General features: G+C 45.4%; 2 protein-coding genes across 4 annotated transcripts; one reads left to right on the top strand and one right to left on the bottom strand.

The window, feature by feature from the left end:
* The first annotated feature begins 2,753 nt into the window (after positions 1-2,753).
* On the top strand, positions 2,754-32,319 carry LOC141917868 (mothers against decapentaplegic homolog 4). 3 transcript variants are annotated; one of them, XR_012621486.1, is made up of 13 exons: positions 2,754-3,136; positions 12,615-12,980; positions 13,888-14,062; positions 14,486-14,515; positions 16,110-16,325; positions 18,119-18,238; positions 18,371-18,481; positions 20,298-20,348; positions 22,397-22,580; positions 23,562-23,730; positions 24,976-25,114; positions 27,210-29,136; positions 29,363-32,319. XR_012621486.1 is itself a non-coding variant. In XM_074811496.1 (12 exons), exons 2-12 carry the CDS (start codon positions 12,732-12,734, stop codon positions 27,419-27,421), a joined length of 1,656 nt encoding a protein of 551 aa, XP_074667597.1. In that variant the 5' UTR covers positions 2,754-3,136; positions 12,615-12,731; the 3' UTR covers positions 27,422-32,319. The 3 variants fall into 3 exon arrangements, 2 of the variants coding, with proteins under 2 accessions (XP_074667597.1, XP_074667598.1); XM_074811496.1 differs by having other exon boundaries at positions 27,210-32,319; XM_074811497.1 differs by lacking the exon at positions 18,119-18,238 and having other exon boundaries at positions 2,755-3,136; positions 27,210-32,319.
* Positions 32,320-40,405: 8,086 nt separating this feature from the next.
* On the bottom strand, positions 40,406-58,123 carry LOC141917560 (RNA-binding E3 ubiquitin-protein ligase MEX3C-like). Its single transcript, XM_074810835.1, has 2 exons — positions 57,254-58,123; positions 40,406-43,597 (listed from the first exon to the last, which is right to left on the bottom strand). Exons 1-2 carry the CDS (start codon positions 57,957-57,959, stop codon positions 42,372-42,374), a joined length of 1,932 nt encoding a protein of 643 aa, XP_074666936.1. The 5' UTR covers positions 57,960-58,123; the 3' UTR covers positions 40,406-42,371.
* Between the last annotated feature and the right edge of the window lie 2,825 nt (positions 58,124-60,948).

The raw sequence follows: 60,948 nt of genomic DNA, 5'->3' as shown, positions 1-60,948 counted from the left end.
AATTTGATCAAAGTAACGTTTCGGGGATGGGGGCGGGGACAGATGCTAAACCACAACATGTTAAATTGATCCTGCTAGTACCAGCATTTGATAGTTGAAGAAATGTTTGAGTTCAAAGGCGTTTAGGTGGTTGGAAAAAGTACCATTTTATTGGACAGGCTATCTCTGCAGCCTTTCAAAATCACCTTAATGACCTACAAAGGTCCTTCCCAGGACTAATTGTTGCTGGAGCTGTTTGGCTTTGGATAAATATGAGGCAGCAGCTCAGCATTTTCCCTGGTGAAGCACCTACCTGTGGCCCCCCCCAGTCCCTTTGCAGCTCCAGGTCAGCCCTTTCCTCAAGAGTCTCTCGGTGATTTCCTTGTTGAATTTGCAGCTTGTTCACACTTGCTTGTGAAATAAGGTGAAGGATTGCATCGAATTTCCCAACACCCTTTCATCTCGCCTCTTAAACCCGAAATTTTTGCTTATAAAAATAAAAAGATGGCAGTAATGGCAGTTTGCTGCATCCCAAGGGTCTAAGTGGAGCTCTGGTTCGTGGTATGCCTTGAAAAAAAAAAAACCTAGGGCTATTGCCAATGGAAGGAAATGTAATATATTATATTTAGACTTATTATTTGCCATTATACAACCAATGGGAAATCTGAAAAATCATACTGCTTGGTGTTCAGCATTAACATTTTGCATCTTTCCTCCCCGTATTTGAGCAAATCCTTTCCCTGGATGAGGGGCTGCAGCTGGTTCTGCAAGCACAAGGCGGTAGAGACCGTGCTTAGAAACTGCAAATTATTGAATGATTTTTTTTTTTTTTTTTTTTAATTATATACCTCGGAGAGGGAGGGGAAGCTGTGGTGCGTGACTTGCCAGCCCGGAGGCTGGTGTAGGCAGCCTGTGAGCACGTGGATTTGCTGCACCCATGGTCCAGGAGTCCTGCATGGGACATGCTCCCTGTTGAACTGGAGCTCTCATCTCCCAGCCGTAACGCATCAAAAACTCTAAAAGTAGATAATTTGCAACCTACTCAGCAAATCCTGGTGCAGAGAGGCTTCGATTACATCTACCCAGGAAAAGATGACAAATATAGCAGCATTTTACATTGCTTTTCATCACTAAGATCTTCCTAAGGATGTGGAAGCGACTATAAATGACTTGATAGTGTGAGCAGGAAATTTTGGTATGGCAATATAACAATTTTTTTTTAAATTTCCATCATTCTTAGTTCTTATCAGAGTAGCTGTGATAGCACACCAACACCTTGCCAAACACCCTGCTTACTTAGCAAAAATACAGCGCGTTTTGCAGTGGATATGGTATTTCATGCACCGTTTCCCTTCTGTTTTGTATTCTAACCGTGGCCCGACACCACAAAGGTAGAAAGATATAACCTTCTAGTTTAAAAAAAAATTAATCTTTTGCTTTTCAGCTGAATTCCCTTGCAGAGTTTGCTTTTGCTTGACGAGGTGATGAGGAATGGGAAAAGCAGTTTGCGGCCCGGTGCGTTTGTTTAGGGTTGGATTTGTGGGGCTTTGCGCTTTTGGAGGTTGCATTTGGGGGGGTTGTGCATTTGTTGGGGTCACATTTGGGGGGCCTCCAACTTCTGGGGGTTGCATTTGGGGGTTTTACACTGATGGGGCTTGCATTTGTGGGGCTGTGCGTTAGTTGGGGTTGCCTTTGGGGGGCTTCCAACTTCTGGGGGTTGCTTTTGGGGGGTTTACACTGATGGGGGTTGCATTTGTGGGGCTGTGAGTTTGTTGGGGTCACATCTGTAGGGCTTTCAACTTCTGGGGGTTGCTTTTGGGGGGTTTACACTGATGGGGGTTGCATTTGTGGGGCTGTGAGTTTGTTGGGGTTGCATTTGGGGGGCTTCCAACTTCTGGGGGTTGCATTTGGGGGTTTTACACTGATGGGGGTTGCATTTGTGAGGCTGTGCATTGGTTGGGGTTGCCTTTGGGGGGCTTTCAACTTCTGGGGGTTGCATTTGGTGGGTTTTACACTGATGGGGGTTGCATTTGTGGGGCTGTGAGTTTGTTGGGGTCACATTTGTAGGGCTTTCAACTTTTGGGGGTTGCATTTGAGGGGCTGTGCATTTGTTGGGGTTGCATTTGGGGGGCTTCCAACTTCTGGGGGATGCATTTGGTGGGTTTTACACTGATGGGTGTTGCATTGTGAGGCTGTTTGTTGGGGTCACATTTGTGGGGCTTTCAACTTCTGGGGGTTGCATTTGTGGGGCCGTGAGTTTGTTTGGGTCACATTTCTAGGGCTTCCAACTCGGGGGGATGCATTTGGGGGGTTTTACACTGATGGGGGTTACATTTGCAGGGCTGTGAGTTTGTTGGGGTTATATCTGGGGGGCTTCCAACATCTGGGGGTTGCATTTGTGGGGTTTTACGCCGATGTGGTTTGCGTTCGTGGGGCTGTGCATTTATGGGGATTGCATTTTCGGGTTTTTGCACTTACAGGGGTCGCGTTTGCGGACCTGTGCCTTTCTTGGGGTTGCAGTTTTAGAGCTGTGCCTTTTTTTTTTTTTTTTTTTTTTTTTTTTGGAGGTCCCAGCAGCGCTGCTTACCCCGATCCTCCGCGCCGCCGCCGGACGCCAACCACATAAATAAACCCCCGAACGCGCCCGCCCGCCCCGCTCTCAGGCCGCCGGCGGCGCGGCAACCGCGAGCCGGCGGGCGCGCAGGCGCAGTGGCGGCGGCGCTCGGCCGTGGCGGCGGGGGGGGTGTGGGGGGTGTGTTCCCCGGATGTCGCGCATGCGCGGTGGCGGCTGGACGTGTCGGCGGCGGCCGCGGAGCGCGAGCGGCCGGAGCCGCGGCAACAACAACAACAACAACAACAACAAAACAACAACAAGGCGACGGCGACCGGGGTGGCCGTCCCAGGGCGGCCGGGTCCTCCCTTCCCCCGCGCCGCGGGCCTGTGAGCACCGCCCCGCCGGCCCGGCCGCAGCCCGGGGAGGGGAGGGCGGGGGGGCGGAGGCCTGGCCCGCTCCGTCGCACCGGGGCCGGCTGAGGCTGAGGGAAGGCTCCCCCCCCCCCTCCCCTTCCCCCAGCTCCCGCCACTGCCGCCGCCGCCCCTCACCACAGCCGCAGGCCGCGCCCGGAGAGCGGCCGCTCCGCCGCCGCCCGCGGCCCAGGTAACATCCGCTCTCGGCTCCCGCCCGCCCGCCGAGGCCGCCCGCAGCGCGCCCCCTCCTCCCGCCCGCTTCCCCCCCCCTCTCCCGCCTCGGCTGCCGCTCCGGGGAGCCGGGGCAGCTCCCCCCCCCCCCCCGCCTCACCCGCTGCCCGGGGGCTTCTCCTCGGCCTCGCTGCGCTGGGTTCCCCTCCCCGGCTCCTTCCCCACCTCCCCCGCTTGCCCTCAGCGAGAAAAAAATACGATCCTCCTTCTCACCCCCGCCAAACTTTTAGTATTATTTTTTAAAAATCTCGGTGCCTTCTCCTAAAGGCTCTCCAGCCGGCCTGTCCCCAGTTAAACTTTCCTCCGGTGCTTCTTCGCTCTCTTCGGGGCTCTATTCCCGCACGCTGAAAAATGCCCGGGGATGGTTTTGTGTGAGCCGCTTCGCGTTTAGTTCTTCCAAATCTGCCATCTTCTTTGTCAAATAACAGAGAACGGTGCTTTTAGCCGAGGTTCAGACAGCGCGGGGCCGCTCAGCACAAGGGGTGTTAATTAAAGATTAGTCCTTCTTTAGTGTTTTTCCTTCCCATCCCCCTTTTTGGGGGTGTGGGGGGGGGGGGTTTGGGGGAGGTTTGTGATGTGCTGCGTAGTTCGGTCTCGTAGGTTTTACCACGGAAGGCTGGTTAATTTATGGGGTAATCTAGTTGTGGGTTAGGTGTGTCATTACTTAGAGCCTAAATTGTACGACTGCAAACCAATTGTTGTCAAATACATACGGTCGGAGTAGGATCGTGGTGTCTTTTACCACCACTTCTCCAAGGATCTTGGTTAAGAATGGTGTTGCCACTGTCAACAGGCGAGAGCGATTTCAGGCTCGGTGATAGCTGTCATCTTTTAAATTGTGAGACTCTTGGACTGTTGGTACTTCGTTCAGTAATGGAGGTAATTCCACGCGAGGCTGCTGAAATAGCTGTACTGCCCTATAAAACTAAACCTGTTTTTGTACTCCAGCGTCATGATAAGTAGGCAACTTGTCCTTCTGGCCCTCCTCTTATCTTGGCCGGATTGTTACTGGAAGGAGTTTCTTCTCACTTTGCATTCATGAACCTCTTTTGATTTGCTTGTTGCATAAGCATGCGTGTTTAATATTGATATAGAAACTTTATTTCAAAGAGCTGAAGCCTAAAGAGAAGCAGTAAGTGTCTCAAACTGATTAGAATTCCTTTTTTAAGTAGATGGCTCTTTACATAATGCGTGCAGGCGCAGCTAACACAATAGGGATGTGAGTTTTGAGAGGTATCAACAGATTTAGTGGAGAACAAAGGTGCTGAGAGCAGATCGGTCGCCGTGCTGTTGTTAAGGTCCTGCTGGAATTTTAGGACTCTGTTTTCCTACGTTGTTAACCTTGTGAAAAACTCGGCTTTTGGTTGGGACTGGAATTTTCCATGCTCGCTTTGCCCAGAGGTGATTTTTTTTTTTTTTATTTTTTTATTTTGTAAGCTCGAACAAATGCAGAGAACATTATCCCTGTGCAGATTACAATAAAGAACAGATGTTATCTAATACACCTATTGCTAGGGTATCGAAACATTACGTACAAGTGAAAAATCACACCGCTTCTGCCTGAGCAAGGTTTGGCTCTTCCTTTTATTGCTTGGCATAGCCACAATTGTTTCTTCTGTTTGTGAGGTTTTGACAAATTACTATTTGTCCTTGTTGAAGGAAGCCTTCTGCGAGAAGATGGGTCTTGCAGGATAACTCTGAAGGAAGAGTTCAGGTTTGCTCTGTCGTTCTGTGGCGAGGACTCCACCACCTTCTGCTTTCTGAACAGGGTCACTCCTGCCCGTTGCCAGGTTTTCATCCCCTCCTTACCCCCGGGTGCTGGGATGAGGAGGAGATGACCTCTTGCTTGGTTGGACACCCAAGGGTGCCTTCTTGGAGGTGAGGTAGCTTGGGGGGACCCAGATCTGTGTTGTGGAAACAGATCCAGGTGTAGAGTTTGCTGCCCTCGCCACTCCTGTGGTGTAACGTGCGTTAGTCTTCCTTCTCTGACCATACAGAAGCCTGTATTGAAAAGAGGAGGGTTTTTTTCAGCTGTATGCTTTCTCAAAAAGAAAAAGTAGAGGGAAAGGGGAACTAAAATGAAAAATACAACTTTCTAGGAGATTTAAATCTAGTGCTTAAGTAGTCACATCAGCATAGTAGCGCTACCTTTCTCATCGTGTCCTGCCCCCCCTCCCCACGCATTCCCAGACAAGATAAGGATTTAGATGTGTTTTTTACTGAACGAGATTAAAAAAAAAAAAAACCTGGAACCTTGTGCAGCAGAAATGTTTGCTCTCTTTACAGGATCAGTCTGTTGCATTTGTAAAGAGCTCTTGAAAGCAGCTGAAGTGCACAGGTGGAAGCTGAGAGGAGTAAAGATGCTGAGAGCTGCAGTTGGGCAGCTACATCACATCAGTTTCTTCCACAAAGAAATGGCTGCTCGTGCTTTTTAACTGCGGATTTATGTTAAGATGAAAGAGTTGCCACTCAGAGTTGTCTTAAAAACTCTTCTCCAGTTCCTTTTATGCTGTCATGTGTCTTAAATTTTTTGTAGCTACTGACAGTGAGATGAGCAGAATTGATACTGATGATTCAGATGCACGCACAAAAATAGTATTCTGGGGAATGTTAGCTCTTACTGTACAGGGAACAGTGCGAGTGTAGTATCTTCTTAGTCCTCTTTCTCTTGCTCTTTAATGCTAATTGTTCTTATGTCTACAAACATTTTGTTCCTGTTCACCCTTTGGGCAAGTAGATAATAGTCTAATGTGCTGGAAAGTATCTGCAGTTTAATCACTTATTCATATCTTCATCAAATCACGAGCTGCCTTTTGTTTTATTGGTTTATGGATTTTTCTTTATCATGTTTATCATAAAACTGCTACCACTGCATTATTAAACAGCAAAACTCTGTAGTAATGTTTTGGTGGTTAAAAGCTATCAAATGTATGTGCTGCTTTTCTGACATCTTTGTGGTTGTCTAATTTTGGAGGCAACAGCTTATGCAAGAGCCTTTCTTGTCCTTTATTCGTGTGAAATGTTCTAGCAAGATGTCAATTTGTACGCTATTCTAATTAGCCAGTTCGTTAGCATTACATTACTGCCTGGTATCAAAATGCTGGAAATCTGTGACTGGGATGGCTGTTACTGGTAAATCATGCTCCCGGAGCACCGGTGGCAGCTTCAAGCAAAGAATTCGTCTTTTTTCTTAGATATATTTTTCCCAAAATTACCTTTGTATTTGCAACTTGGAAATAGGCTTTTGGTCATTAAGATATTTTTTACATTAATTCATTTCCCTCCTCGCCCCAGTATATGAATTGCAGGCAGTGCATCTTTCCCTTCGACATCATACGGGCACCACAGGCCTTGATCTGGCTGTGGTTTTTCTTTGTTACTGCAATATACATGTTTTAATTTCTTTTTTACTTGGAAGCTCAGACCTTAGGAGTTTTTTTTTTTTTTTTTTTCCTTTTTGAAGACTGTAGTGGTAATACTTGAGTCGTGGCTCATCACAAAGGATATTCTGCCTGCAAATTTGCTGACTTGCTTAGACCCTTCTACAGTATGTTATGATGGATGGTGGCCAAGTTATCTTAAGATTCGTAGCATAGATCAAAATGCTGAGTTGTACCTGGTGAATGCCATTAAACACACTTATTTGCCTTATGTTATTATCTTTAGCATCAACATGGTTGTAACACCAGCCCTTATACTGGTATTAAAAATTCTCAGGCCTGTATATTTACAGGCATCGTAGAGCATTTTTGCGTAACTGCTGCTAAAAATCTGTGTTCGTATTCTTTAGAATAGAATAGTTGGGTTGGAAGGGACCTCCAGCGATCATCTGAAGCGCTCTGAGGTGACACAGGACTGTTACCTGATCAGTTTGTACAAAAAGGTGGCAAATCTGCCTCAGTCTTGCCGTTTAAAGGCTTCCTGAGCCCCAAATGTGTCATCTGATCCTTAGCACATGTAGAATCTTTTTTTTTTTTTTTCTTTGATTTTAACTTTGCAGCCTGGTTGGATTTCCATCACAACTGTTTATTTCAGGCTTCTTGTGCACGCGGTTGCAAACCTAGCTTGCATTCTTCGCTGATCTGGCAGCATGTGCTGCCTCTTCCCCTGCCTCCCCCGTTGGGCATCGCTATCAGCCTTCCTCACCAGCATCTCTGGACCTTCAGCATCGTGGCTTTTCTGAGCTGATCTGCAAGACCGCTTCCCTTTCTCCATCAAAAACTTTTCAAAGGGCCGTTGCTGCCCTGACACCTGCAGGAACTGTTTTTCCAGTTGTGCTAAGGCTGTACTATATTTTTAAACTTTTTTTCTTTAAATACAGCACTTCACTGTATATTTTTCTGTATCTAATTCTTGGCGTCTTAGCATCTTAATTCTTAGCATCTTAGTTTTTAAAACTAAGTGTTACTTGATCGCTCCCAATCGTATTACTTCTGTAATTTGTTCTGCAAACAATGAAGTCTCCAAGAGTCTCACGTTGTCTCTGGAAAATACTTAGTTTGCTGTAGAAACGTAACGAATAAAATATATGCTAACAAAGTGACATGGAGGGGGTTTTGGCCTTTTGCCCATATCTTAAAGTAATTATCGAGTGGCATTTGGACTGTCACATTTTTAGACCGAGTTTCTTGGTGAATTTGATCCCTCCGCAGCTGCGATTGGCTTAAACCCTACTGTAAATGAATAGGGTGGCGTATCATATCAGCGTCGAGCCTGGATTAACCATCTTGCCCAAGCTGTTGGATTGCTGATTGCCTGGATCATATTCCCTGACTTCCAGCTCCATCCATAACCGCCTGGTTTGTCTGCGTAAGCGTATTATTTCCTTTTCTTGTTTGGGGTTGATCGTTCTCCCCAAATCACAAAGTGTGGCTTTTGTGGGAGGAGAGGGGGAAGATAAGTGACTTGTGAGTGTAAAAAGTCTTCATTTAAGGCTGTTCTTAATATGTAGAAAGAATGGGAGTTCTTTTTAAGAAATCTGTAACTCCTCGGCAAATTTCAACCGCGTTAGAGTACTGGAAATGGGAATTGTTTGGAGGAAGAAATTGTTCAGATAAGTTTCAAAATTTGATGGGGGTTTAGGTGAAGTCTTCGTATTTTTTTTAGCAGCCCCTACCCTTAGGTCTCAGTTGAACTTCTGTTCGACTGTAAAAGCAGGGAAATCAAGTCTGTGTGTTGTTTTTTTTTTTTTTTCTAACCGCGAAAAGCAGAAAAACTTTTCTTTTTCTAAACCCCTTGCTCCTTCTTCAGACCGTGCGTGTGTGTCTGTGCGTCTGCGTGCTTTTTAGATGAAGAATTTCAAACTGAAATACACCTCAGCAAGTCTCGGGCCTCGCGTGAGGCCTTCCAAATGATCAGATCTCTTAAATACCTAGTTTGCTGCCTGAAGAGTTGCTGCAAATATTTGGAAGTCATGGCTCATGCTGGTTTTGTTACCCTTGTTTTTTGGCATGTAAAAGCACCGTGCTAGCTTATAATATTCTCTTGCTGGTGCAGCTGAAGAGAGATACTGGCAAACAAGGTGGAGTAGTAATTTTCTGTTCCATAAATGCATTGATTATCCCTCTGGGTGAGATCTCGTTGGCTTTTTGTACTTTGCTCTGTTTTTTCTAGTTGATCAGGAGCACCTTGCTGCCACAAATGGGAAATGCTCTCCTGGAGCTCTGAGGAGGAGAAGATGCTGAACATTAAACCCTGTTTTCTAGTCACGCTAGTAAAATGATCGCTGCTTTGAGAGGGAGAATGTAGCAGTTGATCTGAGAACAGTTTGAGTCAGTACGGTGCTTATTTTTCTTTTCTGCCCATAAGATAAATGTAAGTGCAATCAAAGCACTAGTGTGAGAGCTCAGTAATGTTACTTCCACGTAGATAAGTCAATAATATATTTGATTTTAGTTATATGAGGTAGCATGCTGTTATAGATGCCTGTGTTTTTAGAATCTATTTATATTGTTCAGGTAACCATTTCTGGCAGAATTATCCACAGACGTGAAAATGAGGCATGTGGCACCAGTGTTGCATTTTTAATTTTAGACAGCTGCTTCATGTTTTGAATTTCATTGCACGGGCTAAAAAGATACATCACCCTTCAGCGAGGCAGCCGCGGGGAGGTAGGATGTACGGCAGAATTACGGTTGTTTGCTCAAGTCTGCATCAGTCTTGGAGGAAGAGTTTCAGCTCATGGTCACTTATCAGTTCTCTGAGATAGCGGCGTGTTGGCTACAGATCATCAAAAGTGGTTTTAATTGCCTGGCAATCTTAACTTCTTTTGTCTTTCAGATTTGTCTCCTCTTCAGAGGATCTTATTCTTGTTCCAATATTTCAGACTATGGCAGAACACTAGTTGTTGTTCCCTTGTTTTGTAACGTACCTGTTACTGAAATAAATGACTTTCTATAACGTAGAGGTAACTTCTCGATAACTTTGTAACTTGTTAGTGTTTCACATCATCTTACCCTATTTTTTTTTTATTTCTTCTGTGTTCTGCTCGCATCACACCATAGCAAAAGGGAGAGAAATACCTTTTTGTTCCTTGGGAGGCGAAGCTGAGAGCTCCACTCCAAGCGCTGTCTCCTGCTGCTGCTTTTCTCATGTTCCCTGTCTCTTCTCTCTGCCCCTTTTCCCCCAAAGCACACTCTCACCCATTTCTTTTTCCAGGAAATTCCTGGATAGAGGGAAGTAAAAAGATCTTTGCTCAGTATATTTGGCCCTACCTATTCCACTGTAAATTTAAGCTTGAGCTGTAGTGTGGGATCACCTACTTGAGGGGGGGGGGGTGGACGTGCTAAGGAGCGGTTTTGAAGTTTCATTCTCTCATCAAGTACAAGTTAAATCACACGAGCGTGCTGTTGTTTTGCAGAACATCTAGCTCTCCACGGCTGAGGGCATGCTGGAACCTTATCTTCAAAGGCTATCTTCTAAAAATAAAACTCATTAAGATTGCATTTTGCTTTTATTTGCACACATGAAAGTAATATAGTAAGAAGGTGTTAAGGCACTTCTTGAATGTGTGACTCAGTCAAAGATAGGCTTGTAGAGTTATTTTGTGAGAAACTAAATTTGTGGAACGTAAAAAATTGGCTTCTCTGCACAATATACTGATGCTTCTGGTGCTGCAGGAGAAACAACGTCACAGCGTTTTATCAATACTATCAATCAGATTGATAGCCACTGACCTCGCCCCCTTTTTCTGGGGATCAAAACGACAAGATTAAATAGCAGATTTCTGTAGAAGGAACTTCTACAGGGAGGCTCCTGAATTACCGTGCAATTACGCACCAGCAGTGTGTAACAGGATTCAAAATCCTAAACAAGTGGCCCGGCTTTCAAAAGTGCTGAACAGTCAGAAGCTCCTATTGAGCGCAGTGGCAGCTGAGGGGTGACTCAACATTTCTGAAGATCATTCCACTTAAATAAGGATTTATTTGCTTGATCTTAGTCTTCTGAAAGTCAGCAAGCAAAATTCTCATTCATGGTTTTAGGGGTGTAGAAGATAGAGCTCCATGTCTCATTTTAAGCATCTCTTTATTTAAAGGTCTTTTGGCTAATAGTTTTATCAAGTCACTTATTTATGATTACTTATGCATATCTATCTGGGATGCTGTTTCATATTTAAGAAAAATGATGTTCTATTCTGTTTTATCTGGCAAGCTTTTACGGATTTAATGCGAGTGCGAGTTGCCATGGAGAATGACTGGCAGGTTAAGCTTGACTTTCCAAAGAGGCTTACGGAGTTGAAGCGTAAAAAAAACTAACATTGAGGGAAAAACTTTAATATCTAGGTAAAATTATCGTAGTCAAACTTTGAGGTAATTGTTTTCCTTTGGGAGAAATTAGGTCCAGAAGCATCCTTACAAAAGAAGAAAATGGAGGGGGGGGGGGGGAAGGCTTTGCAATGTGGTTTTTTATTTTCCAAGTATACCAAAGCATGCTGTATTAAAGTTGAAATTGGAGAAAATATTAAATAGGGAAGACTTTGTTTCCTTTTATAGTAGTGCTGGATTTGTGTTACTGTATTCCTTTACAGGAGGGGAAGCCCTGCATTCACACTGTAATTTGTGTGATGCGTTACCTTTGTAAATTAACATCCCACTCTTAATTTTGTGCAACGCATTTGTTTCCAATAAATAGCTGCTGCTACTGTACCTCTGATAACATGGAAAATTCCAGTGCAGTAACAGGTCTTTGACTGGATGTGTTCCTCAGACAATGCGAACAAACTTTTTCCCCTTAACTATTGAACTCAGATATATTTTATTGAAATTGCTGAGAACACGTTAGTTTTGGAAAGGCTTATATTTTAAGCTTACTCAGAAAATGTAAATGTAGTAAAATCACTTACGTATATATGCTGCCAGTGTCTTAAGAAAGTCAGACCCCAGAGTTGGTAGAATGGTGTTCGTGGGTGACTACTTGAAGAACCAAAGCAGCTTTTTGACATTAGACTCCTTTTCTGTGAGTGCACAAAACCTGCTGTCCTATGTTTCTGGATAAAACGTAGTAATTAGCTTGCTCAGAACTGAGAAAATCAGGCCAGCTCTTCTTCTGATTTGTGAATTAAAGGAAACTTCAAAAGGGTGAGGTTTGCTGGCTTTGAGAAGGATGACTTCACGACCAGAAACCGCTGCAGGTTCTTAACAAATGGAGTTTAAAGGCCAAATGTGTTAGGAGGGGCTTACTCCTTATCTTATATTCAGTGTAATTAAGGCAGCTCTGTTTGAGACTATTTGGAAGTGCTTTTTTAGTGACTTCAGTTGCTTCATCTTGATCCAGAAGAAGCTGGATCCAAACAGGGAAAGACAAATGTGCCAGTTGGGGTTTTCAGATACGAAGATACATACGATACTAATTTACATAAATGTGTATTAAGCTAATGGCCAGGTACAATTTGTGCCTTTCTGATCAGCAGAGAGAAATAGAGTTAGTCTGAGGTCAGAACATAGCTGAAACTATTTGAACAGGATTATTACATAAAGATGACAGATGATTCTGGTGTGCATTCATGCTTCTTCACTATTCAAATTTGGTTTAAGTCAATGCCCCTTGATTCCCAGTCAGTATTTTCACTTGGTTTCATCCTACCAGTATAAAACATAGGAAATTATTGTCACTGTTCTCCTTTTCCTCATTCAGAGCCTGTTCATCTAATAATCCCTACCTTTCTATATGTACATACTATGTGTACATGTATATAAACTATAATCTTTATTTAAATATTGTTACTAGGGGAAAAAAAATAATCTTATATCTAAAACTGTGCAAGCAGTGTCTTAAGCATGTTTTAGCTATCATGGGACAAGCAATGCAGTTTTTTCATGTGCTTTTAATATCCTGCACTTAGCTTGAAAATAAAAGAAGCAAAAAGCCACAGACTTCCTTAGAAACATGATCTGCAATTTGTTAAAAACAATTCTAATGTAGATATTTTTTCCTCCTAGGTTTTACCAAGAGACAGTACATCTAACACTTAACTTGGATCATCTCTTGTTCATCAGCTTGAAAATCATAACAGCCCCCAAAACTGACATTTGATCTGAAAGAAAAAGCTGTGACAAATGGACAATATGTCTATTACTAACACGCCAACAAGTAATGATGCTTGTCTGAGCATTGTTCACAGCTTGATGTGCCATCGACAAGGTGGAGAGAGTGAAACTTTTGCAAAACGCGCAATTGAAAGTTTAGTTAAAAAGCTAAAGGAGAAAAAAGATGAATTGGATTCTTTGATTACAGCTATAACCACAAATGGAGCTCATCCTAGCAAGTGTGTTACAATACAGAGAACGCTGGATGGGAGGCTTCAGGTTAGTACAAGTGAAAATCAGATGTTTTCCTCCTAGTGAAGCTGGAGCGAAAGTGAGTGACGCAGGATCCTAGAGTGTTGAGGAAGAGTAGCTCTTCTCTTGCATCCCTCCTCGCCCCCATTTGTAGGCATGTTTTGTGGCTGGAGCTCTGGACTGCTGCAGTAGTTGATTATTTTTTTTCACGAGGAGCAGAAGGCGTTGGATCAGCCGTTCTAAACGAGTGTGTGTGTGGCAGTAAAAAGCAGGGTCACGTAACAAATTCGGCTGTTTATCCTGGTATTTTCACTACAAGCTTCTGTTAGCTCTGTGTTGGTCAGCAGTGTGAAGAAAGACCTGTGATCCCTTGCTAAGGTACTCCAAGGAGTCTGCACTGAGGATTTATGTTAGCCTTACATCGTCAGTACTCAGTACCTGTATAGCTTGGGTTGCGACTTCCTTGTTCCAGGACAGATGTCATGTTTGCTGGCTAGCTTTCTGTCTACCCTAGAAGCATTTATTATTTTTTTTTTTTTTCAGTATAATGGATTGGCATTCTTCTACTTGTAAATTCCTTATAGTGTAGCTTAGTGCCTCGTTCCTCTTCTTCTGGGGCAAAGCTCCTTCATCATCCATGGTGGGGAAGGTGACCATACATACTACATTAAGCACAAATTCTGCTTCTGCCATTTTGTATCCAGTATTTTTTCTTAAGAATCACAGTGTTGACTTAACCGTAGCAAAACCCTAATAGAAGTTTATTTCTGTTGAGTACAGAACTTGGGTAAACTGTACATCACCTTTTTTTTTTCATATTTTGATGATGGAGAGAGGTTGTGTTGTTGTTTGTCCTCTTCCAGCTTTGCTCCTCACTAAGTAAAGTGATATGTCTTGCTACTTTCCCAATCAACTTTTGTGTCTGACTTTTTAGGTGGCTGGTCGCAAGGGATTCCCTCATGTGATTTACGCTCGTCTTTGGAGGTGGCCTGATCTTCATAAAAATGAACTCAAGCATGTTAAATATTGTCAGTATGCTTTTGACTTAAAATGTGACAGTGTCTGTGTAAATCCTTACCATTATGAGCGTGTAGTATCGCCTGGCATCGGTAAGTAGACTCTTGATTTAAAATGGAACAGTGGGAATGGAATGTAAAATGTTTTCCTTTTGAGTGTAGAAAATACAGGCCTAAATTAGAAACATTAACTTTTAATGATCTAATTATAAATTGCTCTCATGTGCTCTTGTCCGTCTTCTTAATGGAATTATTCTTTTACCTTTATTCCAAATTTGAAAGAATAGTTTGTGGCTTCTCTTTAAGCCTTTCTGTTGGCTTTGCACCCCGTTCTTACAGTTGATGTGTGTCCTAGGAATAACTTAACATTGAGACTTGTGTTGTGATGGAGGGGGTATAATATGTAGAGTCTGTAGTACTAATTTGTAAAGGTTTATAAACTTAATGTTCAATATTGTTGAAGATCTCTGTGTATATAATCCTCCACCCCCCCTTTTTTTTTTCTTCTTTTTAAAGATCTCTCAGGACTGACACTACAGAGTTCTGGTGAGTAGTTCTGTTTACTCTTGCATTTCTACGGGCACAAACTGTGTTAAAACTCTTCAGTACGTGCAGAGTTTATTCCTGTGTGTCTCCTTGGGAGGGAGTATAGAGAGCAGATGGAAATGCGTTTGTCTCTCTGGTTTCAAAAATCAGCTAAATAACATATGAGAGGCAAGTATTGATAAATTCTTTAAACTGAGGCTTCAGCTCAGCTTGTAGGTGAGTTCTGTTTACATTGTCTGCAACTTTCAAACCCCAACAAACCCCCAAAACCTCGCTGTTGGATGCAGTTAATTGGAAAAGAAACCCCAAAACCCATCAAAAAAACACCCAAGAATGAGTGCATCTGTATGATATACTAATTAATTGAATCAGGAATAATAGATGCTTCTGATTTAATAAGTAGTTTAACAAGAAAATTACAGAAATTCTGTATTTATTATGCAGTTGAATGAAGCAGTCTAATATTCTTGCTCTCCGTGAAACTTGAGAGAAATTGGACATTAAATGTCCAGTGAACATTATTCAGAAATCTGACATTGTGCAGCTGGTAACTGCTTTATCTCAAAACTCAGGTGTTTTTTGGTTTTCCTTCCAGAAGGAATTCATAGAGAAGGAAATCTGGGTAAATCCAATTTTTTTAGCACATTATTAGAAGAATTCAAGCAAAAATGACTTTAAAAAACCCCCAAACAACCCAACAAACTGTTAACTTCCCAAGCTTTAACTCGTGAGCTCACCTCTTCTAATTTGTATTGTTACCGGTGTCTCCTGAAAAATGATCCTTTTTTACAGACTCAAAGCTTACTCTAAATACATAATAAGTGTTTCCTTGTCGTGCTGCTGTTTTTGCAGCAGGAACCAGAAAATTACTGTCAGATTTTAATGTATTTAAGGCTGCTTTAAAAATGAGCATGGGAGCTAATGTAGTGTAAGGGTTTTAACTTGAACATGCTCCGTAGGAGATAGAGAAATAAACTCTTGTGGTGGCGAAGGTAGTAATTTCCTTACGCTCTGTGTGCGATATTCTGAATTAGTGGCTACGTTGTTAAACACAGAGTGGTGTTACGTTGGTTTTGAATGTGAATTTGATGTTTCTAGTCAATTTGGATGGGAGTCGTTTAAAATTACCTAAGGGATGCGTGAAGTTCTTTATGTGCTGTGTTCATGAATTACATTTTTCACAGGAGCTTTATGTATGTTTGTATTCATATACTAGAATTGGTTTGTTAGCTGCTGCATTAATAGAGAGTTAGGTGCTTGACAAAAAGCACCTTTTTCCCTTTTATTAACCATGTCCAATCACACGATGAAACCAAAACGCCGTTGGAGTCTACTACTGTTGGACTAAACCCCTTGGTTGATAGCAGTAAGCAAAATAAACAGTTTGCTTTTCCATCCAGTTCTGCTTTAAAATTTCCTGCTGCTGACTCGAAGCGTTTATTTGTAATTTGTGCTTTGGCAATGTTGATATAGGTTAAATCCTCCCCCCAGTAGTTTTCATAGCATCGCTATGGCTTGAAAGTAGCGGTGCAATTTGTAGCTAAACTCAGAAAATAGGCTTGCTTTGCGTGTTTAACCCTTTGCTTCTTCACAGCTCCATCAAGCATGTTGGTGAAAGACGAATACGTTCATGACTACGAGGGGCAGCCGTCGTTGTCTTCTGCCGAAGGCCATTCGGTCCAAACCATCCAGCACCCACCAAGTAACAGGGCATCTACAGAGCCTTATAGCACCCCAGCCATGTTAGCTCCTACTGAGGCTAGCACTACCAGCACCACTAATTTTCCCAACATTCCTGTGGCTTCAACAAGTAAGATCATCGAGATTATATGAAGTACTAAACTAAAAACGTGAAAGCGTAAAGCTGACCACTGGTTTTTTGCCAAAGTAGACCTTGTGTTGGAACTGTGGTGTTACCACGCCACGCAAACACAGGGGGTGGTGATATGATCTAGGCTGTCTCGTAAGCGTTAACGTAAGGTTTTAACTTGGAGCATAATTTGAGTAACTTTTCCTGGTGACTCAGTCTTTTTTCAGTGAGAGTGACGCTACGTGAGTGTCACAAGACTGCTTTGGATATGCCAAAGGTTCAGTGATACGATGTTTAAAATAATTGACCACTGACAAAACATCATGGCTATTGAAATAATTGCTGTAGGAATGGAAGAATTTTATTATTTTATTAAGAGCAGCAAGCAGGACAACAAACAGCTCTACTGTAAGGTGGCAGCATCGAGAGATTTTCAGACAACTCTTTAGTGTTCCACAGCTGACAAAATGAATCTTCCAGTTTTGATTATTTTTATAATGGCCCACCGTACTAGCAGAGTGACAGCCCTAATTAATATTTTCACGAGTCCGTTGGAGTGCTGCGCTGAAGTTTTTCTTTCTTTTCCATCTGTATTTGGTCCAAGTGGAAGAGCGTGGTTGACCCACATCAAACCTCACACTTCACTCCAGCAGGACGGTAAAGCAGTTACGTATGCAGCGTCCTGCAGCCCTAACGTAGGGAAGCCATGAAGTTTGGAGGGGTTTCACATACTCTTCGTCACTTTAACATCAAAGATGTGTGCTTATCATGCATTTCGTGGTATCAAATCTGAATTACGGTGGCGTGGTGTTTTGATAATGTTCTTTAATTCCAGCTCGCGACTTTTTGGCTAAAATTAACGATGGTTTTGCCAAGCTGAGATACAGTGTCTCTATTTGTCTCCAGCAGAGAAAAAAGGGAAGGGCAGTTTAATTGTATTGCCTTTGCACAACAGTTAACAGTCAATAACAACTTCTCCTCGGTGCTGTAATTGTTGGAGCCAAGTGGACAGGGAAAAAAAGCTCATTTTCAGGTCTTAGTTCAAGTTTTCAATGTGTTAAATTCTGCTAGCCACACCAGTTTGAGAGTGCAAGTGTACTTGTGAACCTGCTGATCAGTTTAGTGTTAATGGCTGAGCTGAAGCCTTTTAAAATCAAATTCTGTTAACCTGTTCTGAAATATCTGTAGTTTTCCTTTAAAGCTTAGACAATTCTTGAAATATTTATTTGGGAGAAAAAAACCCCAGCAACTTTCTCAGGAAGGAGTCCAGTGATGTATGCAGCTCTATTCAAGCACTATTTTTAAAAATAAACCACTGTTCAGTACGTTTTGGAGGAACGTAAATTTAAGCCAGTGTCCTCCTTAGGAACAGTAGTTATAACATGCTGAAAATAAGCAATTTATTGGACTTACTGTTGGCCTGTTTGGATTCATACCAAATCTACTCCAGCTCTGTCGTTCAATAAAAACTGTGACATCTCCTCTTCTTTCCTTTCAAACTCCAAAATGAGATGTGAACAAAGCAAAAGATGCGGTTGATAACCAGAGTTCTCTGCATACTTCTACTCCTAAAATATTAAGGGTGTCCGAGTCAAAATTAGCTGCTGCAGAGCATCTTGCTTCACGTTTCCTAAGACGCTCTGGGGGGTGGAAAAAAAATACTGAAACCAAACTTGTAGGAACTGTGTATTGCAGTGCCCTTAGTTGGGTGTATTTTCCTCCCCAGTAGTGCTGAGCTCTTCTTAATTAAAATTTTGGAACGTTCATGAATAGGTAGTGTGTTTTTTTACCAGGTCAACCTACCAGTATATTGACAGGTAGCCATAGTGATGGACTCTTACAGATTGCTTCAGGGCCTCAGCCAGGAACTCAGCAGAATGGGTTTACAGCTCAGCCAGCCACTTACCATCACAGTGAGTATATACATATGTGCACTCTTCTTAGTTTTCTAAAAACCAGTTTCCAAATGTTCAGGAGAAATAGAGGATTAGAAGGGAGATGCGGAAAAACTCCCTTAAAAACCAACCACTCCTTTCTTTTTCTAGATAGTACTACAACTTGGACTGGAAGTCGGACAGCAGCCTACACACCTACCATACCTCACCACCAGAATGGCCATCTTCAGCATCATCCACCTATGCATCCTGGACATTACTGTAAGGAATCACTTTATTTTCAGTTTTCTTGAACGTTGGGTGCTCGTTTGTGGTTATTCTTTACCCCCAAATCCTTTTTTTTTTTTTTTCCTCATTATAGAACTACCGTGTTTAGTATATTCTGACAGTTACATATGAGCTTGAAGGACTTTTCTTCATTAAAGCAGCAGAGATTAGAAATTCTGATAGCTATAGTGATGCCATCTGTATTACAGTTGTCTTACTATACCTAGCAAAACTAGCATCTCCTTTCTAAACCTCTGTTTTTAAAGCTTTGCAATCCTATAGTAAATATTTCCTTTGTGGAAAAGGAAGTTGATTCGGCATGTGTTGTTTGGATATTTTTCTTTCAAAACTTGGAAGTTCCTGGCTGTTTTTATTTTCTAGAAATTTTGAAGACGTCTCTTAATGATGTAACAACCTACATTAAGCTTTGGAAGACGTGTGTCCATGTACACGAACCACTTTATAAGAACTTTGTGAAAGCTCGTGCAGTAATATTGTCAATAAAGTGGTCTTGCCACAGCCTGATTCATGAGTACATTTGACACACAAACTTGAAAATCTTTTAAATCTACAAAATAGGACCACAGCCTCTTTGTTTTAAGGTACAGGAGATGGGAAGGGGGAAAAAAAAGTGATCAAACTTGCAGTGTGTCTAGCACAGCGTATGCATTATAAGAGTATAGTGCAAAAAAGCCCCACCCAAATTAAAGTTTTTTGAAATTTTGTGGCAAAAAGGTAGAACAGTTCTTTATTTTCTGGTACAGTACTTAACCAGAACACCTGTTTCCAGCAGTCATTGTTAGTGGAGAGGAGAATATACTGTGAGTTAATGTTAGAATGACTTTTCAGCTTGTTTCTATCCAGAAAATTGTGGTTTAGATACCACAAGTATCTAAAGTTTCATTATTTTGTTCTGTTAGGTTCCTACTTCATTTCTCATCTTATTTGTCAGAAATATAGGATGTAAAAACTTCAGTGGTGCTGTAGAAACTCTATAAATGTTTCTCAGTGCATGTATCTTTCCATAATTAATATTTGTAACTGGCTGGTGGTACCACACAAAGCTTTTCTTGGCTGCTGCCTTTTCTCACTTCACAAAGTTGCATGTTTTGACACCTACCAACGTTGTGCCTGTTTTGACATCTTGTTGCAAAAGCTGCTGTTACTTATAATACTATGTTTAAGTCTTTCCTTCTTGTTCTCTGCTGCTTCTAAGGGACCTAGTTACTTTATAAAAGTGGAGAGAATAAACTGACCGATACCAAGACCACAGTCAGTATTTTTTTTTCTGTAGGCCCTTTTCTCCAGGGCTTTTTCCATCTTCAGGGACTGTTTCTTGTGGTCAAGTCCACAGCCTGCTGGGCAACTTGTTTTGCGATTGATGAAACTAATGAAGTGTGGTTTCTGACAGATTTATATCACATATATCACATGTCTCTCTACAGTGATTCTCTCCTTGCCCGACTTGAGGGCAGATGTGAAGCCTAAGTCCTATTTTTATTACATTTCCATGCTACATCTGGTTTGTGCTCTCTCCTGGAGCTGGGTCTGGCTTGAGCAGCATGCAGCCTTTCCTCCTGGGATACTAATGGAGCTCTTTGCTCGACTTCTGAATTTTTAGGAAACCTCTAACAGTGTAATTCCTCTGTGGGCATTTTCCTCCCCTATCAGATTTGGCCAATTGATTCAGAAATGACTGGGATTTATAACATCTGGCATCCTCATAAGTCTTTTTTCTTAGGAAAACAAGTTAAGAAAGAAAACTTTATTTTTTCCTTGTGTAAAACAAAATGCATGTTTTCTTTTAAAGGGCCAGTTCACAATGAACTTGCATTCCAGCCTCCTATATCAAATCATCCTGGTGAGTAAAATCTAACATGTAATGCTAAATGTTATGAAAACTTTATGGTTTGAGTCTTTTTTTTTTTTTTCCCTGTATCAAGTGCTCTGAAATTTGTGAGACATATATTCAAAAGTGCAGGAAAGGAGGAGAGGAACCATTTTGTGATAAGTCTTCTTTTTGAGTTCGGACCTCTGTTTTGAAATAGTGGCGTACTCTGTGAATTTAATTTAGCTGCCCAAGTCAAAAATTGCAGTCCTCAAACCCACACTGAGCTGGTTCCTACCCTAGAGGTGTCTGAACTCTGAATGTCCTCCATCCTAAACTTTACAGGGTGCCTGAATTTGTACTTCTTGCCTGCTTAGAAACATCATGGAGCTTAGGTCATGCCAAAGCCCTCTTGGATCCATAATCTATGAGTTCCTCATTGCAGCCAGATACCCTGAAAGATAGGTGTTGCCCTTAGAATTTTGGTGCTGAGGTGCCTTGTTGGACCTCTCCATTCTTTCCAAGAGTCTTCATTAATTGTAGAAGTTTGTGGAACCAAAAAAGTCTTGTCTTGCAGTACAGGCTAGCTCCGTGCAAGGTGATATATTCTCTTTCTAACAACAGCAAAGCTGTTGCCTGCACGGGGGGAGCTGCATAGTTGAAAAACCTAAAAGTTTAACGTGTTTATTCATTGGCCAGTGACTAAATCAGTACCAGAAACAAAACTGTTGATAATTGTTGGGTGAACTTACCTGTAGCTAAATTGTATTACGTATTATTGAGTATGTCTTTTTCACCTTATTGATTCACCCATTGATTTCATCCTATTCAGTCCTCAGGGACACGAGTATTTATTTGAAGGTTTAAAAAGGCATTCAGGCACCTTATTTTACTCTTTTCTAATAAAACCAGAACAGTTTCTTAAGATAAGTAGGCGTGCTGTTGGGTGCTGTGGTTCGTAATGAACAAGTACCGCTTACGGCACTGGGAGAGCTCTTTTTCCTGTTGGCTTTTCCAGCCTGTGTTTAGCTGCTGTCACATTAACTCTTCAGCTTCCCCTATTTTGAGTACCCTGTAGGGCTGATTTTTCTTTTGTCCTCCCCAACAAGCTGCGTGTTAAATGGGACGGCCGGCAAAGAGTCCCCAAAATCCCCAGTGACTTGAGCTTATGGCAACTTTGGGTTTTAATGCATCTGAAGAGGGAAACTCTTAACACTTCAGAGCACACACAGCAAACTGCTGAAAGTTTGATAAGCCAGTTGCTCCCAGGTAGCACGTGAGCAGCTGGTACACACACACAAAATCACTTTGTGTGCTTTGCCAGGTTTACCAGCTTACTTAAGTGTTTGGATTTCAGTAGCATCCTCTTAGGGAGTCAGGGTTTCCCCTTCCTCACATGGTAGCTTCTTCCAAGTACCATCTTCCCTTTGTAGCCAGTTTTTAAAACAATATGAGTTAAAAGGCACCTCTTTGCTGTTAAAACACGCCATTTTGTTCTGCTCCCTTGCTTAATACTTCCTTGTTTTATCCCATGCCTGTCGTTCTTGTGTGCAGACAAGATCACTATGTGATCTTTGATGTTTTTGCCCCGTTGCCCTGCTTTCCCAATCCAGTTTGCTTTGCAGGGAGGATAGAGCAAAGTGGTTTCACCTAGGAGGTAGTTACTCCTATATCTTAAGCCAGACCTGTTTCAGAGTTAGTTTCTCTCAGCCTAGTCATGAACAGGCATATATGTATTAGTTCTTTATGCTGAAGGAGGGCAAAATCAAGCTATAGCCCTAAGGTGCAGGTTTACAGAATCTAACTGAATTAAAAACTGTACAAAGACTTGTAAGATGGTGACTACAAAAGCCCCCCGCATTGATGGGTGCTCAAATAAAAACAACAAGCCCGTGTCCGTTGCAGCAGGCAGTATTTTTCTGTGCTAGCAGACATGCCTTTGTCTATCTGAACTTATGTGATTGTGTGCTCTTACTCTGAATGCCAGATGCAGTTGCAGAAGGGCTTAATTGATTGTCTGGAATGGGTTTATAGGGGGGTTTTTTGTGCCCTTCGGTCAGTTAATTGTATATGTTCTTTAGCTCCAGAATATTGGTGTTCAATCGCATATTTTGAAATGGACGTGCAAGTTGGGGAAACATTTAAAGTCCCTTCGAGCTGTCCAATTGTTACTGTTGATGGATATGTGGATCCTTCTGGAGGAGACCGTTTCTGCCTGGGCCAGCTTTCCAACGTGCATAGAACAGAAGCCATTGAGAGAGCAAGGTATTCTGCAGATCCCAAACACTCCAGCTGTCTGTGGTATTTGATAATATTTTCGTTTTACCTGCAGTGTGTGCCTCCCTTTTAAAATTCCAAGTATGGTGTGGTTTTAACTGCATTAACTCTAGCAGAATATATCTTTCTAGGCCAGTCCTGTAACGCATTCAAAATGTGAACAGGGTGACAAAGACCTTCAGTGCTTTGCCGTAGCGCGTTGCTTTTCATTGCTTTCAAAGGCTGTGCCTTCCAGGATAAAATTAGCAACTCGTGCCATTATGTATGCAAGCTGAATATTGGCTCTCCGCACCACAGAGCGACGTGAGAATAACTGCAATATATAGATTTGTCAAAGGAGTGGAGAAAGGTTGATGGAGAGCTGGTTGGATTTTCATTCATTCTCACCATGCATGTGCTAGGCTTTGATGCGGAAGCACAGAGAACCGAAGCAATCTTGCAGCTTTTTTTTATTTTTTTTTTTATTTCTTTGAAAAGGAATAAAACCGATTCCACGTCTTCAGAAATGTTGCACTGTGACAATCAAAACGCTAGATTGCTGTAACTTGATCCAAATGAACATACAGTTCTGCATTAAAATGTGGCTTTGTGTGTGTACTTGAGTGACTTTCTGTATTAGAATCCTTGTGGGATTTTACACTTCGGAGCAAGAACTGAATGCGTTTGGTATCCCAGCTCTGTATTGTCAGGGAGTGTGTTAGTTGCTATTCAGACATCATTGCTTCTACATTCTGTGTTTGCCATCGATCTTGACGTGCTATTACAGACGTTTTTTTCTTTTGCAGATTTTGTGTTACTACATACTAACTTATACCTCAGATAATAATTACAATTTCAAGTCCTTGTGTGAGCCGAGTGTGAATTAAGGTATCACAGATGACTGAGAGCTGGGAGAATTATTTCTGCCTTACTTAGGTCTGATTTATAGTATGTACACACAGGTGCATTGGAACTGTTTATCTTTTTAAGGTTGCACATAGGTAAAGGGGTGCAGTTGGAGTGCAAAGGCGAAGGAGACGTGTGGGTCAGATGCCTCAGTGACCACGCGGTCTTCGTTCAGAGTTACTACCTGGATAGAGAAGCAGGGCGTGCACCAGGGGATGCTGTGCACAAGATTTACCCAAGTGCATATATAAAGGTGGGTTTGATGTTCCTGGATGAAAACTGGGGGGGAAATAGCATACATTTAGTTCTTGTAAATGTTAGGGAAGCTATGAGACACTGAAATAAATGTAACTTTGCTTTTGATTCTCCTTTAAAAAACCCTAAAACCTGACCAAGTCACTTTAGAGTCATTTAAAAAAATCAACTTAACTGAAAGTATCATCTAGATACTGCAAAAATAACTTTTGATTTCATTGCAAACAATCGATAGCAGCTTTTTGTATTTTTAGCCTTACCGTTTTTTAAATTACCTGCTACTAAAATTTGTAGCATAGCTTATCTCTTTTTTCACTCTCTCTCTCCAAAACAAGAAAAGTTGGGAAAGCGTGTGTAAACACAGAAGTGTAAAGTGTGTGTTAAAGTGTTATGGACATGAAGTGATCCAGAGGTCACTGAAAGTTGCGTGGAAACAAATGATTTTCAGGAGATTCTTACTCGGACGTTCCTCTGCCAGACTTACAACTTTATTTAGGGCACTTGTAAAAAACCATTCTTGAAGGAGAGAGAACCTGCCTGAAGTTTGCAAAGTTTTTTTTTTTTTTATTTTTAAATCCACAGTTTTGCAGGCAGGTTGTGTAATGAAGGTGAAAGAAACCCCAGCAACCTCAACGTACAAGCCTTGTAGCATGAGAACAGAGTTCCTGTGTATATTAGTGCCAAGCCTGATCACAAAGATATAAAATGCCAACAACCTCAAACGTAGCTGCTGAAACTTCAGGCCTATCAATTATTGGTATTTCTTTTAAAGAGACTTAACACATTTCGCTAAAGCAGCAAAGAAGAATAAAACCTGAAAAGTTAAGCAGGACTTGTTGGCTTCCATTTTAATTTATATGCCTATTTTTTGGAAATCCTGGGATTTAACTAAAAAGTTGGGATTTTATCAGCCCTGTAGCATCCTTCAGACTCTGATCCTGCAGTCGATTCTGCACGGGGTGCTGCTTTAGCCTGCTCAGCTCAGCCAGGTTCTGGTATTGCCAGTGGTGGTGACATCATATGAGAAGAGTCTTTAAGAATCAGCTTTAGTGGATTATTTCTGTTAAAAATTAAACTAGTCGGGGAAGATTTGCTTTTACCCAAGTGGATGGTGAGACTGTAGGAGTTGCTTTGGGAGAGCAGAGAGGTCCAGATTATCGGGGGTGGGAGTTGAGGAATTCTTTCCTTCATTGATTTTGGGAAGTCTACACAGTCTGATACTTATTTTTTTTTTTCTTTAAAGGTGTTTGATTTACGCCAGTGTCACCGTCAGATGCAACAGCAGGCTGCCACTGCCCAAGCTGCTGCTGCTGCTCAAGCTGCAGCAGTAGCTGGAAACATCCCTGGACCAGGATCAGTAGGTGGAATAGCCCCAGCCATCAGTAAGTAAATTAACTGCTTGCTCTCCTTTTTTTCCTTAACCTGCAAACAAATTCCACAGCTCCGCCTCCTAACAGCACCCCCCCAGCCACCCCCTGCCCCTGCGACAGGGCAGATGAACATGGAATGGAGTAGGAGGATTGGGGGGAGCTGGGGCTGGGCTGGCACCCTGGTAAGTCTGTATTTATTCCCTGAGTACCTGCTCCACACACCAGGTCTCGCTCTGTGCTCTTCAGGGGACGTTGGAAATGCAGTAGAGAAAACATTTATATACAAGGTCAAATAACATAACTCTCTTCCTTTAAACAGAGATACTTCTGGCTGCTTAGACCTGACCTTGAAAAATTATCTTTGAGGTCTGAGCTCAAAAAAATGTTATTCAAAACAATGGGGATTACTGAGCAACAAAGTCCTTGACTAGGTTTAGGAAAACTTGAGATTCTTGAGAAGAGGAAGAAGAGAGTGTGAGGCTCTTTTTTCTCCCTTTCCTCTCTCCCTTTCCTCTCTCCCTTTCCTCTCTCCCTTTCCTCTCTCCCTTTCCTCTCTCCCTTTCCTCTCTCCCTTTCCTCTCTCCCTTTCCTCTCTCCCTTTCCTCTCTCCCTTTCCTCTCTCCCTTTCCTCTCTCCCTTTCCTCTCTCCCTTTCCTCTCTCCCTTTCCTCTCTCCCTTTCCTCTCTCCCTTTCCTCTCTCCCTTTCCTCTCTCCCTTTCCTCTCTCCCTTTCCTCTCTCCCTTTCCTCTCTCCCTTTCCTCTCTCCCTTTCCTCTCTCCCTTTCCTCTCTCCCTTTCCTCTCTCCCTTTCCTCTCTCCCTTTCCTCTCTCCCTTTCCTCTCTCCCTTTCCTCTCTCCCTTTCCTCTCTCCCTTTCCTCTCTCCCTTTCCTCTCTCCCTTTCCTCTCTCCCTTTCCTCTCTCCCTTTCCTCTCTCCCTTTCCTCTCTCCCTTTCCTCTCTCCCTTTCCTCTCTCCCTTTCCTCTCTCCCTTTCCTCTCTCCCTTTCCTCTCTCCCTTTCCTCTCTCCCTTTCCTCTCTCCCTTTCCTCTCTCCCTTTCCTCTCTCCCTTTCCTCTCTCCCTTTCCTCTCTCCCTTTCCTCTCTCCCTTTCCTCTCTCCCTTTCCTCTCTCCCTTTCCTCTCTCCCTTTCCTCTCTCCCTTTCCTCTCTCCCTTTCCTCTCTCCCTTTCCTCTCTCCCTTTCCTCTCTCCCTTTCCTCTCTCCCTTTCCTCTCTCCCTTTCCTCTCTCCCTTTCCTCTCTCCCTTTCCTCTCTCCCTTTCCTCTCTCCCTTTCCTCTCTCCCTTTCCTCTCTCCCTTTCCTCTCTCCCTTTCCTCTCTCCCTTTCCTCTCTCCCTTTCCTCTCTCCCTTTCCTCTCTCCCTTTCCTCTCTCCCTTTCCTCTCTCCCTTTCCTCTCTCCCTTTCCTCTCTCCCTTTCCTCTCTCCCCTTCCTCTCTCCCCTTCCTCTCTCCCCTTGTTATTCTGGGCTAGAGTTTTCTCAGTTACTGAATTCCTTGAGATTGTACCTAAGCACTTTTAAAAGTGTAAGTACTTATGTGTCTTGGGCTGCTTTATGTGCCGTAGTATTTTGTGGATTCCTTGTGTTGCCACGTGGCACTTCCCAGCCATCCTACAAACTGCTGAAGGCATTTTCAGGAATATATTTTACTTCTGTCTTAGCCACACTTGCACTTTGAAGCTTGTCAGCTGTATTCATCTTTTTATTTTATTAGAAGTAAGTAGTGTGATTTGCCATTCCAGCATCCTGCAGGTGGTCGGTCTGAGTTCTTATTTTTTTGAATATTTTGAATTGAATATTTTTTGACTGTATTTCCTAAATAAGGTTTACAGGCGTTGTATCATGTAAGACATTGTTTTGTCACATCTGCTTTATTCTAGGGAGCTTTATTTCAGCACCCTTTCAAGATTGCAGAACGGTGAAAAAAAAATTTAATTGGAGGAAACGCGAAATAATCGTTGTGTTTTATTTGATAGCAGAGATCTAGAAATGTGGGTTGGCCTTGGCTGTGCCGAGAGGGAACTGTACGTGAAGAAAGAGCCAGGCAAAAGAACATGTCTGTGAACACTCACGTGAAACCTCTCCTGTTTAGGTTTGTCAGCTGCTGCCGGAATCGGTGTAGATGACCTTCGCCGCTTATGCATACTCAGGATGAGTTTTGTAAAAGGTTGGGGACCTGATTACCCGAGACAGAGCATCAAAGAGACGCCGTGCTGGATCGAAATTCACTTACACCGTGCCCTCCAGCTTCTAGATGAAGTACTTCATACCATGCCTATTGCAGACCCACAACCTTTAGACTGAGATCCCTCTGCTGCACTGCTGTGGGCCGTTATCTTGTGAGGATGGTGGATTGTAAAATACAATTCTGTTTATAACCTGAAGATATATTTTACTTTTGTTCTGCTTAATCTTCTAAAACCGGGTTTTAAAAATGTGTTTGCCGCCTTGCTCTTAGAAAGAAACTGAACATGCAGAATTTGGATTTTGGTTATTTTCAGAACTTAATTGTCATAATACATGGCTCAGGGCTTAAAGTGAAAGGTAAACGCCTTATAGAGACTTTACAGTATTGGGTTGTTCCCGTTGAAACTTTCCTTCTCTATTCTGGCATCTTGGTGATAAGCCTCACAGGAGCCTTTTGTATGCAGAATATATATTATATATATATTTATATCTGAAAATTCCTTCTAATAGTTATAAACATTTACCTTATAGCAACTTTAAAATTCCAACTGATTTGTGATGTTCTTTTTAGGGAACAATAGTTAACAGACGACTTCCTTTATTTTGTTGACTATCTTGTTATGATTTTTCCAGATTAAAACGTAGAAGCTGCCAAAAAGTGAGGGATGAGACATACGTTGTTGGCATTGATTAAAAATAGCGAGGAAAAGAAATGGGGCTTTTCCCTTCACTAGTTTTTAAAAAAAAGATATCTTAGATTTTTATTTATATAGACACGTGAGTTTTAAAACACTAAAGGAAACGGATACTTTCAGTGCTGGCACTCAATTTAAATATAACAGGAAATACCCAGTCTGCAAAGTTGCCACTGAAATTGCATGATGAGGACGTAATGGCAGGAACATATTTTCATAACTACTACTGACTTTATGATTTTACTCAAGTAAAACTTGGCAGGTATTTTCAAAAGTTGCATGACTCTTTTTACTTGCATATACCATTAAATCCTGTAGAATATGACATCGATATTTAGGATCCAGTTTTTGTATCTGTTCACCATTTCCACTCAGGGCAAGATGGCAAACTTGTTTTTATACCTCTTGGTTCTTTTCAGCCCTATGCCATCAACGACCGTATCAATTGGCAATGACTTTGTATAGAGAATTTATAGTAGAAAAAAATTCAAATGTATTGACTGTATGACAGATACAATATGTATGCTTTCTCTCTAGTTAATAGTATAAATAAAATCATGAAAACCCTGATTATTTTTTTTTTTTTTATAAATTTAGTTTGCTTCTATTCTGTAATTCTGCACCTTGAAACCATTGATCTTGAGTGATGGATTATTTTCCTTTGCAAGACCAGCAGCAGCAGCCAATAGTGGTAGGAATTTTAGTCGGTTTAAACATGCCAGGAAAGCAAGTCCCAATTTTTCTTCCCTTTATTCTTCGGTAAAATGTCCTGAGGATATCTCTTTTTGGCTATTTGATGGGATACGAGGAACAGGAATTCCTCATTTTTCAGCACGTGTGCAGGGAGTTGGAGCTTAGTTAAGTTGGAACCTACAGATTTCTAAGCCTGGTGAAGTCCTTCAAGCGCTGCCAGTTCGTGCTGCGCCGAGCCGACCTGGCAGCGCAGTTGTAGCGGTTAACAGAAGTAGAAGTCTTGGAAAAGCTTATTCTGAAGCTTTTTGCCAAATTTCTTGCATAGTTTCAGCCATCTGCAGAGGGCTACGAGGCACAGCGTTTAGGTGTTGCTTCCCCCGTGCTCTGGGGGAAAGAAGTCAGCAGTTATTGTTTCGCTCTTGGCTGTGGAAGCAGAAAAGACAGGTGATTTGGGGAGCGATGGCCACAAAGGGATGAGTTTTCTCCCAATTTTCATTAACAGTGTTGCCTTCTTCAGACTCCCTTCTACTGAGATCACTTCCCCCCCCCCCCCCCCCGCCTCTTACACGGCGGTTTCTTGATATTTGAAAAAACAGTGTTTGCTTTTCTCAAGCCTTTTAGTTTAAAACTTTTTTTTTTTTTCATTTTCCTTTCTCTCCTAATGATCTAGTTTGTCCCAAAAGCAAGCTGCTTCAGATTCTTGAGGAACACTTTAGAGGATTCTGACTACATCCTCAGAGAAGCTGATTAACCAGCAGCTCAGCTACGCTTCATCCGCAACAGAAAACGCGATTTGGGGGAAGAAATGAAAAAACCGACTACACGTTCTTCTTGCCAACCTCCCTTTTGAGTTGTCTTACTGCTGGGTTCGAGGTGCCTCGGCTTTTGGGAAGCATCTGGCCTTCTGACTGATTAATTGCTTATCACAGACTGTTAATTTGATCAGGAATCCACGTGTTTACTCCCGGTTTAATTTGCAGGTTTGCAGGGTGCTGATCTTGGTGGGTGACTGGTCTGTTTATGCTTCACAGAAAACCCTCTGTAGCGGTTGTTACGTTTTGATTGTGCCAAATTTTGATGAAATAGTGGAAGATTGCTTCCGCCTATTGGTGGTGGTGCCTGTATTGCAGCCTGAAAGAATTCAGCTGTTAAAACCAGGGTTTTTTTTGCAGATATTTGACGAGTCTCCTTAAGTCTCTACCTACAGTGAACGCTAGTATTTAAATGGCCAAAACCATTCTGAATAGAACCACACAATGATGTCAGCTGAGTTTATCAGAGCCAAGAAATCACAAGCTCCGCGTCAGGAGGGATGTGAACGTTGCGCGAGGCAGGAAAAATCCTGAGGTGGAATTCATCTTCTCCACCAGGCAGTTACTGATAAGATACGATCATAACTTAAAGGGCAAAATGAGAGAATATCATTCTTAGTTTTTAATAGGCCTTTAACTTAAATTCTGTACTTTTTATTTCTTATGACAAGGCCTAAAAGGCAGCGCATAATGGATTGGAAACCCTTCAGCGGCAGCACATTGAATCTTTGACAGTCTTGCCTTTATGTCTTCAAAAAAGAGCTGCAGCTACTTGACAGCCCTGACGATCCCCGTATGCGCTGTAGGCAGGGATGTCACCAATGCCAGAATCACGTCTCCTCTTCAGCTCTGAATGTCTCCAAAACATAGAATTCAACAAGTATTTTTATTTTTTTTTTTTTTTTCAGCTAGCGCTCTCTTGCTTGCAATCCAGTTCCCGTGGGTGCTGCGCTTCTTTCCATGAAGTAATTACCCCTCTTGTTTCTCACCCTCAATTAGGCCCTCCTCAAAACGAGCATTGTGCTGGAGTACTTGGTAATTTCACTTTGTGTGCTGGAGAGCTGGGATTAGCACCGGAAGGTTTAGACAGCTTTAGCCGTGTTAAGTTTTGAAAGCGAGGGCATTTAAAATGAACCCGGAAGAGATGTAGGAGAGGAAAATTTTTCCCTGGGATGGTTTAAAAGTATTTTAATTCTAACGGGAATCCCTCGGAAGGAGCTGTAACCGCTAAGCGGTGCTGGTTAGAAATTGTTCTTTACGCTGCTTTTTGGGGCAGATGATGAGAATGATGGGGACTTGGCCCCGATAAAAATCACTTCGTTAACAGCTCTAACGTCCTGAAGACCTGGGAGATTATCTGGCTGCTTTACAGAGTAGATGGACCTAAAGCACAAAGGAGACAACGCTCTCCCCCAGTCACGGAACAGGGCTGTAGCAGCAGTAGTCATTGAACTTGTGTCCAACTCCTGTGCCTTACCTTAGAACCATCTTTCTTGTGACACTTCTAAAAGACGACAGTGTCCTCTCTGCGTAGCTCAGGAACGACTGCCTCAATTCTTTTCCTAGGAACCATTAAAAAAATTCCTATGCCAGTGTATATAGGGGAGGCTTCTGCCTCTGAACCCTTCCAGTGTTGTTTACGTCTTGATGGTGGTCTTTGAGACATCTTTAATCTCTTCTTTTGAAGAGTAAAGCGCTTTAGAAAGGACTGTCTCCTTGATTTGCCTTTTTTTTTTTTTACTCTGCGACAGCAGAGTGACTGGGATGGCTGGTCACTTCTTTGATGCAACCCGTTAAAGACAGCCAGATGGGTCTTCCTCTAAGTGGGATTCAGACTTTTTTATTTGAAATCCTCTTTCCTCCCCCTCCTTCTCCTGGCAGGCCCCACGCTATGTAACATCTGCTCTATAAAATCATAAGATTCTTCATTGTCAGGTATTGTTAAGAACACAATTGTTGAGAGGTTATTTTTTTTTAAAGACTGAAACATTAATGGTTTTGCCTGGTCCTGCTGATAACGGGAGCGTTTCCATGACTGGTGACAGGTTTTTGGGGACTTCTCAGGGCTGAGATTTGCAGGTTGCCTGTCATCATCGGGCAGTTGCGTGAGCCGTGAGCACCAAGTTCTCCTGAAACACAACCAAGGGAAACACTTCTCCACTGCTCACGTAGGAGCTGGATGCCCAACGTATCCTTCCGTTGTGTCATCCCCCTCCCGAAACGCTTTTATCTCAAGGGGCTGGTCCTGAAAATGATCTGGAAGACGCCAAAGCTGCCGCGTGTGACGCTGCTGAGGTCCCCTCCCGCCTCCCCGAGAGCTGCCCTGAGTGAAAATTTCCCTTGGGGCCACCTGGGGGAAAGCGGAACTGCTGCCGACAAAAATCTCAGAGAGTTTTCAGCACTGTTGGCTGCTGTTGTGCCTTGTGAGCGACGCATCGCTCCTAAATTCCCCAGGATTTCATTCTTTCAAGCTCACCAAAATCACCTAGCGCTTTCTTGCTCCAGTACCTTTTTCTGTGGCTTTTTGGTGAAATTTGGTAGCGCTACTAAGTTGTGATTCAGCTGGATTGAGAGCTGCGAAGTACCCGTAACCCAAAACTCACCGTGAGAGGGTTTTTTGAGCATGAAAGCCTAGTTAAGCATTTCTTCTTTTAGCCATTGCCTTTTGATAAGCGGTCAACGGAATTCCCAGTAGTTCCTTTGTAGCTTACTGTATGTTTTTCATTAGACCTAGTTTGTGGATAATATACTGTAGTTAACTTTCCTGAAATTCTGTAACAGAGTATGTTTTTGATTAAAAAAGGTAAAGATTCAAGTCTTTGGCCTCTTTATTTAATTTCATGGAGAGCTTTCACCCTGTTTGTGGCTATCCACACTGCTCGCTGCGGCCTCCAACCGTGTCGTAGAGCTCGCCGGGGCAGGACTGTGACTTAGTCCCACGTGTCAAATATTTGGGTGCAACCCCCCCAAAGCCACATCCAGCGTGGCACACGGGGCAGCTGAAGGCTCACAGGTACCCCTCTACCCCACGCTGGTGGGGCAGAACCGTTTTGTGGGTGTTCATATTAATGGAAATTATTTTTAAACCACCGGCCGAGCTCTGGGGAGGGGGTGTTTTAAACCATTTTGTGGGTGCTCATATTAATGGAAATTAGTTTTAAACCACCGGCCCAGCTCTGGGTCTTGGAGCAAGGACCAGAGCGAGTATCAGGTCTCTGCAGCCATATGTGTCGGTGAGTGAGTGGGATCCTGTGATAAAAAAGTGCCCGGGAGCTCCGTTCCATCCGCTGCTGAGGTCACCAGGCTGCAAAACTCCTCTCAGTAACTAAATAAAACCGCCACCAGTCACGGGATCCAGGACTAAAGCAGGAGGCGGGCAACGCGCTTGCAGTGCTCTGGGGCTCTGCTGGGCTCCGTGAGCAACCACATCCCATGGTTAGAGAAAGGGAAAAAAAGGCAAAACAACTCTCTGAAGCCCAATGATTTACGAGCGTGAGAAAATGCCTTTTTAAATCACAGAGCCTGTTTAACTCTGAGCAGAAACGTCAGCGCGCTGTCTGCACCGGGATGGAGGGCACCGATGTCATCGCGTGTCCTGAGGTGCCAGATTAACAACTGTAATACAAATGGTGATAATTTCCCCCAAAAAAACATCTTCCTGGAGGTACCGAAACTAAAACTCTTCCCGTTCAGCTGCACAGTCCCTCCCTAAACTCATCAACCATCACTTTAAGCCAGTTTTAGCTCCTTAGCCCTCCAGAAATCTTTCCAGACCCCCTCCCGGTGCTGTTAGCAACCCTTTTGCAACTGGTCGTGGCCAAACCGTTGGATCTCACACTGGTATTACCCTCTAAAGCACCGAACAACCCTGCCGGCACATGATGCCGCGCATTTAACCCCCACCCTGACGCGACCACACGGCTGTAGGCTCGGCCTAAATCCATGCCACAAAGCTAAAGCAGGACCAGAAAGTCTTAGTCTGAGCACCAGCTCCTCCTCACCCGCGAGTGGAGTGTGGGCTTCCCGTTCTGGGCAAAAAGATCACGAGTCTGGGGTGTATTTTTTTTCATCTTTCCTTGGCCTACGTGTACAAACATGTATTTTTTTTGACGGCGCGCACGCCGAAAAGGATGGGGGAGATGCTGTACAGGGTGGGGGGGTGCAGCACTGACCACCCCCTGTTGCCAGCTGCTGGTACAGTGTATGCCCATGGCAAAATCCCTCTTTCAGCCTCATCCGTAGCCTTGCTGTGGGTCGATGTGAGGCCCCTGCCCTGTCCCTGGTGTTCAACAGCTCTTGAGCAGCAGCTGGGGCCCACGAGCGCGTCTGGCTGCTGGAGGGGGGACCCCAAACCCCACCCTGGGTTTGGACAGGATGGTGCCAGCCTGGCACTGCGAGCTGCAGTGTTTGAAATCCTGCAAAAACAAAGGGGTTTGGGGTTTTTTTTTTTGGGGGGGGGGGTGTTGCTCCATAGCTGCTCCTGGGGGGGTGGTGGGGGGTGGTAGTGGTGGTGCGGAGATGGTGTCACACCGTGTGCCCTGAGAGGCCTTTTAGGACACAGGGATTGGGGGTCCTGGGGCTCCCCTGGCACGGATGGACTGGGGACAAGCGCTGCTGAAGCCGTCCCAGGCTGGTGAGCGCAGCAGTGACGTCCCGCTGGCCACAGCACCCATCCCGCTGGCCACAGCACCATCCCACTGGCCACAGCACCGTCCCGCCTCGCTTTTATGCCTCACATCTGGGTCAAGACGGCCTCTGCAACACCCGATGGGTCCCCGTGGCAGCCCCCTGCCCACCCACCGGTGCTGTTTGGGAGCACTGGGGTGACCCACAGGGCTCAAGGCCACCCCCCAAGGGAGTCTGGCTGGGGTGCTGCCACAGGGCCATGGCTGTACCCCAGTGGGGGGGGGATTGGGGGCTGCTGTGTGGTGCCGGACATCTCAGGGCCTCCAGGGTGGGTGCCACTAGATGTCCGTAGTGCTCCGTCTGCCGGCGCGGGAGATGTCGGCTGCGGGTGGGGAAAGGGGCTGAAGCCCACCTGGGGCCATGACAGCCCCTTGGGCCTGGCCAAGGGGGGGTCACGGGGGGGGCAGCGTTCGAGGGACCCAGAACTTTTGGGAGCGGGGACAAATGTAGTGTCTGTTCTTATCAGTTTAATATGTGATACATCCTTGATGAGAGAACTTCATATTAAATGGATTTTTGGCGTCGGGAGTTATCACCTTTCTCGAGCGTGTCCAGAGAAGGGCAACGGAGCTGGTGCAGGGTCTGGAGCACAGGTGTGATGGGGAGCGGCTGAGGGAACTGGGGGGGTTTAGTGTGGAGAAGAGGAGGCTGAGGGGAGACCTCATGGCCCTCTCCAACTCCCTGAAAGGAGGGTGCAGAGAGGGGGGATGAGTCTCTTGAGCCAAGGAACCAGCGCCAGGACAAGAGGGAATGGCCTCAAGCTGCGCCAGGGCAGGGTCAGACTGGCTCTTAGGAAGGATTTCTTTGCAGAAGGGGTTGTTGGGCGTTGGAATGGGCTGCCCAGGGCAGGGGGGGAGTCCCCATCCCTGGAGGGGTTGAAGAGTCGGGTTGACCCAGCGCTGAGGGATCTGGTGGAGTTGGGAACGGTCAGTGTGAGGTTCATGGTTGGGCTGGAGGAGCTTCAAGGGCTTTTCCAACCCAGATGATTCTGTTTGGAGAAAAATTCACCTGTAAGTGAGTGAGCTCCTGCCTCAGTGTCCCAAGAAGTAGCTCCCAGCCCACAGGCACCTCCTAATTCACGCCCACGTCCCCCCCCCCCGCCACAGCATTTCTGCTCCTCAGCTCACTGGAGCTGCCAGGACAGCCAGTGCTGGTAAGGTGAGGAGCACTTTTGGTGGAAGATGCTGCAGGAAAGGCTTGAGCCCTCCTCAGCAGCTGGGAGCTGTGGGCAGGGTGGGTCATGCCGGCAAGGTGCAGGCAGCTGGTGACACCCAGTTCCCGGCCCCGGCTCAGCCTGGTGGGATCCCACACCAGTGCTACAGAGCTCCAGTTCTGGAGAGAAGCATAACTGATATAAACAAAAAAAAAAAAAAAAAAAAAGGGTTGTTTTGGGGGTTTTTTTGTGTTGTTCCCCCCCCCCCCCCCCCCCCCCCCCCCCCAAAATACTGTTGGCCCAATTTTTTCCAAAGTTGCAGCATATTTTCAGGAGCTGCTTGGGTAAAGTTTAAAATAAATGAATATCAAAGGAGCTGAAGGAGGTGGGCGTGCAGGTTGTTGCAAAGAAAATAAATGGGTTTGGGGTAAATGAGGTGCACCAAGGGGCTGTAGGAAATCCCCCACACTGCAGCCAGCAGGTGACTCCTCCGTGGCATCAAATGCAGCACAGGAGTGTTAGGGATGGGGGGGGGGGGGGGAGGGATCTGCAAAAGGAAAGTCTAAGCTTTGGTCTCTGAACGCGATGCTTTGAGGAGGAGCGAGGTGCAGGTGCAGGTGGAGGCTGAGTTTCAGCCCAGCTGGGCAGGTCAGGCTACCTGAAATCAGGGAAAGAGGGAAATCGGTTCCTCAAGCAAGTATGTGTCCGTAATTCAAGGAACAAAACAAAAAAATAACCAACCAAAAGAAACCCCATGGATTGAGTTGATCGTGGCAGCTGCCCGGGAGCACTCAAGAAGGATCATAGAATCATTTATGTTGGAAAAGACTTTAAGATCGAGTCCAACCATTAACGTAACACTGCCAAACCCACCACATCTTTTAAATACCTCCAGGGATGGTGACTCCACCACTGCCCTGGGCAGCCTGTTCCAATGTAGACGACCCTTTCAGTGAAAAAATGTTTCCTGATATCCAATCTAAACCTCCCCTGGGGCAACTTGAGGCCATTTCCTTTCATCCTGTCACTTGTTACTTAGGGTGCTCCCTCCTTGGGGTCTGTTCCACCCACCCATGCTAATTTGAGCGTGGTGTTTCGGTGTCCCACCCCCCCCCCTCTGCCTGCCACTGCCACCAGCTGCCCGGGTGTCCCCACCCACAGCTGCCCTTCCCACCTCTGCCACTGCCACACTGGGTGGCCTTGGTCTCATCCCTGCATCTGGGGGGGGGGAAGGGGCAGCCTCACCCCCAGTGTTGCGGTGCCAGTCCCAGCACCCAAACTTGTCAGCTTTGGGCCTGCAGGAAAACCATGCCTGTCCTGAGCTGCTTTGTCTGTATTTACAGAGAGAAAAAGCTTCACGCTGACTCCTCAAATCAACAAAACCACCCCAAATTTTCAGGGGCTGACCTTGGTTGTCCCCATTCTGTGGCTGTGAAGAAAATGCCTGAAAAGGGACATGGCCCTCACCAGCTCTGGGATGTCACAGAATCATCTGGTTGGAAAAGCCCTTGAAGCTCCTCCAGTCCAACCATGAACCTCACACTGACTGTTCTCAACTCCACCACATCCCTCAGCGCTGGGTCCACCCGACTCTTCAACCCCTCCAGGGATGGGGACTCCCCCCCTGCCCTGGGCAGCCCATTCCAACGCCCAACTACCCCTTCTGCAAAGAAATCCTTCCTAAGAGCCAGTCTGACCCTGCCCTGGCGCAGCTTGAGGCCATTCCCTCTTGTCCTGGCGCTGGTTCCTTGGCTCAAGAGACTCATCCCCCCTCTCTGCACCCTCCTTTCAGGGAGTTGGAGAGGGCCATGAGGTCTCCCCTCAGCCTCCTCTTCTCCACACTAAACCCCCCCAGTTCCCTCAGCCGCTCCCCATCACACCTGTGCTCCAGACCCTGCACCAGCTCCGTTGCCCTTCTCTGGACACGCTCGAGTCATTCAATGGCCTTTTTGGAGTGAGGGGCCCAAAACTGAACCCACTCATCGAGGGGCGGCCTCACCAGTGCCGAGTCCAGGGGTAAGATCCCTTCCCTGTCCCTGCTGGCCATGCTAGTGCTGATACAAGCCAGGATGCCATTGGCCTGCTTGGCCACCTGGGCACACTGCTGGCTCATTATCAATCACCCCCCCAGGTCCCTCTCTGACTGGCAGCTCTCCAGCCACTCCTCCCCAAGCCTGTAGCGCTGCTGGGGGTTGTTGTGGCCCAAGTGCAGCACCCGGCATTTGGCCTTAGTGAAACCCCCCCAGTTGGCCTCAGCCCATCGCTCCAGCCTGGCCAGATCTCTCTGCAGAGCCTCCCTACCCTCGAGGTACTCTCCATTCTAACCCCAACAGCCATCTCCGCTCCTGAGTCTTGATGCGTTGGGGGTCTCATCCCAAGGGAAGCATCACGCGGCTCCCTCTGTCAGAGCTACATCAGCAGCCTCACTCGCATGGAGAAGGGAGTTTTGGTTCCAAGGAGGGGGAGAAGATCTGAGCGCAGCTCCCTGCCCCGGTGCACCAGCCCGAGCGCTCGCAGAAACGACAGAACAGCATGAAACGGCAAAGGGATTTATTTTTATTTTTGTTTTAAACTGAAAGCATTTTTTGTTGCCAGCTCCTGTGCTGTACCGACTGTCCCAGCAGCGAGTTTGATCCCCGTGGATAGCTGAGCAGGAACAGCCAAAGCCTGGCTGGTTTTCAGGACCCACCGGGAGATGCTGAGCCCGGGGAGATGCTGAGCCCGGGGACGTGGTGTTCCAGGTACAGCCTGCACTCCTTCCCCCCCCTCGAGGTTCATACGACTGCTAGCAAGCAATATGTGCCACACGGAGCAGAAAACAACCCTGAGTTCCCTCCCCAGCAGCTGGGAGAGGTTTCCCATCCCTATTTCCCCCCTTGTTCCCGGGGAAAAGCCGCCGCAGGAGCTTCCAGGCCAGCGTAGAGCCCAGCTGGGAAAGCAGCTGGGTGCTTCAGGGGCTGAAAGGAAAAAAAACCAAAACTTCAAGCTGAATACTTCCTTAAAACTTCACCTTGAAAGAAAAAAAAATTAAAATGGTTTAGCTCTCCTAACCAGCCTGGCTGGCAGCAAGGCAGACGGGCTCATGCCGATGCCCCGTGGCGAGTGCTTCCCTTTCCATGAACAAGCTTTAAAATTCCGGGCGGGTTACTCACTCATCACAAGTGCTCCTGAGCATGGAAAAATAAATTCCCGACAGAAAATTGAGAAGTGGAGTTTTTAAAGCTCGTGCCTGTCTTATGCAACTCCGAAGGAACTGCTACTTGCTCTGCTAAGTAAAACCTGGTGGCGGGGTTGGGGTTTACGATGGTTGATGCACATCTAGAAATAACGAGGTTACATCTCCCCACCGCCTGAGGTTTTGTGTCTGGAGCCTCTTGCTGCAACACTAAAACCACCCAAAGACCCGAGTGAAGTGAATTTAAACACTCTTTGAGCTCTTCCCAAGTCTTACTACTAAAAAGATGGTTAAAACGAGATATTCTCCTCTCGGTCCTGCTGAAGAAACAGAACAGGTTTAGGTTTGAGGACACGAGCTCCAGGGTGGTGGCTTTGAGGACCACGGGCAGATGTAGAAGCTCCAGCACCTCCCCAGGGCTGTTTGAACAGTAGGTGATGAAGGACGGGTGAAACATCCAGGCAAAGTGACCCTCGGACATCTAAAATCTTTGGCCAAGCAGGAGAAATTAATAATTTATGTGTACTGCCAGGAAGGAGCAGCTTTTTTATTCCGCTCCCTTTCAAAAAAAAGAATAGTAAGAAATAGGGTCTGGCAAAAAACCCCAGCAATACCCCATTGTATCTACCCCACCGAGACCCAACAAGGGTCCCCTTCAATACCACCAAGCTGCAGGAAACACCTTTGAAGCCAAATAGCCTTAAAATGGCTTTTTTTTTTTTTTTTTTTTATTTTAAAGTGCTGTTGCTCTCCAGCCCAGGGAAGAGTCTCAGTGGTTGAGGTGCTCTGATTTGCTGCAAACCTCCTCCCCGGAGTGGAATTGCTTCCTCTCACTGGCTCAGTGGGTGAGAAATAGGGAAAGATGCTTCGACAGGGAGTAAGAACGGATTTGTGTGACCACCACTGAAGTATCTCAGGACACTGCAACACCGGGCAGTGCCACAGCCAGACTAAGGAGACAGCGCGGGGCTCCTGCGACAGCAAAACCTGAGTTTAAAGAGAAGAGAGAAGGTGGCTCGTGGGAAAGAAGTGACACGATGGCTTCAGGAGGAAGCGTTAAGGCACCTTGCAGCAGGCGTGGGGTGCAAACCTCCATCAGACAGGGAGGAAACGCAGCAGGAGACCTGCACAACCTGCTCTCAGGTGGTTCTTTTGCAACTGTGAGCTGGAGTGGGGCCAGAGGAGGCCACGAAGATGCTTGGGGGGCTGGAGCACCCCCCTGTGAGGACAGGCTGAGAGAGTTGGGGGGGTTCAGCTGGAGAAGAGAAAGCTCTGGGGAGACCTTAGAGCGGCCTCCCAGGACTGAAAGGGGCTACAGGAAAGGGGGGAGGGACTCTTGGTCAGGGGCATAGGGATAGGACAAGGGTTTTAAGCTGAAAGAGGGGAGATTTAGATTAGACCTAAGGAAGAAATTCTTCCCTGTGAGGGTGGTGAGGCCCTGGCACAGGTTGCCCAGAGAAGCTGTGGCTGCCCCCTCCCTGGAAGGGTTCAAGGCCAGGTTGGACGGGGCTTTGGGCAACCTGGGCTAGTGGAAGGTGTGTCTGCCCACGACAGGGGGTTGGAACTAGGTGATCTTTAAGCTCCCTTCCAACCCAAACCAGTCTGGGATTTTCTGATTCAATGAAATACTTCATTATAGTTCACCATGCTGCTACACCAACATAACTCTGAGCTGCAAGTCCCTGAGCTGGGCCCTCCGGAAGAGCACAAGTTGCTTTTTAAAGTCAGAAATTAATAGAAAACAAGATTTTTCCACCCATGAAGTCACCCAGCCACACCAAAATCAGGGCCACGGTGTTTTAAGCACAGGGAAACCCTCCCCCCAAGGTGGGTCAGGCAGCCCCAGCCTCCACCAGTGACAACCATGAAGACAGCAAAACATTCAAGTTAATGGAAACAAGTCTTTATTAAGTAACTTTTAATATCAGAAAAATAAAACTCTTATAATTCTCTTTACAGCAAATATATAATATCAGTGCTTTGGCCATCATAAGTTAAAGGCCCTTTATCATAAAATATATGGTTTTTAAACTTTACTCAAATTGAATTCATAATCCCTATGACCTCCCTACATATACATAACAAAAAGTGTAGTAAAATTAGCAAATACTAAACTATATTGATAGTTTATCATTCTTAGTTTGTGGTTTATAGAAATGGTACACGCACCTAATGTCTGTCGATTCCTTGGCTTATTAGTTGCGGTGTACGATGCAATAAAATACAAAATACATGCTCAGTGAACATTTGTTCATATCTACAAGACTGCAGCTAGAGATTAGGTTTCAATACTGACATGGAACTATTCTACAAGCAATTATAGCATTAAAGTTATGCAGTACGTAATATGCCGTCAAGGCAACTCTTATACTGAAAATCATAAAATAAAAACCGTTATTTGTAAACTTTTATACGAAATGTAACTCTTCAAGTGGAAATAAAAAATAAAATTTTCTGTATATTTACTAGTTCAATACACATATAATTTCTTTTCGTTATACTGAGAAAAAAGCTTTGTCTTGTCTTGGGAAAATAATGCTTCAAAAAAAATAGAAAAATCCACCAGAACTCCACTTTGTGTCTTTTTTTTTTTTTTTTTTGTTGTTTTAATATATGCCAGCACAGATTTGGGAACGTACTGAGGATGAAAGAGCTAGAAACATCCACAGGTTGAAATGTAAGAAGCGCATTCAAAAGACATTTTTTTTTTTTTTCCCTCCTCTTTATGATTGGAAAGACAGTTTTGAAATGAAGTAAACTGATTGCAGGGCCACTGTCACAGCTGCTGTCATGAATAATACACGGGCACGTACGCAACTCCCCCTTTTTCCTTTTCCTTACTAAAAATAAAATATATATTTATATATGTGCAAGACAAATATGGATTGAACATAAAAATGCTTCACATTTTGAACTAGATACTCTCTAAAAATGTAATTTAAGAACAGCTTGATCGGACTAATGAACGGAATGTCAGCATCCTCACTATTAGTCGAAGTATGTGCATCCCAAAGCCCTTACTGAAATGGGATGAAGCCAGCCAGACTTTTCCACATTACATTAAGAAAAAGCAGTGGGTAGGAATTCACAACTTGAGACCTTCCTGATCCTCTGAACACGCTGCCCCTCACACGTCGGGTGAAAGAGAGGTGTGTCGGGCAGCTTCTCTCCCCCCCGCCAGCCCCGCCTCACCATAATTTATTTGCTGAACCTGCCAATAACATCACCCATTTCAATAAATCAAACTATGCTTTAAAATAAAGGTATTTGCAATGCTGAAGAATTAGGCATAAGTTGTTGCACAAAGCAAAAATAATTTCCCCAAACCTGTTTTTTGTTGTTGTTGGTTTTTTTTTTTGTTTTTTTTTTTTTTTTTTTTTTTTTCAAAACTGGCAGTGTAAAGAAGGCAGCATTGGAAGTGTTGTTTGATATATTGATAATGCCACAAACCCTCCATGGCGGACGAGTACTTCTGCGTTTAGGCGACGAGGTTCATTGCTGCCAGCGCACAGAAGTCCCAACGCTTCACAGAGATCCTTTAGAAAAACCTGTCAAATTTGTTTTTTTTAAAAGTTGTGTAATTGATGAAAACTTCCCCTCGCTGTGCCATAGCATCACACCAGATGTATCTCTGCTAAACGTGCCATCTGCTTACACTGAACCAGACAGAGACCACCTAGGTTTAGTGTTACCGTAGCAGCCTTTTGAGAAAGTAGAAATTTTATTAACAACTTCAGCCTAATCCCAAGAAAGCCCAACAGTCAGAATTCATTAGGAAGTTTACTAGAGGGTACCATTACACCCATGCCTTTAAGAGTTTTAAAAGTCCACATATAATACTATCTATATATATTTAAGAGTGAATTTGGATTGCCTGAGTAACAGCTGTCTGGCAAACGGGACACGATGGCGTTTCCTTTTCACAGATTTTGTTGGCACACTCCATGCAGAAGAGATTGTGGCCGCAGGGGACCAGGGCCGCAATGACTTCGCTCTCGAAGCAGATGACGCAGTCGTGCTTCCGTCTCGACTCGGGGGGCGAGCTGGACGTGGAGCCACCGTTGGAAGAGGAATAGCTGTTGGTACCGTTGGAGAAAGCAGGGATGTAGATGGGAAGGCCGGTTTGGTGGCCGGCGCTCGGTGGGTCGCTCCTCACTCTCCTAGCCAACGGGTGATCCAGACTTTCTGGAAAAGTGGGTGACAGGCGAGGAGTAGATGGTTGGCTCCCTCGGCGCTGAGGCTTGGCGTTAGTAGTCGGGTCGTTACCGAAGCCAGAGAGCGGGTTTACAGGTTCAAAAGGGGTCCAAATGGTTTGGGAAGGAGTCGGTAAGGAGTCATACGCCGGAGAGTCGACCGCGAGGTCTTCCGTGCCCACCGAAGGCAGCGTTTCTCCAAACCAGAAGTTGCCTGTGCTGAACGGACTCGTCGGGCTGAAGTCAGCCAATCTATTGCTTCCAAAATAGGAATCGGTGGAGCCACTTCCCAAGGAGCTGGAGCTGTCATTTCTATAATTAGAAATCATTCTGGTGCGGCTCGGAGGGACAGGATTAGAAGCGAGCCAGGCGGAGCCGAGAGTGCCTCCTTCAAAGCTGACATCCGTACCGTTGTAGTGGAAATCGTTCTCTTCGTTCAGCTCGATGTAGTTCCCGGTCCTCATGGCTATGTGCATCTCGATCTCCTCGCGCGCACGGTCGACGTTTTCGGGCATTCCCGTGACTTCGAAGACGGGCTCCTTGTCTCTGCTGGGTGTGACTATGTAGGTGTGGGTCTGCTGTTGAATTCTTTTGATTGTTGCTCCTTTCGGTCCCACCACCAGCCCAACTACACGGTAAGGCACCCTGACTTGGACCGTCGTCTGGCCCGGCAGGTTGGGGGTACAGGGCAAACCTCCCAGGGCAGGACCGTTCTTGTTGCGTGACGCTCTGATCATGGAGAAGTGTTCAGCAGCTGAGAGAATTTCCCTTTTGGCCATGGCTACGTCCTCTTTTCGTCCCGTGACAACGAAGATGGGTTCTTCTCCACGAACGGGGGTCTTAATGTAAGTATTTGTCTTGGCCCTTAGTGCTTTGATTTTGCAACCTGTTTAAAGGAAACACATGCAAGTTGAATCTAAGTTTAGAAAGCCACAAGAAAGCCATCTATTTTAAGCTGTTTGAGAGTTTCAAGAAACCCTAGGGTGAAACCAGAAGCTGCCATTTTTATCTCTGCAAGCCACATTAGAGAAAGCAGTCCCAACTTCTACCTATTATTTCCAAACAGACCTCTGACACGGCCACAAACTATTTTAGCAGCGTTTCTTGGGCTGGTTTAACCTGCCATCTCCTCAACTGCTATTAGACCGTGAATAAACGTGGATGGCTTTTTCCTACCAACAGCCACGTTCATGATTATCGCAGGAATAGCGGCGGGTTTAAGTTTTTCCTATTGATTGGGTACCCTGCAGTTATTTCTAAGCTCCAGCAAAAGCAGTTTTACTCATACTTGCGTGCTGATACACCAGCCCTTCACGACAAGCGTGCCCTAAAAGCAAATTAAACATTTACAAGTGAGAGAAGGGTCTGTATCACAACCTGTGTAGGATATAGATAAAATTATTGATTTACTGAGAACTCTTCATTTGCCTCCTGTTATCGATAAGTGTTATTTAAACCTTACTCTTCCCTGGGGGGTGAAGGAGCCACTCCTTGAACTATCAAGTAGGACTTCAAGCAGTTTGTTGCATGCAAATAAGGCTTACTACGTAATATTCTGTGCCTACGTGGAATTTCTCTCGTTAACTGGGTAAAAATAGTCTGAAAGAGAAGCAAAAAGCTAATGGAACGTTTGTCTTTGATTTTGGGGGACTGAAATATAACGTTTGCTAGGACACAGTGGCAGCAGGCTCTTTCCTAAGATGCTAAAGGCATTTTGGCATGGTGCACGCAGAAGCACCTTCGCAGGACCAGAAAAGCAGGCAGGGCAAAACCAAAAGACACAAACCAAAATTAAGAGACACGAGTAGGTCCGTGACAGTCTACTGGATTCAGTCTGACCTGAATTTAACCTATTTTAACACAAATTCAAAAGCATGGCACACTAAATGCCGTTTTATAGCAAACTTCATCTTGAAACAACTACAAGCAACATTTGCAGACCAAGTGTTTTAAGCATCACTCCACTTGCAGAGTGAAATTTGTTCCCATTTTCCTCGTTAAGTATCTCCTAACTGTCTGGGTAGTCTCTTGAAAGAGTGTTTTGTCAGTCCCTTGCACCCAAGGTACCACTAGTGGTAATTTTACAGTTCGAAAGCCACTCAAAGACACACTTATTCAGGACTATCTGCTAATGGAAAAAAAAAAAGCGCAAATATGCAGATGCTGGTTGGGAATAGAGGGAAGGAAAAGCTGCTTCTTGCAGGGCCCCTGCTCACAGCAAGGACAAAGGCTGAACACAACAGGCCTTTGTTTCCAGGACACAGCTGGAGAGGAAGTTCATTATCTTCAACAGCTCGTCTGGAGGGCTCTGGGAGGCCCTACCTCCACCCGAAAGCACACGGGAGGGCTCCCAGCAAGGGAAGGAGGGAGGCACAGGCAGAGCTGTGCAAAGGAGGGGGATGGAGATCTCGAGAGCCAAACTAGAAGTTCTGCAAGAGCAGCAAGTGTCTGTAGGAGAGAACAAACCCAGAAGCCTCAACCTCCCACCACAGCCCACCGAGAAGGGCATGAGCGTGCTACCAGATTAAAAAAAAAAAAAGGAAAACACAGGCGTGAGGTGCCCTAAGGAAGCAGAACACACATCCTTTGAAGCCATGCCATTTCCCAGCTCGTAACAGACAGCAGCAGCCCTCTTTGGCAATTTGCCTTTACTCCCCCCATCTCTTTGTTTGCCTTTCTCCCTGGAAGTAAATCTGCTCGCCCGCTCCGCTTCCCATTCCTTCACAGTTACTCAGAAAAGATGGTGGGCTCACACCTTAAACCCACGAGAATCCCTAAAATGGTGCTGCTGAAGTTTTCACACCAGTCGAGCCCTTTTTACTGGAACACCTAAAACTAAAGTCAGATGGGTAGCAATTATTCTCCAATTTACAGATTACTTTCATTCACTCCATTCCACCCAAGCATATAACCTTATTTCCCAAAAATTAGAGGCAGCATTTAAAGAACACTAGGAGCATCTAATACAAGACATACACATATATAAATAGCTATATAATTCTTTATTATATACCACAGTTCAGAGCCTGCTTAATCCTAGATCCCAAAGCGCCTTACCAATTCTTACAGTTTATATTTTAAAAAAAGCTTTTCTTGGTGTTTTAGAAGCTCAAATCAAATTAGAAGTTTGCACCTTCAGCTCCGTTTGCCATTTCAGCTGCAAACTCCAAGATTGCTTTGCCAAAGCCACATTTCCAAACCACACTGGTGTGAAAAAAAAAGCCTTCTTGCCTTTCTTCCTCAGGCTGCAGAATGGCACAGGCCAAGGTGGGCAGAAATTTCTTTTAAGGTACAAATCACATACCTAGAAAGCAGAGGCCAAACGCTGCCTCAACTCCCTGCAGCGACAGAACAAGACTTTTAAACATCAGAAAGCTGGCTTCAATGGAAAGCTGACTCCACAGATCGTCAAGGTCAACCTCAAAACTTTATCTGAAAAGTCAGAAAGAACTGAAGAAAGTCACCACATATGAAACCCAACATTTCTGAATGAGTCAGTCAATACCCGCTGGGTTTTGTCCGCAAGGAGTGCTGGAAAACCCCTCAACAGACAAAGTCAAGGCAAAACACAAGGTCAGTAGCCCATTATTACCACTCCAGCAGGATGATTTTTCTATTTGCTTTTACTCAGCTGCTCTGGCTTCCCACCCTCCTCCCTTAGTCACTACCGAGGCGATGATACGAAGCATGGCTGATCCCATCCCCTCTCCGACAATTCAGGGCATCCAGAGGCAGCTGTGGCCACGATGACACAAGGTCGGCCAGCTATGAAGTCATGTGGCCGAAGGATGAATCAAGAAGTTTCCCAATCTCCCGAGCTTAGACACAGAAAGACAAAGGAAAAATAAAAATAACACCGCCCCACATTTTTGCTGTAAATCATCAGATCATTGCATCGAAGATTTTGAAGTCCAGAGATTAAAAAAAAGCCTGAAGAGGGGACTTCTAGACTGAAAATTCAGTTTAATCAAGCCCTTCAAACTAATTTTAGTTTTGTTATGATAAAGGAAGTCAATACAATACAAGGTTACCACACTTGGTCCAGCACTATAGGCATTCCTACGCAGCACACTCAGCCACAACTGACATGGTTAAAGCAAAAATCCTTTAGTTTTGCTTTTATTTAGGCAAAGATTTAGTACTTGCCTGCCCAGGCACCCGACGAGGAGCTGAGCCCACACCAAGCCCTGCAGGCAGCGCTCATCCTGTGCCGGCTGACTTGTATCATTCTCAAGCCTCCTCCCCATTTTCCCTCAAGAGGATTATTTGACTGAACGTTTTAAACACACTGTGAACATTATAGTCCCCAAGAAACTTAAGGGTAGCTCTGAAGGAATTGTTTACCTCATACACTACCAATTTAAAATGATCAAATACTTCCTTATTAAAAAAAAGGTGATAGGAAGACAGATTATTTTTTTTTTCCCCTTGAAGCGAGGGTTAAGCATCACAGCCACAGCACCCACAGTCCTCACCCATCACTCCAACTTTCACCTTTCATCATCACAAGCAGTTCGAGAGAGGTCAAACCCAATCTCAGGCCATTTACTCGACAAGGGAAACTCCCCAAGGGAGCCAGCAGAGCCAAGCGACCGCAGCGGCAACCCTGTGCACGCCTGCCTCGCACCACACCAGTCAGCCTGGGGCTGGCAGCCAAGAACCACCCAAAAAAGTAAAATGCAGCTCAGCAACGCAGGGACACACGCCTCGTACCCACCACAGTCCTCCTGCCAAGTGCTGTGAAATTGGGGTCCAGGCATGCAGGGGAACCCAAACTTTCTTAGCATCATGGCTGTTTAACCTTGCCTCCCCAGTTGTTAGGAAAAAAAAAAGGTGAAAGTTTATTTAAGTAGAAACCTGGAAGTCACAGTGGGTAAAAATTCAGTGAGCAGCCCCTGTGAACCTCCATCAAGTGACAATAGCAGCTTGTTCTCCTTCCCTGCTCCTGAGGAGTACTGAGCTAAGGGGATCAAACCTGAGAACCTCCTCCAGCTCTTGAGACACACAAATCCTGTGGGAAGACACCCGGGCTGCGAGAGCAGCGAGCCGGGTGAAGCTGCATTAGCACCAACTCCTCTCTTCCACAGGAGGCAAGACAAACCTGGCGTCCTCCAAATCAGCCCCAGAGCAACCGCGGGCAAAGGGCAGATCTCACAGATTGGCCTCCGCAGCTTGTTAGCACCAAAGAGAAAGCTGTAGTTCACAGGAATATATTTTTCAGTAGGTTTGCCGTTATCTGATGAAAGGCAATACTGTATTACAGCCTCCACTCTGAATACAGTCTTTAGCACTCAGGCCACAGCTTTGGTAATACACTGACACCCAGTAAGGAGGTGGCGACAGAGTAATTAGTCATGTCAACCTGGAACCATGAGCTGCGAGTAAAGCTGTGGCTAATTCCTTACCTAGAAAGTAAAGGCAGAGTCTGGGAAGTCCCTGCAGATCCGCAGGGGCTGGCACAGCACCACCGGGCATGCCAAGGAGCAAAGGGACTGCACAGGGCTCTTTGTTTTTGATGAACCTGTGACTGTTGGGTGCAGACACAGCTTTAAAAGTGGAGTCTGTCAAGCTGGCACAGCCCTTATTTCATTGCTAGGTTGCCACAAGCTTTTAATTGGGAAGTGGGAACTCCTGCAGCTAAGGTAAGGAAGGATTTGCAGAGACTGAAGCACTGGATGTACCAGAAGGCCAACAGCTGCTGGGGCTGCAGAGCATAACACTGCCCACCTGATTAACAACCCAAAATTCATCTACTTCATTAAGAATGACTGCTCTACCTATTTTTCAGAAGAGCTGGTGGTACAAGCTGCATTCTTTTGCTTAAACACAGTGCATCCCTTCAGTTGTGACATGGCTAAAAACATCTATCCAGTTTGTGATTATACAGTAGAAAACTGATTTATGCCCCATTTATTAAGCAGAGATGAAGCTGCATTGAGACAGAAAACAAAAATCCTATTCTACACTGTTTAATGGTTAATACTCCTCAAGCAGGCTGGCTACACAAGACCAGAACATTTTTGGTACTTCTCTGGGTTATTAAAGTCATACAAAATACTACCTGTTGTCTGGCCAGTTGAGGGACTGACTCAGGTTACCATCTGCTTTCACCTAAGATCAATTAATTCATCTCACACTTTGTTTTAATTCATGGACTGGAGAAAATTCAACTCCTGACAATTTTTTTTTTTTTCAACTGACTGTTGAATATAGTTAGTTGGTTCAAGGAAGATAAAGTAATTTCTCTGCACTTGCAAAAGATACCAATTTGCACAAAACCCTTTACTCAGGCAGCTATGGCCCCTGTGGCATTTTGATTTTAGCAAGGAAGGCTGTAAAAATAAAGCTTTTAATTTTTTTTAAAACAATTTTAAGAGCCTAAACTTGGATAATAATTATCAAACCGATTTTTCTGAAAGCAAGTTTCCATTTATTTTTATGCAGCTTTCTCTCCAGCCAGAGGTAAGCTGAGAGATACCTCATTGCAGAGCGCAGCATCCCTTCCAAATACAGGACTAGACCAACCACCAACAGCTTTAACAGCTCTCCATTAGCATTATATAGTACAGATAATAGTCTGATCACTATTTGGGTTAATTAGGTGGTAAGATTAGGGCTCCCGTGTGACAACTAGACATGATACATGCCAGAGAGCTAACAAATGTGGATACACCAAGAGACAGGCGCAGCTTGCAGCTGGGATTTGCTCAAGCTCGCGGGGCAGGTCGCTGGCAGGTTTGGGAACAGAAGGCAGTCCCCAAAGGAGAGCAGCTAACTGCTTAAATGGGGACATGGATGCACACAGATTTTAAGCAACAGCCATTTTGTTCACCTAGCAAACCAAAGCAATCTCCTCCCGGGTGCTACCCAAGCTGCGGTTTCCTTGGAGGTGGCCACCTGAAACACACACACACAGAGTTGTGAGATTAATGTCCCCTGGGCAAAGGCTTTTCCCCACAGGCTAGTTGTGCTCCTGCCCTTCAGCAGGTTGTATTTTCTACAAGAATTTTTCCACTTATCACAGTAGGGATGCTTCGTGGGAACCCACCAGAGCTTCTTCTCAAATTTATGATCCAAACACGATACTGATATCATTATGATCTAAAACCTGGGAACAAAGTTCTGGCTCTCTGCTCTGGAGTGTGGCTGTATTAATGGTTTTAGACAACAACTGTACCTCAGAAGTGCTGTACACGGGTAATAGCTAATACAACACTACAATAAGCAATGCTACAAGTAGGTTAACTAGTGAGTAGCGTAGAGGAGAAAGAAAAACTCAACTGACAGCCACTCTGATAAAGTTACTCCAAGAGAAGGAATGATGGCATACAAGTCAAGAAAAATAAAAATTGGAGCATTTTCTACCAAAGACATTTTTCCCTGCCTCCTGACCCCCTCATTAACTTACCGCTGCAATCAAAGGCTTTTAGTTACACGGCAGTTCCCAAACCCCTGTGCCTGCCTGTGGAACATTTCAATATGACTCACGCTATATATAGCGACTGAGACTGCTCCCATTATAATTCCATCACACTTACCCATTTCTGAGGAGCAACTGACCACTTCTTTTGCTTTGTATTTTTTACGTGTACGAATGCTAAGATGATACACAACTTTCCTACCTGTCAGTATTCAGCTAGGACTGCAGAAGGAGTTTTAGACGTGGTACTTTCCAGACCAGCACTTGAAGCTTGAGGCACCAGAAGGACAACCTGGAGATCCCAAGCACTTTAACCAAAAGCCAAGGAATCAGTCAGCCCCTCGGTGGTGCCAGACCACAGGGAGCAGGACTTCGTTTGGCTGCCAAGCTAACAGATGGGAAAAGAGGGGAGCTTTAAGAGTCTCTGACAATGCTGAGAAATTTTCCCAAAGGAAGGCTGCTCAGAAGCTCTCAGGGATGTTTCCCTCTTTTGGAAACCAAAAGCCCTTGTTCAAGAACTGTGTACAAACTCTTTATTAGAGATTTCTTAAGTGTGTATCAATTTATCAATCAATTTATGAAGCAGTCAGCCTGCACACTGTTTCCTTCTTTATGTCAGGCTGGGACAATCTATCACATCAGCAATCTCAGAGGCAGAGGAATACTCCAATTCCCAAGACAGATGGCAACTCAGTAAACAAGTTACACGCAGCAAAAGAGCCAGAGGGCAGCAACTTGTATTATTAATTACTTGCACTACTGCAGCACCAGGACTAAGGTAGCAGCTGCTGAGCAAAATTAGACAGATACGGTAGTAGAAAATAAGAGAGGGAGTATGTCCAATAAATAAAACTGCTACAGGAAAAAAAGTTGTTTTCATGAAGAACGTTGATCTAGTGAATGAAGCAGATCGGTGTGAGCAACAGCGGGGGGAAACCCGACCTGCACAAGGAGGATATTAAAAGGGATCACCATTCAGCATGCCACGCAGCACGCCAAGAGGGCCAAAAAAAGGAAGATTGCAAAAAAATGTGCAAATCTTCACCGACACCAAAGCCCCGATTCAAAAATGCTGCTAGAGCGGTGGTTTTATACACAAAATTCCGCAGTATATTGTCAAATGTAAAACGAACTAGAGGGTAAAAAGAGATACTGTGTCTTTGTTCAAAGGAGCAGCAGAGAACTTGGTGCAGACCGCAGAATTACTGACTCACACCAGTGAAGGAAACTGAGATCTCGGATGCTGGCAAGATCTCATGAACTTAAAGGAATACCTGAAAGAGAGAGAAAAAGAAGACATTCTTAAAGAGCAACTGAAATTGGAAACAAATGCTTGATGTAGGGCTTTTTGGCCTTTTCTTTTGATTAAACAAAAATGTTCTAGTTCTCAGCAGCCTTTTTTTTTTTTTTGCTACAGCAAGTTTGCAACCCTATCCCTGTTACATTTTTTGCCTGCAATAGGGAATTGGCCCTGTGGGGTGGAGGTATTGCATCAAAAACAAATTTAAGATCTTTGAGATCCAACACTTTGTTTAGAACAAAGTTTCTCTTCCAGAAATTCAGACCACAGTGTACTAGAAGAGAGGGTAAGAGGGGCTAAGACAGGGAAACACACAACATCTGCTGACTTTACCAACAGCTTAAAAAAAAATCATCACCCTTTTCTCATGCCACAGAAAGGTTAATCCAGTGCAGTTCAGGAGCACATTAATCAGGATTTCTTTTGTATGTGTATGTTATAAACTTAAAAACACATGCTCTTTTAGAACACGGCAATTCTACAAGAAAAACAAAAGGACCAGAGGAGTAGGAATTGGCATTTTACATCACAAGATTTTGATTATTTTAATTTCAGCTTCATCCAAAAATCTTACTGATGCAGGTATTAACGTATGAATACCAGAAACGAAAATCTACAGAATTTCTGGCAGACTACACAAAGAGAAAAATCTCCTGAGTGTGCACTGTATTTGGTGTGCTTCCCACCCAACAAGCCAGACAAGAGCAGCATTTATGACTTGAGGATTGATGATCCCAGCTGGAGAACTTGCACCCTTCTGACACACTTTGCAACTTGAGTTGGATCTTTGCATAGCACAAGTGACAAACGGCAGAACTGAAATGATGTTTGTTACACAGCACCGGAGCAAAAGGCCGCAGAAACTTCAGCAGCGATTTCAGACTCTGCCAGGCCACAGCACGCTCACGTGTTTCAGTTCCTGGAGATCCAGGCTCTAAAAGTGATGAGCCTTCAACTTGTCAGAAAAAGAGCTTTTATATTGGATTTTAAAGCTCAAGTTTTCTTTCAGTCTTTAGAACAAGCCATTTAATATAGCATTTAATAACCTGCTTGTTATAGAAGATGCAAAAAAAAAAAAATCTGAGGTGTAACTGCCTTTTCAGCTTTCACTGAAAATAATTTAGCTGAACCTGTGGTCTTTGTTGTCTGTGGCAATCAACTGACAGAGAGATATGTGATGACTTCAGTCATGCAAATTAAACTTATTCTTGAGTGGAAATCTTAAGCACTCAGTTTAAAAAAAAAAAAGGAATTCATACTAGTTAGCTATGCTTTTTCTGACTACTTCTTACAGGTTAACAATTAAGTCGAGGCTATGTAAAGTATTGTCAGCAACTCGGTAACATTATCATCACAACATATCGAGACATAAAACCAGACATATAGTTCTTGAAAAGACTATAATTATTCTACTAGAGGACATCTATCTACTGTACTCGCTAACACAAGTACTTGCTCCAGGATTGTTTTAGCACTGTTCCCACTCCCCAAGAGTGATAGCTATTGTTTTTATTTGGCTAGATAGTTATCAGCTACCAACTTATCAGAATGATTTTTTTGTTTCAAGTTACAGGACTATTTTAAGCAAAGTAATATTTTGCTCAAGAGCCCACATTCAAAAATCAAAGAGCAAAGACGGAGCCCAAGATCATTAAATATGCATAAAAATGTTATTTTAGTTGCAAGGCCGTCTCATGCAAAGCAGATTTGTCATTATCGATTTAATCAGTGAAATGGGATGATATCATTCCTCCTCCTCTTACTCATCTGGGGTTTGGAGGCTGCCCTGCCCGTTTCAAGCTCTGCAGCCACCATCCAAACTATCCTTACTGAAGAAAGAGAAGCATCAGGCTTTAGAGTTAAGTAGCTCCAACTCCAGTGATGTCTTAGGGAAGAAAACCACTATTGTCAGATTTATTGAGGATATAAACACTTGGAAAAATCACGTTACTTGGACAGCCACAACACTGGAATGCATTAGCAAATACATTCCAACAATCATTATCAGAAGATGGTTAATACATTCAAGGATGAAGCATCTCTCTACAGGACACTTTTGTCCCTTCCAGCATCTTTCAGGCTTTCTGTTCATGTCTTCAGACACCATCCCTTTTTTTTTTTCCCCTATTCAAAAGAGCTTTTAGTGTTCAAACATGACTTTTTTGGTTTTTAGTGTAAAGAAAGTAGCAGCAGGCACTGAAAACTCCCCTTACACTTAGCAAATCCTTCTCAAGACCCTCCAGACCAGGGCAGAACTGCCACAGAGTTACCACCACCAGCTTTACTTAGAAGAAACAGTTTTCAGGTGATCCGCAGCAGACTTTGACAAGTCCTTCACATGATTTAGAGATTAAACCAGAACCTCCCAAGTTAACTCTCCAGAAGTTTTTTTTTTTTTTTAAGTCTGGATACATGCTTATATAATTTTGGGTATACGCCCTATGCCAGCTCTTCTCAGGCAAACAAGGCCACCTCCTCAGCAATGCAGCTTTCTTGCTACCACTTCTGAAGAGCACTTTCTCCAACTTTTTTTTTTTTTTTTTAAACCAACGCAACTTTGCACATGCAGGATTTTTAGCTGCTGACAGCAAAGGAAGTCACTTTTCTGATCAGCGTGACGACCAGCCAACTTACCGAAGGTTGGATTCAACAGCTAGTTCAAATTCATACAGGAAGCCTGTACAATGCCATGAATGGAATCTAGTTTTCCTGGCTCCTAGTCACATGCCTTAACAAGAATAAAAGGATACAAATATCTTTTCCTTTGTTGTTCACCTTTGAGATTCTTCCACTTCAAAGACTACAAAGAATTACATTACACTACTCTAACCAGTATCTGTCAGCTTCATTTTCAGGGGGGTACAAGGGGAGTAAGAAAAGGTTGAGAACATTTAAGATTTAAAAAAAGCAACAACAACAAAAAAAAGCACAAAACCTGTCAGGTTTCAGAAATACTACAGAATTTTTTTTTAAAGTAACACCTACTATTCATTAAAAGAAAATCTTACTTAAGCCTCTTCCGCTGATGTAAATGCTTCTAGCAGCAACACATTAAACTCCTGTCACAGTAACCCTGCCGCCTCCAACGTACTTCACAAGAAAACCATCAACCACAAGGTACATTTCAGGCCCTCCAACACCTCCTATAGCTGTGACATCCCACATCTGTGCCCAGCTCCCAGCAGAGATTCAGCAAGCGCAGCTACCCACGTGGGAACCTGCAACACAGCGACCCAGAGCAGGGCTGTGGGAGCGCCACTTCACTGCCTGAAGGGCTATATTTATTTCTGAAATTTGCACGTAATTGAAAAAAAAATAAAGTAAATGCAAGCACCGTAAGGTTTTTGTTTGTTTACAGCTCTCTTAGGAATCGTGGGGTCCTTTGGTCTGCTAAACAGTGACTGGAAATTCTCCTCCTCTGTGCAAAAAATTAAATTTAGATAAAAAAATACCGTGGAATTCCGGTTATCATTACTCTTTCAGTTAGGGGGTTAGGACTTACAATAAACATGCTTTCAGACACAGCAGTGAGGCCTCCAGCAAAGCCTAAATCAAACTCAGCATTCCTGGTATTTCAGAGCTGATGTTTTCAGGCTGCAGACATTTCAAGTTCTTTTTATACCTCACAAAGACAGCAAAAGAAAGAATATCAACTTAATCTTCGTGAAAATCCATCAGCAGTAACATTCCAATTGCATTGCCCTTACATAATTAGATACTAAAGTATCACAGCACAGAGGAGTCTGGCATCAAACTTCAGCTGAATTCGTTCAAGATAACGCACCCAGCTGGTTACGATGTGTGCTAGGAAGAGAATGTGCAGCATCTTCATTTTTAGAGAGAGCAGAAGGATCGGTGAAGGATGCAGCTCTGGCCAGGCTTGCTCGAGGCAGACCAAGCTGCTGGGCTAGAGCACAGACACATGCAGGGCAGGTGGATGGGAGAGCAGGAGCCTCTAGCCCATGCAATCTGGGCCATAAAAGGAGACGCAAGGACTAGTATTTCTAAGAAATTTGACAAATATTTAGTGGAACTAATACAACTTACATAAGTCAGTCTCTAAGCATAAGTCTCCCCTGAATGAGAATTTTGAAGGACCTCCTTACGCAAAGCTTTCATGCAAGTATATTTGGTAACAGTTTTTTTAGCTCTCCTTCTGCTCCTTCCTCTTTCATAGCCCTAATTCTTTTTATGATACAATCCCTCCCCACTGAGGCTAAATATTTTATCACAAGCCAAACAGCGTGACATCAGATAAGAAATAAAAGCAAAAGCAGCAAATGAGCTCTTCAGGAACAACGATCCTATTTCTATGCAAACTCCATTATCTTGTTTTTAAGTGACCCAAAGTACTGAAAAATGTACTACAGAGAACAATCCTGATCTGGTGGAGAATAAACACGGCAGCCTAATTGGTCCTTGAAGCCCACTAGTTTGTATTTCTCTTTCAGAGGACTGTAGCAATAACCATTTTCAGTTCTGTTTTCCATTCCCCCCCCCAGCCGCCTGTCATCCCCAATGACACATGAGCAAAGTCTTCCAAGAAATAGCGTTTGAACATCTTCAAAGATATTTTCTGCTTGAACAGAACGGACTTGTCTGCATCAGAGGAAGCTACCTGCCAATTTTTGCAGCACAGCCTTTCGTTCTCCTTTGACACACCCAGCACAAAAACCCACCCTTGACTGCTGCCTAAAATAAATGTAGGAAGATAAAACCAAAGTCTGCCTAAGCATCGGTGCTCAGCGGGTATTTCTTATCGCACCACACTGGTTTAAAATAATTTTACCATTTCTTCCATACTCAAGGAGAAAAAGAAACAAAAGCCACATTGATGTAGAGAGACCAGACAGCATAACCGCTCGTTATCGGAGTCGATCAGCAAACAAGACACACCACCCCCAGACCAATAAAGAATAACACTGAAAGGGAACAGGAAGAGAGCGGCAACTTCATTGTCTGCATTTCCAGACCCACACACTTGACAGCGCTTCTCTTGCGATATAAAAAGTGCTTTTAAAATTAGGTTCACCGCCAGAAAGCTGGCGTGAAGCATCATCTTTCTGCCTCCTCCAAGCACCGCTCCCATGAGACCACATGAAAGGCCAGCAACGAACGTGACATCACTGATATGACCTTATCCTAACGGCGTAACAGAGACCCACGGAGTGTAGCAATAGCGATCAACAGGAAGCCACAACCCGAGCAGAAAGACAAGGGCTTTCACACAGAAGAAGGCTGCACGTGGCTCCTTTCTCCATCTCGCTGGCTCCTGAGGTCCCACTTTGTCTCGGCGAGCGCTGTGGAAAGCTGGAGGAAGGGTGTCAGCCCATACCCTGCTCTGCAAGGCAAGCAAGTTAACCCGAAAGTCTTTGGAAAACACGGTCCAAAGTTCTTACGGCGAAAGGCAGCTTCTTACTGAAAACCACAAGCCGAGTGTCACTGAAGCCCGAAGCCTGTGCCAACACTTACCTGTACAGGGCCAGGCTATATCCTGTGTTTTACAGCTCAAACTAAGCCAAGGTCTGAGCGAGCCCAGCGCTGGCTCTCGCCTTCTCAAGCGGGGCCGGCCTGCTGCCGTTCCCCCGTGGGGAGGCCGGGGGGTGGGAGAGGTGAGGTAGGCCCTACGGGGCACAAAGCTACTACCGGGGCGAGGGGCTCCTCCAGCCGGCACCCCACGGGTAAACCTTGCCACGAACCCCCGGGGAACGAGCAGCAGGCCCAGGCCTAAGGCCACCGCTCCCCCTCCCCCTCCCCGCCGCCGCCTCCCTCCTCCACACCCGGGGACTGGGGGTGTCCCCCCGCGCCGGTCCCCCACTCACCCTGACGACCCACGATCTCGGCCACATGCTCGGAGCTGGGCACGGGCACGCACTCGGTGGTGTTGACGCTCTTTCGGCGGAGCAGTGCCGCCTGCTCGCCGTTCAGGCCCGCCGCCGCCCCCCCCCCTCCGCCGCCGCCGCCGCCCAGGCCGCCGCCGTAGGCGTGGGACAGCATCGCCGCCATCATGCCCTGAGGATCGTCCGCCCCGCAGAGCGCCCCGGCCGCCGCCGCCGCCGCCTCCTGCGCATCGAAGGAGGGCGAGAGCAGGACGGAGCCCAGCGCCGGCAGCAGCGGGAGCGGCTGGGAGGGCGAGGAGGACGAGGAGAGCAGCAGCAGCGCGGCCGGGTCCTCCTCCTCCTCCTCGTCCTCCCCCGCCAGCAGCTCCTCCTCCTCCTCCTCCAGGTCTCCCTCGTCCCCCGCCGCCGCCGCCGCCGCCGCCGCCTCCTCCTCCTCCTCCTCCTCCTCCTCCTCCGCCCCGCCAGGCCCCGGCTCTCCGGGGGGGTCGGGCGGCGGCGCCAAGCCCGCCTGCCGCCGCCGGCTTTGCCGCCGGGCCGCCCCTCCGCGGTGGCGGAGGCCGAGGCCGGCGAGGCGCTGCTGGAGCAGCAGCAGCGGCGGCGGCGGCGGGTGGGGAGGGGGGGGGAGGCGCGGCGGCTCGGCGGGCTCGGCGGCGGCGGGGGAGGCCGCGGCGGTGCTGCCGCTCGGCATGGCGGGGGGGGGTAAGGGGAGGGGGGGAGGCGCTGCGGGCCGGGCCGGGCCGAGCCGAACCGGGCCTAGCGGCGCGGGGCCGCCATGCCGCGGCGGGCACCGAGCGTGGCGGGCGCGGCCTGGGCGCTGGGGCCGCGCTCCTCAGCGCGCCTTTTGTCCCATGGCAGCTCCCCTCGGCGGCGGCCGCGGGCGGCGGCGGCGGCGGAGGGGCGGGGGGGGGCGGCGGCGGCGGGGAAGGAGGCGGGGGGGAGGCGCGGAGGAGGAGGCGGTGCGGCCACGCCCCCCGCTCGCCGCCGCGCTATTGGGCGGCGGAGCCGGTTCCTGGGCGGGGCCCCGGGAGGGGGCGGGGCCTGTGGGGCTGAGGGGCAGGGGCGTGCTGGGCGGGAAGGCGGGCGGCGGGGAGTCCGCCCTCAGGCCGCCCTGGGCAAGGCCGGGCTGGTCGTCCTGGGTTTAAATTCACACATCTCCCCCCACACCGGTGAAACGGGGTGAGCCCCGATAAAAAAAAAAAATTAAAAAATCAGAAGCCTTTGATTGCTGCCTTCTTTCCCCTCAGACTTTGTCAGGTGCTTCAGCTCTGAGGTGAAGGCAGGATCACAGAATCAGATTCCCAGAATCATCTTGGTTGGAAAAGCCCTTGAAGCTCCTCCAGTCCAACCATGAACCTCACACTGACCGTTCCCAACTCCACCAGATCCCTCAGCGCTGGGTCAACCCGACTCTTCAACCCCTCCAGGGATGGGGACTCCCCCCCTGCCCTGGGCAGCCCATTCCAACGCCCAACAACCCCTTCTGCAAAGAAATCCTTCCTAAGAGCCAGTCTGACCCTGCCCTGGCGCAGCTTGAGGCCGTTCCCTCAAGGATGCAGGAACTCGGGTGGGTTAGAGCTCTGCAGTTTTTCATACCAGCCCCTTAGTGTACGTGTGTTCACCTCACAGGTGAAAGCGCTCAGGCAAAAGGTGAAGAAACATGTTTAAAAATGCGGTTACGCGAGTCAGAAATGAGAAAGGACTTCTCAACTCAAAGTGAAATGAGGAGCAGGGAGAGAAGACCGCTATCTCCTGTTTGATGTGCCAGGGGAGAGAGCCCAGAGAGGAACGCAAAGCAGAGGGTGACACGGTCCTCCACAAAACCAGGTTGGAAAATGGGCTTCAACAGCGGCCCTCGGGGTCGGTGTGAGTGGAGCAGGGTTGTTCTTGATATAATCAAGTAAAGCCACGTGAAAGTGGTTGAAAGACGAATATCAAAGCAAGAACTGGGGTTGCGTAGCAGCTCCCTGAGGATGTTCTGCTGAGAAAAGGTTCTGGGGAAAAGTCCAAGTCTAGGTTAGAGATGCCAGTGTCGTCCCCAGTGCTGGCAGAGGGAGGTGTCGGGGTGGGAGCATGGGCTGGCAGAGATGAAAAGTTCTATATTCACTGTGTAGCTGTGAGCTGGCAGCCAGCCACGAGATGCGAGAGGGAGAGCAGATCTTTAGCTGGGGTAGAAAGGCAGAGGGCTGGAGCACAAGGATCAGTCTGTGCACCGTCGGCAAGGGAAGGGGAGATTGCCAAGAGAGGAGCATGATTTACTGTGCCACAGGTGGCTGATGGGTCCGGGAGAAGGCGGATGGGTCTGGCAAGCGTGGCAAAGCCCGTAGGGTGCCAGGGTGGAAGACTTTGGAAAAGAAATGAGGTCTGAACCAGAGGAAGAGCTCACCAGACAGCAGCAGTTGGACTCGGCTCATGTTGTTCTCAGCAGCCAGATGTCCACGTCATTGCAATCACCGGGGGTGTTAATTAGCACCCGGGTGGGTGCTGCTCGCAGCGAGACCGAAGTCCAAATTGCCTTGCTGCCACCGCTCCGTCGGTGGGAGCTGATGCTTGTCCTCAGAGTTCCTTCCTTCCAGGTCTGAGCTGAGCTCCTGGAGATGCTTTCTAGGTCACCGTGCCGGGGGCACATCACCCACACTGGGCTCCGGACGAGCCTTTGTTTCCCCTTTTCAACTAGCAAATAGAAAAACAACAGCCCCTATGTTTACCTGTGGAAAATACTTGTAAAAACGAGGATTAGATAATGGCCTGCTGGAGCCCGTAGGCAAGACAAAAAGTCTTCTCGGAAATATTTTTCAAGCAACGGGGGCTGAAAACATCATTCCTACCTCAGGTCAGAGGTGACAGCCGAAAACCCTGGATGCAGTGAGAGAGGCTTTTACTCCCCCTTCTCACGTTTCCTCCGTTAGTCTACGCAAATACTCGGTAGAGACTTTCCCGACACCACCGTTAGACTTCAGGTTGTATTTCGAAAGCGTCACTAATAACCAAAGCTCCTGATTATTTTGAAAACCTCCAGTAACCTTTTCCCTTTGTAAGTCTTTGTTTCCAAGTGTAAATTACTGGAATTATAAATGCAACTTTGTGAAACCGCCTATAACGGGCTGATGTAATTGGCTTGAAACAATCCATACATTAAAATTGTTAATTATGATAAGAAGGGGTTCTTGTGCTATGAGGGAGGTGAAAGTAGGGCTGAGGAAGAGAGAGCACAGAGAGATTGCTGTGGGGATGAATCCTCCCCAGGCTGTTGATAAGGCTCACACAGGCTTTTATGTTCTTGCTGCTTTTTTTTTTTCCTCTTTCTTGATAAAATCAGATGTAGAGAAAGGCTCAGTTGGACCTTTATACTCTGTGGAACATGTTGTGCAATGCCACCACTTACGCTTTTCTTAACAAATCCCACTCAAATTCAAATGCTTCCCTCTTCTATTTCATTATAGGTTAAATCTGGTGTTCTGTAGCATTCATTTTAAAATCAAAAATCAGGCTCGGTGGGAACTCTCCCACTTGGACAAGTATTTACAGGCATAGAGTTGTGGGGTTCAGGGGTGCACCCAGCCTTGGTTGACCTGTTGTCCTGGGGTGACCTTGTGGCTGGAACTCCTCTTCCGTGCCACGTCAAATCCTCCATTCCTGGCGTTGTCTGCTCGAGGTGACTTCAGATCTAATTAAAAAAA

The sequence above is a fragment of the Strix aluco genome, chromosome W (assembly GCF_031877795.1).
Source record: "Strix aluco isolate bStrAlu1 chromosome W, bStrAlu1.hap1, whole genome shotgun sequence".
Classification (NCBI taxonomy): Eukaryota; Metazoa; Chordata; class Aves; order Strigiformes; family Strigidae; genus Strix; species Strix aluco.
This window is presented reverse-complemented; position numbering and strand designations above follow the sequence as displayed.

Excerpts from the sequence above, each read along its gene's own strand:
- LOC141917560 (XM_074810835.1), bottom strand. The coding sequence starts at position 57,959 with ATGCCGAGCGGCAGCACCGCCGCGGCCTCCCCCGCCGCCGCCGAGCCC. Across the intron at positions 43,598-57,253 it reads CGAGATCGTGGGTCGTCAGG|GTTGCAAAATCAAAGCACTA; the intron begins GTGAGTGGGGGA and ends TCCTTTAAACAG.
- LOC141917868 (XM_074811496.1), top strand. The coding sequence starts at position 12,732 with ATGGACAATATGTCTATTACTAACACGCCAACAAGTAATGATGCTTGT. Across the intron at positions 20,349-22,396 it reads TCCTATATCAAATCATCCTG|CTCCAGAATATTGGTGTTCA; the intron begins GTGAGTAAAATC and ends TATGTTCTTTAG. Across the intron at positions 25,115-27,209 it reads TGGAATAGCCCCAGCCATCA|GTTTGTCAGCTGCTGCCGGA; the intron begins GTAAGTAAATTA and ends TCTCCTGTTTAG.